This window comes from Rattus rattus, chromosome 9 (genome assembly GCF_011064425.1).
Source record: "Rattus rattus isolate New Zealand chromosome 9, Rrattus_CSIRO_v1, whole genome shotgun sequence".
NCBI classification, from domain to species: Eukaryota; Metazoa; Chordata; class Mammalia; order Rodentia; family Muridae; genus Rattus; species Rattus rattus.
In genome coordinates, this window is record NC_046162.1 from 57,315,553 (window position 1) to 57,384,047 (window position 68,495).

General features: G+C 51.6%; 5 protein-coding genes across 6 annotated transcripts; 1 reads left to right on the top strand and 4 right to left on the bottom strand.

Annotated features, from left to right (window-relative positions):
- Positions 1-4,321: 4,321 nt before the first annotated feature.
- Positions 4,322-21,850, bottom strand: Osbpl7 (oxysterol binding protein like 7). The gene is given in 24 exon segments (XM_032912826.1): positions 4,322-5,253; positions 5,405-5,527; positions 5,643-5,769; positions 5,854-5,998; positions 6,146-6,290; positions 7,396-7,474; positions 7,599-7,662; positions 13,175-13,312; positions 13,489-13,556; positions 13,559-13,735; positions 14,553-14,646; positions 15,080-15,217; positions 16,490-16,585; positions 16,765-16,859; positions 16,952-17,084; positions 17,168-17,260; positions 17,491-17,594; positions 18,235-18,352; positions 18,469-18,564; positions 18,891-19,004; positions 19,936-19,989; positions 20,145-20,270; positions 20,377-20,528; positions 21,793-21,850. Coding segments are annotated over 23 exon segments (2,511 nt in total). The 5' UTR covers positions 20,452-20,528; positions 21,793-21,850; the 3' UTR covers positions 4,322-5,144.
- A 2,378-nt stretch (positions 21,851-24,228) lies between these two features.
- Positions 24,229-31,670, bottom strand: Mrpl10 (mitochondrial ribosomal protein L10). Its single transcript, XM_032913328.1, has 5 exons — positions 31,572-31,670; positions 27,980-28,149; positions 25,664-25,828; positions 25,313-25,457; positions 24,229-24,600 (listed from the first exon to the last, which is right to left on the bottom strand). Exons 1-5 carry the CDS (start codon positions 31,621-31,623, stop codon positions 24,344-24,346), a joined length of 789 nt encoding a protein of 262 aa, XP_032769219.1. The 5' UTR covers positions 31,624-31,670; the 3' UTR covers positions 24,229-24,343.
- A 105-nt stretch (positions 31,671-31,775) lies between these two features.
- On the top strand, positions 31,776-36,469 carry Lrrc46 (leucine rich repeat containing 46). The gene is made up of 8 exons (XM_032913329.1): positions 31,776-32,107; positions 32,196-32,301; positions 33,996-34,104; positions 34,557-34,603; positions 34,851-34,960; positions 35,120-35,189; positions 35,474-35,619; positions 36,041-36,469. Exons 1-8 carry the CDS (start codon positions 32,086-32,088, stop codon positions 36,400-36,402), a joined length of 972 nt encoding a protein of 323 aa, XP_032769220.1. The 5' UTR covers positions 31,776-32,085; the 3' UTR covers positions 36,403-36,469.
- A 985-nt stretch (positions 36,470-37,454) lies between these two features.
- Positions 37,455-41,431, bottom strand: Scrn2 (secernin 2). Of its 2 annotated transcripts, XM_032913834.1 has the most exons (7): positions 40,769-41,431; positions 40,173-40,354; positions 39,116-39,315; positions 38,441-38,656; positions 38,175-38,340; positions 37,915-38,092; positions 37,455-37,734 (listed from the first exon to the last, which is right to left on the bottom strand). In XM_032913834.1, the coding sequence occupies exons 1-7, from the start codon at positions 40,940-40,942 to the stop codon at positions 37,579-37,581; spliced, it is 1,272 nt and encodes a 423-aa protein (XP_032769725.1). In that variant the 5' UTR covers positions 40,943-41,431; the 3' UTR covers positions 37,455-37,578. The 2 variants fall into 2 exon arrangements, with proteins under 2 accessions (XP_032769725.1, XP_032769726.1); XM_032913835.1 differs by lacking the exons at positions 37,455-37,734; positions 37,915-38,092; positions 38,175-38,340 and having other exon boundaries at positions 38,572-38,656; positions 39,064-39,315.
- Positions 41,432-47,083: 5,652 nt separating this feature from the next.
- Positions 47,084-52,650, bottom strand: Sp6 (Sp6 transcription factor). Its single transcript, XM_032914112.1, has 2 exons — positions 52,465-52,650; positions 47,084-50,367 (listed from the first exon to the last, which is right to left on the bottom strand). The coding sequence occupies exon 2, from the start codon at positions 50,308-50,310 to the stop codon at positions 49,180-49,182; it is 1,131 nt and encodes a 376-aa protein (XP_032770003.1). The 5' UTR covers positions 50,311-50,367; positions 52,465-52,650; the 3' UTR covers positions 47,084-49,179.
- Between the last annotated feature and the right edge of the window lie 15,845 nt (positions 52,651-68,495).

Sequence of the window (68,495 nt, forward strand, 5' to 3'; positions counted from 1 at the left end):
GGTTGGGGTCCACATGAAGAAGAGGTTTCCTAACTCGTGAGTGCTCTGAGTTATGGTGGCGCAGAAATGGTCTGAATGGGCATTCATAGGTCGTGCACTCTATGTAGTTTCGTCTACTCTCATTTAACAGTGCCCAGGGTCACAGGCTTGAGATAACTTAAAGTCTCTGAGTGTGGCAAAATTGTTTATTTCTAGAGTGCCTGGCGCCCTCTTGAGGATTCTTGGAGAATTGCACTTCTGGTGTGTGTGTGTGTGTGTGTGTGTGTGTGTGTGTGTGTGTGTGTGTGTGTGTGTGTGTGTGTGTTCTCTCCTTCCAGCTGTGTTCCGACCCTTGCAGTCCATTCTCCCACCCATACCCTTCCCGTAGCTCAGCCCACCCACTTCCTTCCCGGATACTTCATTTTGAGGTACCTTTCATTTTAAGGATCTAGTATGTACCCGATCGATGGCTTGGTGCCTCCTGTTTGGAATTGCCTGTGTGAAACAACTCTTCTACTTAGAATATGAGGGCTGTGACCTCACCACCTGGCCTCGTTTCCTCCTGCTACCCCCTGCTTTGCCCCATACACTCCCCTCTTGGTCAGGCCCTATTTTTCTTTCCCCATTCATCATGGAAGGGGCCTGGAGTGACACACAGCTGTGCTTCGAGCCCACTCCAGATTTTAGAACATTAAGTCCATGCCCTCCCCTTTGCCCCAGCTGGCTCTGCTTTCCAGCCAAAAAGCCAGATGTTCAGGCTTGCCCCGAGGCCCAGCAGTTCATTGTCAGGACCAGACTGACAGGCCTGAGAATGGAGACCACCATTCCTTTCTATTGAGCAGTAAAGATGATCACTGTCCATCTGAATGGCTGCCCTAGGCCCTGAACAGGCTCCACAGATCCGGTCCAGAGTCAGACCACCAACTCTCCTCAGCCACGACCCACCAGACCCTGTCAGGGATGGGGCAGTGGAATTTCAGACACCTATTACCCTGGAATTTGAGGTGCTGAGACAGTGAGATTGCCTTGAGTACAAGGTCAACCTGGGCTAACAAAACCCTGTCTGAAAAAAAAGTGGGGAAGCCCCAGTATAGCTAACCATGTGGTGTCGGTGTATGTCTCCATTTGGCAGGCCAGAGGATTTCAAGCTGAAGTCCAGCCTGAGGTACACAGCAGCACTCTTCCTCCAAAGGCGATTGAGAAAGAAAGAAAAGGACCTTTCTGAAGGGGACAGACTTACGGAACCAGTAAGGATGACCACAATCTCCTCTTTGCACCTGTCCAGCTGGCTCCTGCATTCAGCTGAGAGAGGACACACAGAGATGGCACAAGCTACAGAAGACCCGGTTCCTGCCTCTCAGGGACTTAAATGTTGGAATTGGGTCTGTTTCAAACTCCAGTGAGGAGGGTGAACACAGGCTGGTCTCATTGGTGTTCTGCTCTGAGGGGAAGGTGGGGGATGGAGACAGTGTGTGCTCAGTGTTATAAAAAGGGCCTGATATATGTAGGCTTCAGCTGGCTTGGGGGATGGGTTGCAGTTATTTCTGGCATATGGTGTTAGGTCAAGTGTGTTCATGTTAACAGTCTCCATAAATAAACTGGAGATGTGAAGCAGGACGATCACAAGTTCAAGGCCAGGCCACATAGCAAGACTGTCTGGGGGGCTGGGGATTTAGCTCAGTGGTAGAGCGCTTACCTAGGAAGCACAAGGCCCTGGGTTGGTCCCCAGCTCGAAAAAAAAAAGAACCAAAAAAAAAAAAAAAAAAAAAAAAAAAAAAAAAAAAAAGACTGTCTGGGCTGGAGAGATGGCTCAGTGGTTAAGAGCACTGACTGCTCTTCCAGAGGTCCTGAGTTCAATACCCGGCAACCACATGGTGGCTTGTAACCATCTGGAATAGGGTCTGATGTCCTTTTCTGGTGTGTGTGAAGAGAGCTACAGTGTATTCATATACATAAAATAAATAATTCTAAAACCAACCAAACAAACAAACAAGAAGGACTGTTTAATTTGACAACAAGACGGAACCAAGCTAATAACTGCTGGTGCTGCCCGCTATAATGCTGCCCGACATAATGGCTCAGGCTTGTGGCTGAGGTAAGAGGGGTACTGTGAGTTCGAGACTAGCCTGGGCTACATAGTGAGTTCCAGGTCGGCCTTGGTAACATTGGAACTATCTTAAAATAGAACAGAACAAAATCCTCTGCCACCAACAAAAGCCCCTGCAAAGGCAGAGTCCGCTCTTCCTGGAGATGGGGAGAGAGGAGAAAAAGCCGTGACTAGACGTTGCTAGACTTTTGCTTCAGCCTAGCTCGTGTTTCTGGGCACTGGGAGGTGGAGGTGATGGGGGCATTTTAAGCAAGAAAGGTGCTAATTTAAATATCACCCGGGAGCTGGGATTGGTGGCTTAGGCGATGTCCATGTTCAGGAGGCTGAGACAAAAGGATTGCTGAACATTGAACAGTCAGGGCCAGCCTGGACTACACAGGGCTTCAGGGAGTCTGGGTACAGCATAGACAATGTTTCAAAACAGACAACTGGAGGGCTGGAGAGATGGCTCAGCCGTTAGGAGCACTGGCTGCTCTTCCAGAGGTCCTGAGTCCAATTCCCAGCAACCACATGGTGGCTCACAACCATCTGTAATGGGATCTGATGCCCTCTTCTGGTGTGTCTGAAGACAGCTACAGTGTACTTATATACATATATAATAAATAAATCTTAAATAAAAAAGACAACTGGAGACACACACACACACACACACACACAGAGAGAGAGAGAGAGAGAGAGAGAGAGAGAGAGAGAGAGAGAGAGCGCTCAGTAAGTAAAGTGCTTGACTTCAAAGTACCAAGGACTCATGTTTGCATTCCCAGAACAGTTCATGCTGTCATCCCACTGGGGATGAGATGGGAGATGCCTTAGTTAGGGCTTCATTGCTGTGAGCAGACACCATAAGGCAACTCTTCCAGAAACAACATTTAATTGGGGCTGTCTTACAGTTTCCGAGGTTCGGTCCATCATCATCATAGCAGAAAGGATGGCGGCGTCCATGGCACTGGAGAAGTTGAGACTTCTACATCTTGTTCTGAAGGCAAATGGGAGAAGACTGGCTTCCAGGCAACTAGGACAAGGGTCTTGAAGCCCAAGCCCAGTGACACACTTACTTCAACAAGGCCACACCTTCTAATAGTGCCACACCCTGAGCCAAACATATGTATAGCATCACAGAGATAGATACAGGCCAGCGGGCCTACAGATGGTCCAGGCCAATGAGACCTTATCTCAAACAAACAAGATAGAAGGTTCCAGAGGAAAGACCTGATGCCACATGAACACATTCACATGGGCACGCCCACGCCCATATACACACCCATATACGTGGACAATCACAAACTACGCAAAGGAAATCCTACAGGCGAGGCCAGAGGTCTGAAAGCCGGTATGTGCGCAGGGCCAGCTCCTCCTCAGGGCTCAGAGATGCTGCCTACTGCTGCCGGTTCACTGCATGCTGGACATTCCTGGCTGTGGAGCTCTCCCTCCCGTCAGCTTGCCCACCACCCATCGTGCCACAGCCCATTTCCCAGAGTGCTCTTCCCTGTGGCCAACTTTCTTGTTCACACAAGGAACCGGTTGATCTGCCCATTCCCTGCTTCCAAATAAGGCCACAGTTCCAGGAAGTAAAACATCCTGTGTGTGTGTGTGTGTGTGTGTGTGTGTGTGTGTGTGTGTGTGTGTGTGTGTGTGTGCACACACACATGCGTGTTCCATGGTTTACATGGGTTCCAGGGATCAGACTCAGACCAGCATACTTGCATGAAAAACTCTATTTATCCTCCTGAGACATCCTTTGTCTTGTTTTGTTTTTGAGACAGGGTTTCTCTGTGTAACAGCCCTGGCTGTCTTGGAACTCACTCTATAGACCAGGCTGGCCTCGAACTCACGGACCTGCCTATATCTGCTTCTCAAATGCTAGGATCAAAGGTGTGGGCCACCACATGTAGCTACCCTGAGTCATCTTGCCGGCCCAAACGAGTTACCTTTTTTTTTTTTTTTTTTTTTTTTTTCCGGAGCTGGGGACTGAACCCAGGGCCTTGTGCTTGCTAGGCAAGTGCTCTACCACTGAGCTAAATCCCCAACCCTACGAGTTACCTTTTGTCAAGCGCTTCCCCCAGTCCTTGGTCAGTGCTGACTGAGTACTGAACCCAGGATTGACTTCCTGCATGCTAGACACTCACTCTATTCCTTTGGAGATGGACCTTTTGGAGCGGCATGAGTCCATATACAGCAGTGGCTGTGAACTTTCCCCAGAGCCTGAGAACCTGTATTTTTCAATGAGCGGTCACAGGCCAAAGTCTAGGACAGTCTTTATTGGAGCTTGGAATGTCATAGCAATTCACCTGACTCAGGCAAACTGGGAAATTGAGCAGCAACTGTAACAGACACCAGCAACAGCGGAGGTGTCCTGGCTACGTGAGGAAGCCTGCTCGCCGGCGAGCAGGACACACACACACTCCTACACAAACGTACGCTCACACTGGCTCACTCCCTCCTGGGTGGATCTGAGGCCAGGCACCCCAGACTGCTCTCCACCTCTTGGGACTTTTGCTAAGCTGAGCCTGAGGGGGCCACTGGTGGAGCAGGGATGGAGGAGCCGGAAGCCGAAGGTGCTTTGCAGTTTGGGAGAAGGGGATGCAGGACAAGGGATGGGTCAGGGCACAGGGAAGATGCTGAAGGGAGGACAGAGGGGAAAGGGGCCATCTCCTCTCCTTCACTTACTCCAACACAGCCAACGCCCTGGGCACGGGAAGTCTGGGTAGCATCAAGGGGCCCTCTGTGTCCAAGGAAGGCACTGAAATGGGGGACGGATCTGGGGAAATTGGCATCCCTCCCAAACACTCCCAGAGGAGGAGGGTGGCTGAGCGAGAAGGGTCTGACACACCAGACTCGGGGTAACAAGACGGGGGGAGCACAGACTCCACTTCCATCCCAGTGGTGGACCGGGAGTGTGCTGAGATACAACCCCTCTGGCCAGCAGAGGGGGAAAGGGCTGGAGCCTAGGCTGCCCCTTGGCACTCAAGGGCAGCGAGAGGGAGCCCGACCTCACCCACATGTCCATAGCAGGAGCTGGGGCAGGAGTGATGAGCTAGAGCCTCCTGCCCCGAGGCCAGGGTTACCAGAGCACAGCCCCATCCAGGTTCCCATAGCCTGGCTCAGCGCGTAGCCTCCAGTATGTATGGTTGGTCACCCACCACTCCTTGCCGCTGCTGTCTGTCTGTCGCCTGGGGAAAAAGCATCATTAGGTGTGGGTAGGGGACAGTCCAGTGCAGGTTAGGTCCCTGGTACTGCCTCCCACCATCACTCTACTCAAAGAATAAGGGGCAATGAGAAGCCGGGCTGCGGAGGGATGCAGGGCAGGTAGGGCTGAAGCACCTGAAGAAGCGCGCCTGGTGGACTATGTTGTTTTCCTCCATTACTCTTCTCCGGTCGCGCTGTAGCTGCTCTATCCTTCTCTTCTGGGCCTCAGCGGCCTGTATGTTCCCCTCCTCCAGGTACCTGACGATCCAGACCTCGGTCAGTGCACAGGCTAGTCTCGGGGGTCCCCAAACCCGAAGTCTCTGCCCCTTCCCCATTTTAAGGAGTTCCTTGAGGGAGCCAGCCAGGCACTGACCTCTGGTCAGGCCGTAGCCGTGTGTCAGTGGAAGGCAGCGTCCGCTTCAGCTCTGCCGTCAGCTCATTCAACTCCAGGGCAAACTGCGTGAACCCGAAGTTTCGCTCATGGTCTGGGGGCATCGAGTCTGGGGGAGGCAAGGAGCTGGGACAGGTGAACTATGTTAGAGCCATCCTCATCCTTCCCAGCCCGCCCAGGACACCCCACTTACTGGGTTTCCAAATGCACTGCCCACCCGGTGGGGGGCCTCGGTACAGTCCCTCATGCCACTTCCCGAAGAGGCGGTGGAGGACGCGGCCACTCCTGCTAAGCACCGCACCTTGTACCTCATGGATGTTAGAACTCCAGTACTTGGCCTAGGGTGGAGAAGGCGGCCCGAGTGAGGAGCTCTCTCTACGTCCCAAAGACGTCCGGATTAGAGGCCTCTCTCATGGTGGAGGGGCGGGGTCAGGGTGGAGGGGCGGGGTCAGGGTGGAGGGGCGGGGTCAGGGCAGCATGCCTACCTTGCAAAAGGTGATTTTGCAGTGGCAAGAGCTATCTTGTGTATTTCGGATAAGCACTTCTCCGTAATGCTCGATCCAGCGCTGACCACTCAGGATGTTGTGAATACAGGACGTTACCTTGTTCCACTCAAAGTGGTCCCCAAACCTGAGAGAGACAGACACATAGGTAAATAGTCAGTCAGCCCTGGGAGGAAAAAGTGGGCTTTGAAGGAAATGTTCCCAGCTTGCGGTATCAAGTCACATGGGCCCGAAAGAAGGAGTCCCAGGGTCCTAGTGCCGGCCCTGTGATGTATGACCCTGTTCATTCAGCAGAGTCGCCATCACAGAACGTGAGTGAACGTGTCTGCATCCATTAGAAAGTCCCTGAGTGCCCCCAGAATACGAGAATCCCAACCACTCTCTGGTTCTGGGTTTTCTTGAGGCAGAGTTCCACTGGGTAGCCCTGACTGGCCTTGGGATTTGCTGCATAGCCCAGGCTGCCTTGAACCCACAGATAGCCACTTGCTTCAGCCGTCCAAATGCTGGGATTAAAGACAATGTGCTCCACCACACCCGGCCCATCTGTATGACGGACTTAGAGGAGGTCTTTCTATTTCAAGACAGGGTTTCTCTGTGTAGCCTTGGCAGTCCTGGAGTGCACTCTGTAACCAGGCTGGCCTTGAACTCCGAGATGTGCTTGCCTCTGTCTCCCAAGTGCTTGGACTAAAGGTGTGTGTCACCACAGCCGGCTGAAATGAGGATTTTTGGACTTGGTTTGTGATCCATTTGTCCCAAGATTCGTTTAGATGTCTGCGTGTGTGTACGTGTATCCCAAGATTTATTTAGATTTCTCTCTGTCTGTCTCTGTCTCTCTATCTCTGTCTCTCTCTGTCTCTCTGTGTGTGTGTGTGTGTGTGTGTGTGTGTGTGTGTGTGTGTGTGTGTGTGTGTGTGTGTGTGCCTGCATGCATGCTGGTTTGAAGTCTCAAGTGCATTTCTTAATGTGAATCACGATCAAAAAGTTGTGAAAGACACTTAGTCAGATGACCTCGTTAGGCCCCGCCCCCACCCTGTTCTTAGACATCGCACCTTTTTTTTTTTTTTTTTACAGTAACTGTTGCAAACGCAAGTGCAACATGTACAGAGGCTGCCTGCTATAAGCTCCTGAAGCTTAGGGCTAGACTAGACCCCTCTAATCTGCCACAGCACTGGCCCCATGGGCAGCCAGAAGGCCCACGGGCAGGCCCGGCCACTGGGATCTACAGTACTCACCTGGGCAGGCTGACATTGACTGTCCCCACGGGCACGATCTCCAGGGATTTGCCCCAGAACTTGTTCTTCCATTTCATGTCTGGAATTCAGTTGGGGGAGGGACAGGGAGCAGCAGAGATGAGGCCAGAGTGATCCAGAATGTTCCAGCCACCCCCACCCCGCTATCCCTGACCTTCATGGTCATCCAGCCCCACATCCCTCACCTTGCCAGAAGATGAAGTTCTCAGATTCTGCATGACACGCGGAGATCGGGGGATGATGGGAGACCTTAATGAGCAAAGAAGTCCTTAACACTGTCCTTGAGGAGCTTGGGATCTTCTCCTAATATGCCTCCCTCTTACCCCAGGTTCTCTGACGCGACTTAGTTACACAAGAATCAGTTAATTGTAAGTCTTTTTTCCCATTACCTCCAGTGGCCATCCAAGTCCTTATTCTCTCCTTCCGGTGGGGGCCCTGTGTTCTCCCTGCTCATCTGCCTTGCTGGCTAACCTTGGCCAGTCCTTAGATAGAGCCCTTAACCAGCTTGCTTTGGGCAGACATTCCCTGCAGTGTACCAAACAGGGCCTCCAGCCTGTGCCCTGAAACCTGGCCCTCCCTGAGGACCTGCTTCCGTCTCCATTTGCCTCCTCCCCATCTGATCACAGTTGGCTCTACTCCACAGTCTGGAAACTTTTGGCCTTATCCTCACTTGGAAATGGCTTCACATCTGCAACCTTCAAAGTGGACATTCCTACAGTCTCACCTCCCTGTTCCCTGGTCTTTCCCAGACTCTGGCTGCAACCAAGACTTTCTCCTTACCACCCTGCTTTCTCGTGGCCTGCAGGCGGCACCTTGGCTTCCCTTCCTTCTACCCAGCATTCCTACCCTTGCTCCCCCCACTTGCCAGAAATGCCAGGGCGTCCTGAGTTCAAATCCCAGCAACCACATGGTAGCTCACAACCATCTGTTATGGGATCTATATCAGATCTCTTCTGGTGTGTCTGAAGACAGCGACAGTGTCCTCACATAAAAAAATAAATCTTAAAAACAAAAACAAAACAACAACAACCAAAACCATGCTTGTCACCAACCCCGATAACTTGAGTTTGATCTCTAGAACCTACATGGTGGAAAGAGAGGAGACTCCGCAAGCTGTTCTCTGACTTCCACACGTGTGCTGCGTGTGGAACATATGCTCATATACACATACATACATAAATAAACGGAGTAAGCAACTTTTTTTTAGACAAGGACTGAAGAGATGGTTCAGCAGTTAAAAGTCCGAGCTGCCTTGCTGAGGACCTTAATTCAGTTCCCAGTCGGACAAATCCCGACTGCCTGTAACTCTACTTCCAAGGGATTCGGCGATCTCTTCTGGCCTTTGTGGCTACCTGCACACGCGTGGCATAGCCACATACATCATAAATAAAAATAATGCATCTTGGAGACCAGAGAGTCGTCTCAATAGTTAAGAGCACTGGCTGCCCTTTTGGAGAACTTCGTTTTGGTCCCCAGCACCCACATGGAGGCTCACGACAGCCTGCGACTCCAAGTTCCAGGAGCTCCAACACCCTCCTCTGGCCTCCATGGGTCCTCCATGAACATGGCACATGGGCGTACATGTAGGCAAAACACTGATACAGACATAATTAAAATACAGAAAAAAGCTTGGCTGGACAGCCACTCTTTGTATCCATCCCTGGCCGAGACCTTATCTGGACACACGCAATCTACAGGGGAAAGATCCAGCTTCATATAGCTCTACATCTAGGCCCTGGGCGCTCAGCCATCTTCTAAGGCCCTAAGCCTGAGCCACCCCTAAGGCCCTCTGCTCCTGCAGTGAGAGGGAGAACAGAGAACAGGAAGAGTTAACTCCTTCCACTCTCGACTCACCCCTGCTCCTGCTCCCCTCCTCAGCTCCCCACCCCCATGCCGCAGCTCTCCTCAGCTCTCCCACACCTTCTCCCTTCAGTCCTTCTCTCTGCGTGGCCTCTTCTCTCTGAACGAAAGGATTTCCTGTTTCTCCCATCCTAAGCCGCAAGCCTCCTCTTTCTTTTCCCACACAAGCACGCATAGCCCTTTTATTCATAATCTCCCCAAACAGGAAACAATTCAAATGTCAATCAAAAAGAAAACAAGCAAATTGCGGTGTGTCCGCACAAAGGCGGATTCAGTAATGAAGGAACAAAGCTACGGGCACACTCGGCCGTATGAACAAGGCTTTATACTGCGTGATGGGAGCCATCGGCGAGAGTGCAGGGGCTATGACTGCATCCTCAGCCTTCCCTCTCTAGAGATGGACGTCCTGCTGGCATCTGTGGTCACCATTCCTGGCAGCACACCTAGTGGCAAAGGTTCTCCCCGGGGGCCGGAATGGGAGGCTGCCTCCCTACGCTCTATTCTGCTTTGTAAAATTTTCTTTCCCTTCCCTGGCACACGCCTTTCATCTCTGTTCTCAGGAGGTAGAGGCAGGTTCAAGGCCAGCCAGGGTTACGCCGTCATAAGACTTTGCCTCAAAAAACAAAGCAAAAACGCCACCCCGACAAAAACTGGACCAATTCATCTCTCTGCCTTGTGGTAACCTTTCTTGAAAACAGTTGCATTTTTTCCTAGTTTTGAATTAATTTTTTCTCTTAAAAAAGTTATGTGAATGAGTGAGTGCCCACGCGGATGCATATGTGTTATTTGTCTGCAAAGACCAGAAGAGGGCATCGGACCTCCTAGAACTGGAATTACGGTCAGTTGTGAGCCACATTGTGGTGCTGGGCACTGAACCTGGGTCCTCTAGGTTCTCCATCCCTGAGCCATCTCTCTAAACCCTAGTGCGTGTGTGTGTGTGTGTGTGTGTGTGTGTGTGTGTGTGTGTGTGTGTGTGTGTGTAAATATGCACCCATACACATAAATACACTTATGTTTAGGGAATGGAAAGGTGGATCAGCAGTTAAGAGAATATACTGGGAACCTCCTCAAAACATCCTACAGCTACCGCTCCAAAGAAATCCAATGCCCTCTTCTGCCCTCCTTGGGGACTGCATTCATATGATGCCTGTCTCTGTCTCTCTCTCTGTCTCTCTCTCTCATATATTATTTACTCAAGAGTCCATACCAGGGGTTAGGGATTTAGCTCAGTGGTAGAGCGCTTGCCTAGCAAGCGCAAGGCCCTGGGTTCGGTCCCCAGCTCCGAAAAAAAAGAAAAAAGAAAAAGAGTCCATACCAACCCTTTGGGAGCGGTTAGAATCTATTTTATAGTGTGTTGGTCACTGACCTGATAAGTCATAATCGTTCAGAAAGCATGAGTTTTATCAGGTAAGGGCAGCTGCTGGGCAGGCACTGGAAATCCGGACTGCATTCATATGATGCCTCTCTCTGTGTCTCTCTGTCTCTCTGTCTCTGTCTCTCTCTCTCACTCTCCCTCTGTCTCTGTCTCTCTCTTTATCTCTGTCTCTCTCCCTCTGTCCCTCTCCGACTCTGTTTCTCTCTGTCTCTCTTTGTGTCTGTCTCTGTCTGTCTGTCTGTATGTCTGTCTCTCACCATACACACACACACACACACACACACACACACACACACACACACGCACGCAGCTTCTCAGTGTAAACAAATGAATCCAAGTTCAATTTCCAGCACCCACATGGCAGCTTACAAATATCTATTACTCCAGTTCCAGGGGATCTGATGCACTCTTTTGTCCTCTGCAGAACCAGGTAGGCAAGTACTGTACAGTAGGGGAGGACCTACTGTACAGGCAGGCAAAACACACACATAAAGTTTAATATATCTACACACGTACCTATAAATGCCTGTTCGTCATACCTGTGTCTGTACACAGGAGCATGTGTGTGGAGGTCAGAGGACAATTTGTCGGAGCTCGTTTGTTCTTTCTACCATGTAGGGCATGGAGATTGGACTCAGGTCGTCAGGCTTAGCGGCAAGCACCCTTACGTGCTGAGCTATCACACTGGTTCTTTTTCTAGATTTTATTCTTATTTTGTAACTTTCACTCTTCTTGGGGAAAGGGGAAGTGGGGGAGGGACTAGGAGAGGAGGAAGGGAAACTGCAGTTGGGATGTAATGTATGAGAGAAGAATAAAGTTTAAAACAAAACAGGGCGGGGTTGGGGATTTAGCTCAGTGGTAGAGCGCTTGCCTAGGAAGCACAGGCCCTGGGTTCGGTCCCCAGCTCCGAAAAAAAGAACCAAAAAACAAAAACAAAAACAAAAACAAAACAAAACAGGGCACTGGAGAGATGGCTCAGTGGTTAAGAGCACTAACTGTTCCTCCAGAGGTCCTGAGTTCAATTCCCAGCAACCACATGGTGGCTCACAACCATCTGTAATGGGATCTGATGCCCTTTTCTGGTGTATCTGAGGACAGCTACTGTTGTACTAATATACATAAAATAAATAAATCTAAAGAAGATAAAACCTTTCCCTCTTGTCAGGGTTGTCCAACCCTTGTGGAGGGGGAGGGTTGAGGCAGGGTCTCTCTCACTATATATAGTCCTGACTCTCCTAGAACTCGCTGTGTGGACTACTGGCCTCAAACTCACAGAGACCTTCCAGCCTTTACCTCCCTAGGAATGGCATTAAAGGCACATGCCACCATACCTAGCCTTGTCCAACATTTGATGCAGTGATATGATGTCATCTACAAATGTGTTGGGCTGATGTCACACTTGTCCATGGATGCACTCAGCCAGTGTGGGCTGCAAGCTGGGTACACCTGCTACACTCTATAACTCCATTTCTGCCCCTGTCCTTTCTGCCCCTGGTCCCACGGGCCACTGCCCCTCCAGGTGACACCTGATTTGTCACCTCATGCCAGCCCCAGGTCTGCAGGCCTCAAAGTCAACAGGATATTCCTCTGAGAAAGTGCCACCCAGTGGGCAACATGGTTTGGCTCCTTTCTTACCTTCCGCCTCTCTCTTGCTAGGTGGCACCTGCACCCATGCACAAAGTCTCTTCAACTAGAAAGACAGGACCGTCCAGCTTTCTCCATCAGCTCACCAACCTCACTTCCCGGTACTGTAAGAGGCCCCTCCATACTTGTTCCAGTCTGCTGCCCACACAAGGTTGGCAGCTCCTTGGAGCTGGGCCCTTCACTGTGCCATGGGTGGGTACCCTGGTACAGGGTCGACCACTTCCCAGGCCTCTCTCCATCTACCTGGCTGCTGAGTTCTGTCAGTGGTGACGCAAACAAGAGCTCCTGAATCTAGCATGCCACGGGCTAAGTGCAGGATGTCCTTGGCTCTCAGGTAGATGACTTTAATGGCCCGATAATGGCCTCTGCCAACTGTTGCACACCACTGCCTGAGTGTTCTTTAGAGATTGCCACTGCGAACGTGCCCGAGTCTCCCACGCCTCCCACTGCCTTCAGATTTAGAAGCAAATAAAATCCCAGAATGCACCTCACCTTCACCTACAAAGCACAGGGTTTAGCCTGCCCTCAGCCCTGTCTCTAGCTTTGCTGAAGTTGATCCACCCTGTTCTACACACATGTGAAACAAACCATTCTTCCAGCTCCTTACCCAGGCTTTCTCCAATCCACCCTTCGAGACCTAGCTAGCAGTGCTGCCCCGCACAGCACACCTTGGATGTGCCTTTGGGTACCCCATAAGTTCTGCTTTCCTCTGCCTCCCATAAGAAGAGCAAGGCCCTTCCCCATTAGCACGTCCCTAGCCTGGGGCCACTGCTTCCTGCTCTTCTCCGTGCACTAGCTCCGCTGGCCCACTTTCTGGTCCCCACAGCCCAGGCCCTCCCTGGCCCAACCCTGGAAATAGTCCTCCCACCTCGGGGCCCACACCTGCTCGCTGATAAAACGGAAACCCCGGTCAGGCCGCTCACACTCGTAGGTCTCTCCCAGGACCGGGTTGAAGGGCTTGCATCCCGCCCGGTGGTACGTGGAGGAGTAGGCAGAGACAGCAAAGGCTGCGATGTACACCTGTGGGCAGGCCAAGCAGAGTGCCGTAGGTAAAGAAGCCCCGGAATGGGGACAGTTGCCCGCCGTAAGCAAAGTCCGGGACTTGGATGTAGTGCTCCAACATCTGGGACCCACCCGGCAGGGGCCTGGGATGACAGACAGAACCCGAGGAGAAACAGGTGGCCCTGAGTGGGTACCATGCGCTCGCAGGGGTCAGCCATGCGGCTGGCCTGGTCCAGGAGGCTGCTGTACTCCAGCTCCTCATGAGCCTCTGCAGCGTGTTGAGCGGCTCGTTGAGCTGCACGGGCATTGACACCTTGGACAGGTCTTTGCCGATATTGTTGCGGAGGATATTCCACAGGCTCACGTCTGTCCCGGGCCCACTGGCAGCTGGCAAGCAGCGGCGTCGAGGGGGCCCTACGGCAATCCCTGGAACACAGGCCCCTGGGCCAATGCAAACGCTTTAGTCTCCCTCTGGACACTGGCATTCCAGACATGCCAAGACCACGGCACAATTGCCTCCTAACCACCTGAGGCATCCCAGCGTTGCCCGCTATGGTAGGTGACGGGCATCTGACTGTTTGTGATAGCCTGAGGATGTGCGTGGGCAGCAGGGCTAAAAACCACCCAGACAGGACGGGTCCACTGCTGTACACAGTGCACAGAAGCTGGACCGATGAACAAAACAGATGCCAGGGTCCACATTATCCACTGTCCTGCCGCTATTCGGGAGGGACAGGGTCCCCTTGAGTTCCAACTCCCTGTGGAGCTGAGAATAACCTTGATCTCACTCTTCTGCCGCCACCTCCTGAGTGCTTGCTGGAATTAAAGGCGTCTGCCGCCATTCTCAGTTCATGCTGCACTGGCGCCTGAACCCAGGGCTTTGTCTGTAGGAGGCAACAGTCTACAAACCACACTATACTCCCTGTCTCTGGCCATTTTTAGTAAAACGCCAAGCCCAAAGCTACTCTGCTAATGTGCTCAAGTGGAACCACGTGTCCCCCTGCCATACCCTATTACAGCCAATGGGATGAGGGCCAGCACCGTTCCCAAGTCTGGTGCACCTAACCCCAGGAAGTGATCCCCCCCATATATTTCTCAACTCATGGTTCCAAGGTTAATTCTAGAATCAGTACCCAAAGGCAATCTCCCACCAGACACAAAGGACTGCCCCCCCCCATGACCTAGGCCACCAGCAAACAGCTGCTCTACACATAAACCCAGGTTCCCCCTCGTCTCTCGGCCCTCATCCAGTTGGTACCTTTTGGATAGCGGTCAGCTCCCCTGATGTCCAGCACCTCTTCAGACAGGCTGGTGGTGATCTCGCTAGCACATGACTCTTCCTCCTCAGAACCCTGGGTAGGAAAAATTGGTAGGTAGGGGTAAAGAGACGGGCAGTGCCCAGGACCTGGTAAGAATGTGATGAGTTAGCCCTTTGCTGGAAGCCCTAAGATATCGTCCTGTCATGGCTGGTACCAATTTGTAGAAAAGAGCTGAGAACTTGGTAAGCCAGAGAGGAAAGAGGAGTTGATGGTACTGAGATGCTGAGTCTGGGTCAAAGGAGCATGAAAGCTGAAATGGGCTCATGGGAAGGATAACTTCAGAGAGCCCACAGGTAAGGCATGGCCAACAAGGAGAAGAGGTTTCTAGAGCCTCACATATCTAACAGCTGGGTGTGCTCTCAGAGATGGCTGCTGAGGTGGTGAAAAAGAGCATGGGGATCTCCGGGCCCCACACCCATCCTGCCCAAGTCCCTTCTCTCCTGCTGCCAGCTCCCTCCTCCCTCACCTCATTCTCGGAAGAACTGGCAGAGAGGAGCACCTCACAGGCATCAAAGAACTCGGTGTGGGAGTCAGCGAGGGATAGCACGCTGCTCTGGGACAGCTGGGGGGTCAGCTCCCGGCCTTTCCTGTACAGAGCTTCTTGCTGTGGGAACCAGATGGAGGCGAGACCTCAGAGGCCACTGGAGTGACAGTTCCTAGAGAGGGAACTGTCCACCCCCCACCGGACTTAACTCCTGCTAAGCGGAAATAGCAGAGGGAGGAGAGAGCTTAGGGAGAGGGATAAACTTGGACTTGGAAGAAGTGCTGGACACAACAGAGCCTGGCTCCACCCTTCTCCCTTGCTGGCCCACTCAGTCTGGACCCATGGACAGGTGAAGCTGTGTCTCCATCTTGCAGATTAGAAGACTGAGGCTCAGAATACAAAGCTGGCATGCAATGACCACATTCAGACTCTAATCCAGGCTGACTACTACTGAGGGACCATGAGTCCACTGATTAGATTCTTTAGGTTTTAGTTTTGTCATGCAGATATGTCCAACCTGTGGCCCAAAGCCGTACACAATGGAAGGCAGACTAATGCAAAATCATAAATGTATTTGAAGCACTGTAAAAATTGTTTGTAGGGCTGGAGAGATGGCTCAGCGGTTAAGAGCACCTGACTACTCTTCCAGAGGTCCTGAGTTCAATTCCCAGCAACCACATGGTGGCTCACAACCATCCGTAAAGAGATCCGATGCCCTCCTCTGGTGTGTCTGAAGACAGCTATAGTGTACTAATATATAATAAATGAATAAATCTTTTAAAAAATTGTTTGTAACTTTTTATTGTTATTAACTTGTTTATACGCTTTTGTTTGTTTGCTTATTCAAGACAGGGAGGGTCTCTCTGTGTAGCCCTGACTGTCCTAGAACTCACTCTGTAGACCAGGCTGGCCTCGAATTCACAGAGATCCACCTGCCTCTGCCTCCCAAGTGCTGGGACTACAGGGGTGGATTATGCTGTTCTTGGGTGTGAATTGTGATGTGAAAAGGCTGGGCAGGCCTGCTAAAGGGTAAGAACCAGCTCTGAAGTAAAAACAGAAGTCTCAGAAGCCAGACATGCAGCTCAGACATAGACTTCTTGCCTAGCATGGGCAAGGCCCTGGGTTCACGCCTCAGTACTACAACCAAACCAAACCAAACCAAAATATGATGCACAAGCCATCTCCAAGATCAGTCAAGAGAACTGTGGTGTTATGTGAGAGAAAGGGAACCTGGATTCCCTCCAACCCCTCCCCGTATTTCTAGACTTAAAAAAAAAAAAGTAATAATAATAAAAATAAATAAAATAAAATCAACCCTGGCCCCTGCCCCTGGCTATCACACCTGTTAGGAAAAGCACAGGGAGGACTCCATTGTCTACCCTAGAGCCTCACCTCCTCCGGGTTCAGGGAACTGAAGGAGTCTGCTGTGGTGTCTGAGGAGATGGAGAGTGAGTGGAGGCGTCTCTGACCGTCCGGAGCCTCAGAAACCTGAGGCAGAGGGTGAGGGACTGGGTGTGGGAAGGGGAAATCCTCCCCATCTACCACCCGCACCAACTCAGGGACAGCCCCTGTCAACCCCCAGCCCTGGCACAGATTTCGCCAATGGGACCTGCAGTCCTCAGTCTTGGGCCCTCCCTCTGATCAGCTATCATGTCCCCGAGGCTCACCGCCATCCTTGACAGCTCTGAGCCCTGGTGCAGGTCTCTCAGTCGGTCCCGTTCTGTGGTGAGGGCAACCAGGACACTGCTGAGGGAGTTGTGTACTGTCGGGGACAGACCAGACAGTCAGACTCTGTTTCCTTTCCCGACGGACCTCTCGACCCCGCTCCTAGCCCCCTACCTAGCCCGTACTCACCCTTCTGGGCCAGAGCCCAGAAACTGCGCTGTAAATGGGCATAGTCTGGAGGTGGCAGGCCACGTGGGCCGGAAGTGTCCCGAGATTCCAGGTAACGAGACAGGTTGGGAACAGAGCCATGCAGACGGCCAACCTGACAGTGAACACGAAGGGTGAAGGGGCGCCTCCTTCAGAGCATTGTGTCCCTGCAACTTGGGGCTCAGCACCCCATCTCACCCGTCCAATGGTGTCATCCTTGGCAAAGCCCTGTGTGCACCACATGCGGCTGGTCCGTTTCCCCTTCTTGGGTCTCTCGGTCGTCACTGAGGCCTGGCACGTTGAAGAGTAATTTCAGTCACAGAGTTGGGAGAGACCATGGAGGAGCGCACAGATTGCCCGGGCGGGCATAAGGGTGCAGCATGCTGGCAGTAATCCAGGCAAATGGAGCAGAGAAACCGTCCGGAGACTGCTGGGCAGGTACGAAGTAGGCAGGCCTGCCCCCATGAAGTGATGGGGATGAGGGGCCCTGAGCATTCCCTGCCCACTCCTCTGGCCCTTACCTGGTGTGTGGGGATCACAGGGGCGGAGGGGATTCTGTGTAGGGACTCCAGGCTCTGAAGGAGTCTGTGTAGTTCCTGCAGCTTACCCTGGCATTCTGACAGCGCTGGGGGAGAAGGAAGGAGAGGGCACTGCTCTCATAGAGGTACTAGGGTTCCCTGTGTGTTCCCACCCCACCCCTGACCAACGACCTCCCTCAGGTTCTTTCCACCCGAAAAGGTCGCTGGCGCCAGGGAGAGTTTGACACTCTTCTGTGTGTCTGTCTCAGGAGTGCAAGCACTTCCAGTTCTCTGGGGTAGCTGCTTCTGATTTTCTGGGAGGCCAATGGTCTATCCTCACCCTGTCTGCAGACCACCTCTCACCTCTTTTGCCTGTGCACGGGCTCCGTTCCCTTACTATACCTCCTTATTTATACACACTACCCTCTCTGGGTCACTCTCTTGGTTTCTTACTGCAAGAATACATTTCTAGGGCACAGCCTTCCCCTGTTGCTATTCAGAAATTTTACTGCGCTGCATCAAGCAGAAGTCCCAGGGCCTGCTGTGTGCCCAGGGCACGAGCCTACTATCTTTCCTAAGTTGGAGCTCCTCAGAGCCAAGAAGATTTGACAGAGAGGACTTGATCATTTTGGAGGCGGGGGGGGGGTCCCTCTGAGGAAGTGGTGAACATTCTCCCTTCTTGTTGATACTTCCCAGATCCGAGAACATGGGCCCTACCCACAGAGGCCCTGGGCCAGGCACCCTCACCATGAGAACATCGGTCTAGCCCATCACTGTCCCTCAGCCAGGATGACACTTTCTCTCGAGGTCCAACCCCAGGTAAGGCTGAGGCACTGCCTGCTGTTAGCGTCTGGGTGCCAGGAGCCTGTGGGGAGTAAGTCAAGGGTCAGGAAAGATGGTGTCTAGCCCTCTGGATCTCAGTTCCCAACAACCTCCACCAGATCGTCCTATAACCTGCTCTCACTCCAGGGCCCATCTTACCTTCCGGTGAGTGGCATTGGGCAGGTCCGAGCGCTGGGCCAAGCGGTGGGCTCGAAGCTGAGACACCCAGCTTTGGAACAGGTCCTGAGATTTGATCTGAAGAAGTGTTGGAGAGAGGTGAGAAGGGAGGGGTTGCTTCCCAGGAGCAAAATATCAGGTCTCCAGGCATGCAGGGAATTTCCCTAGAGCACCCAGTCTGCACAAAACCCTATCACAGTCGGAGGATGACATCCCAAGCATCAGAGTTCTTAGTCCTAAATCTGTTAACAGCCAGCCACCAGAGTGGGCTGGCTCCTGGCTGTTTCGCACAATAGAAACTTTCTTCTCCTCAAACTCTAAGACGAGCCCTCGGCAACTATGCTTCTGCCTTGACCACCTCTGCCAGGCTGGTACCCACAACACTCTGTCCTCAGGAATGTCACCTTTAGGTGGTAAATGTTGTCTTCTGTGTCGAGGTCAATGCGCTGGGCCTTTTTGTTGATGGACATGACGGACAGCCGGACATCGATGGAGCCGTGAACCTTCCCCTTGGTGATCTGAAGTGGAGGGTTGGTGGGGACAGGGGAATGGCTTGAGGATCTCTGGAGCACAGTGTCATCACCTCCTGGAGGCCACTCCAGATTCAAGGGTCAAGCACCTCGAGCCGTATACAGAGGGGCTTTTTCGTCACCTCATAGGTACAGAACATTATGCTATGTCCAGCTTCACCCAGGTCTGAGAGGTCATAAAAATACTACCACCCCTGGGAGTCTACGTGGAGGAGGAAGGACCACGCCCTGGAAGGAGCCTGAGGGTCCAGCCTTGCTTCTTGTTCCCAGCACAAGAGGAGGACAAGGTCTAAGGTGACAAAGCCCCCATTTCTTGGGCATTCAATTTGCATCATTTGATAGCTCTACAGGTGGCTGAGTGTGCCCCCCACCCCGTGACAGCAGGAAGGAGGCTGAGTCCTAGGGAAGCAGTTGTCTCATGGTGTTTTGGGTTCTAGGGGGCCACAGAGGAAACCAAAATGCAAACCTGCTCATTGTCTAATAGCAAAAGGTACAGCTTCTACACACAACTTATATATACGGTCTCCCGTGCGTCCTTTAAGCACTTCTAGACGACTTCAAATCCCTAATGGCAAGCAATGGGCACGCTATGGGCTGACGGTTCTAGTGTTTAAGGGATCATGACAAGGAGAAAATCTATGTGTTTAGTACAGACGGATTTTGAAAGTTTGCATGGGTGGTGTGTGTGTGTGTGTGTGTGTGTGTGTGTGTGTGTGTGTGTGTGTGTGTTTAAATTGTTGAATCTGCAGATGTGGAGCCTAAGGATGCACAAAGCCAACTGTAACTCGACAGAGGTTGCGGAGAAGTGGAACTGAGTGAGATCCATACCCTGCTCTGGCTAACTCAAGACACCCCCCAACCTGCTCAGAGCATCCTGGGTCAGGCTCCCCCCATACCCCAAGCCCGGAACCTGACTCACATCTTGTCGAGTCGTGGCGTAGTGAAGGACCCCATCCTCGAGCACAAAGTACCTCTGTCCCAAAGGGGCAGGACCAGGCAGGCAGCCAGGAACACAGCGGGTGGAGAGAAAGCAAACACACACCGTTTTTCTTCTCCTTTCCACACAGGAACACCAGGGCTGTCCAGCAGCCTCCCTCTCATAGCTCCTCCCTTGCCCTGCCACCCTACCTTGTGCCAGCCCTTAAGAGGCCACTTCCTCTTCTTGAGCAGGTGTCCTTCCTGTCTCTCAGGCATGATGTCTTCTGCTCCCAGCCTGCCCCGAGGCTCCTCCACCACCTCCCACAGCTCGGAGGCCTGAGGTCCAGGGTAGAGGGAGAACAGCAGTTGGTGAGCTCACTACCTCAGTCCACGACCCAGGGACCCGAGCTCCGTCCACCCTCCGCCATTCTTCTACTCAGACCTGCTGGGTACTGCCGGGCTTTGAAGACTGAGTACTCTCAGCCAGGGAGGGAGTGTCTCTTTCCTGGAAGTCCATGAGGAAGAAGTTATTCCCTGGTGAGGACAGCAGAGCAGGGTGGGATGGGGAGAATGTCACCTTGTCCTGGGGGGACCCTTGAAGCAAGAGAGACCCATGAGTACCACCATACTGTCATGTGTCCCACCTCTGGTCCCTCCCGCACCGAGATACACATCCTCCACTCACATGCCATCCTCACACCCCCAGGATGCCCTGACCACCCCTGGGCCTGAGCAGCAACACCCAACCCGACCCCCACTGTGGCCGCTGCACCCAGTGGGTGGCTCTGCCTTGGATAACACCCCAGGAATCCAGGAAACACTCTGTGTGTGTGTGGCTGGGGAGTAAAGAAAGAAAGGGGTCCAAGAAAAGATGGAGGGACTCAGAGACTAGGTGGGCAAAGAGCCTCAGCTCAGTTGCTTCCTCCTCCAGAATCTCTTTGCCATCCCTCTGCCACAACTGCTCTGCAAACCAGCCTCAAACTTCTACTAATTGGCCCCCTACAGCTGCCAGTTCTCAGGCTTCCATTTTCTGCATGGGGAAACCGAGGCCCGAGACAGTCCTATTTTCCCACGCCCCCTCTCACCAGACGTGCCCAAGGATACCCACCTTGGACTCTCTTCCCTGCAAAGCCTCACCAGCCCCTTGCTACCATGTTAGTCCTCTGTGCTCCTGAGAAGCACCTCCCACTCAGAAGGAGCAGGACACTGGCCGGCTGAGACACTGTGGGTGGGAGAAGAGGTGGCCAAGAACATGTCGAGGTCCACCCAGGTCCCGCGGCAGTGCCCACAGGCGCCCTTGGCACCGGCGCTGGCCATCCTGGCTCCGCCAGGAGATCAATAATGCATGAGTGTGTGTGTGTGTGTGTGTGTGTGTGTGTGTGTGTGTGTGTGTGTGTGTGTGTGTGTGAAGGGGAAGGGACAGGAGGGTGATGTTGCCCTGTCTGGGGAAGCAGCTCAGTGCAGCTAGCAAGCACCTGAGGAGTTGAGGCCCAGAAGGGGCAGGGAAGTGACAGTGTTTAAGTGTGGCCAGGAGGTCACAGCATAAGGGCCCAGGCTACGAGAGGCTGGCCCAAGGGGAAACTCCTGCATTCAGCCATTTAAAGTTTCAAAACTCTTCCGGTGCTGGGGTATTTCTATGCCCTTGTCCTAGCCGCTAGAACCCTGGCCATTTGCGGCTGGCCCCCGGCAGAGGTGGGAGGTGTCTACCAGTAGGAAGGAGAGGTCGAGTGAGTCAGGTGAGTGCCACCCCCAAACCACCTCCATTCTTAGCGCCTTCACCAGAGGAGTGGACCCACCAGCTCCAGGAGAGAGGAAACCTTCCCAGGAATGTCAGGTAGTGTCAGCAAGGCCCCCTTACCCCAGGCTCCATGGACGCCAGTGCTTCTTGGTCTGTATGCTGATGTGCCTCTGAGACACTGTCTCCGAGTCACCCGTTACCTCTTCACAGAGCTGAGCAGCAGCAGCAGCAGCAGCAGCCGCTGCAGAACCAGGAAGGAAGGAGACGTTGGAGCCTCCCCTCCAGCCGGATCTCCCCACCTGCCCCTCCCCCGTTGCCTCCTCCCGCCAAGCTCCGGGCCGCCGCTCAGCTCTGCCCCCCTGCTCTCGGGAGGACTAAGGACGGAGTGGTACCAAGTGACTTGGAAATGAGGGGCATAGTCCCCACTGGGCAGGCATAGTTCCACATGCTTGAGAGTACTGGATAACTGCTGGCTTCAAGCCATTGGAGGTAAAGGATTTATTCAAGCTAACGTGCCCTTGACCCCAGTGAACACTCAAGGCCATTTCCTTATTCACCCTGCCTCTCGATTTACACCTGAAATAGATGGCACATTTCGGACCAGCAAGGATATCAGGTTGACTGGGAAGGGACAGAGACACCCTCCCACCCCACCCCCACACACTCTGGGACATGACAATCTGTGCCAGGAGCACAGTCAGCAGACAAGAGGGACAGCAGAAGCCCCACAGAGGCTCTTCATTGAGAGCAATGCCCTACCGGGTCAGCCCACGGTAATTAGGAAGTGTGGGTGCAGCAAATCTCTGAGGTGGGAACAGCTAGCAGTCACAGGTTGGCAGTTATAAAAGAAAGCCAATTTGGGGGGTCCCTCCCCTGACTCTCAAACACTTTTATCCCACTATGTTCAGTTGCTGAAGTAATTAAGAATTGTCTCTTGACACAGACCTACAATTCATCCAAATGGATGAGCATAGTCTAACAGGTTTGGTGCCCTAGAAATGGTAGCACTGGTAAGATCTGGGTATGACAGGAAGCTGGTATGTGGCCTTAGAGATGGTGTGGGCCAATTGTCTGCTCCCCCTTTCCAGTCTTACCACACAGATAGCTGCTGTCTGGGCTCCCTTCAAAACCTCAGCTTGGATCTGCCTCCCAGGAGGGAGGGGTGCCCTGGGCAGCACCAGGCAGGCCTCTGGAGGCAGAGCCATGAAGTGGCACCAGGAGGAGCTACTCTGACATCCAGAGCCTTAAGGGCCTTTTAAATGATTGAGTATCCCTGGGCATCTGCAGAGGTGGGGATTGTGGGAAGTTGGTCCTGGCTCAGGCCAGAGGATGGCTGCTGCAGATCTTCAACTGTCCAGGATTAAAGACGCTGGGGCACTGCTCCAAGTCTGGGAAGAAATGCTAAGAAGTGCTTCACATTCAACCCTCATCCATTCAGGATCAAGGACAATGGCAGGCCACAGGCTAGAAGACTCAGGAGTGCCTCTTGCCACAGCCCCCAGAGCCCATGTTAAATGAGAATTCTAGTTCCCCCAGTCTTCATAAGGAAAAGCACGTTAGGTGTTGTATCTGTAAGGACAGGCGACTAGGGAAAATGGTTTTAAGAAAGGAAAGTGAGGATTTAGAGAGGACTTTAAGTAACCCAGACAATAACTTTGTAAGATCAAGAGTTCAGACCTGGAGACTCGGCTGTAACACTTGTTCTTCAGAGGACTCAGGTTCAACCTCCCACCCATGGTGGCTCAACACCACCAGGAACTCTAGGTCCAGATCAATGCCCTCTTCTGACCTCTGTGGGCGCCAGGCACACACATGGTACACAGATATAAACGTAGGCAGTTTGGTTTTCTTAGACTTATTTATTTATGTCTGTGAGTACACAGTATCTGTCTTCAGACACACCAGAAGAGGGTGTCAGACCTCATTACTGATGGTTGTGAGCCACCATGTGGTTGCTGTGAATCGAACCTAGGTCTTTTAGAAGAGCAGTCAGTGCTCTTAACTACTGAGCCATCTATCCATCCACTTAGGCACAGTTTTACACATAAATCTTTAAAAAGAAGTCAATAAAAGGTATTTTATTTTTATTATGAAGCCCGCCAACCAGGACCCACTCGTGAGTAACTTTATGAAGAAGTTCTACTTTGAGAATTTGAGGCCTCAGAGAACCGAATTCAAGGCCTTTTCCAGAACTCAAACTCCTCTGTGGTTTCCTGAATGGTAGGGACCAAAGGAGCTGGCATCTGTGCTTGGCACAAGATTCAGCAGGTGCCATTCACAAGTCTTCCCAACTGGTGCACCATGGCATGAGCAACCAAGAAGGTGGGCTGGGAAAACAGAGCAAGGGGTAGTGGGCGAGGGGCTGGGCAAGACGGTCTCCATCCTCTCTGCCTTGTGCCAGGAGGACTGAAGGAGACTGCTCCTATCGGGTCCCCAGTTGGAACAACTAAAGACAGTGATCAGTGAAACCGAGGCCATTGGGCAGCCTCACTATGGAATGGAATTTCTCTGTATCATCAAGAGGCCTGTCCCCAAGGAGGTCATTGTGAATGAGAGCCAAGTCACACAAGGCCACTCCCACACTCCAAATTCTTTTAGATCTCTGCCAGACAACAAGACAGACAACAGGGACAAAGTGTGTTTATGGGCAGAGCAGGGTAAAGCAGGTCAGCTAGGAATCTGGAGCAGGGTCCGGAGGATGTGGCTTCCCCTCGGTTGACGTAGCACAATCTCCCTCGTGCTGCTGTCTGACGTACTGATCCAACAGGGAGGTCAGCTGGACAGGTTGGTGCTGAAGCAGGTAGCAGGTCTGGGCCGTGAGGTGAGTAAGCCCCCCCACCAGCTCCCCCTGTAGCCGGTCCAGGCTGGGCAGCTTGGCATACTCTACAAACCCCTGCCTGCTGAGAATGGTGTCATCAATGCAGCCACCTGCAAGAGCAGAGGGTCAGCAGGCTCCCTGCAAACGTCCTTCTTGAGAAACATCATCCGAACCCAAGAGTCTGCTCCCCGTGCCTTCCCCCCTTCCCACTTGGTCTTAAAATCAGAGCCACACTTGCGCCTCAGCCCACAGTTGGGAATCCACACTTCTCCTCTCTCCTTGAAAACATGCATAAGCCTCCACAAGTCTCAAACCCCTAACGTCAGTGGCTTGTAAACGTCTCTGAAGACGCACAGGGCTGACGACGGTTGGAGGAGCGGCCGGCACAGCACCGCCAATGGTCTGACACTTACAGACCAGGAGGATGGGGCACTGCATACTCTGTGTGGTTAGCAATGAAACAGTGCGAAAGAAAATCATGGGGGTTGGGGATTTAGCTCAGTGGTAGAGCGCTTGCCTAGGAAGCGCAAGGCCCTGGGTTCGGTCCCCAGCTCCAAAAAAAAGAAAAAAGAAAATCATGGAGTGTGTGCTGGGGTATTAAATACAGGTTCCCAGGAAATCTGAATTTTCTGGGGTCACAGGCACAATGAACCCCAACACACACTGGTCACAGCTCTGTACCTCAGCTGAGATACTTTATCTTATCTTAGATAAGGGGGGGCGCATCTCTTCCAGCACCACAGCGCAGGTGCTGAGTGCCACCCTCAGTCCCCACCCAAACCTACTGTGGCCCAGCTCTACCAGGCAGGGCAGCCTACTCACCCAGCAGTGGCAGGAAAGGAATGCTCTTTAAGATCCGCACCATTTCCTTGACCTTGGGCTCTTCACTGACCAGCAGCAGATTGTGTCCAACAAAAAGGGGTAGCAGGTTTTGGTATTTAGAATCTTCTAGAAAAGGCTTTAGGACCTGGGTTCACAGAAAGAATGATTAATGGAGGACAACAGGATTCTTAGTCACAGGCTGTGCCAAGCTGACTGCACCCACAGTTTAGGCTCTAGGGCAGCTGGCCCAGGCTGCCTAGGACAGAAGTTGGAAGTGCCCTGTGTGGGCAGCCAGCAGGCATGAGAGAGGACAGGCATGAGAGAGGACAGGCCTGAGCCAGGCCACCCTACCTGGCTGGGGAAGACTTTGATGAAGATATTGTGTTTCCGAAGCTGGTGCCTCAGGAGAAGCTTGTCCTCTGCACTCAAGGCCACGTTCTGACAGACAGCTATCATTCGGTTGTCCCGAAAAACTGCCGCTATATCTCGACGCAGGAGCCGGATGAGGCCTGACTCCTGTAGCAGGAAGGAATGAATGGCTGAGGAGACACGAAGGTGGTCTGGCACCCTCCCTTTCCCCACACAGGCAACCGAGTGCTCAGTGATGCCAGAACGTGTAACAAACTGGAGAACGGGTAGGGGAGCTGGACCTGATTCCTACAGCATGGAGCACCCCCACCATAACCCTTCTACTTCCCCTAGAGGACTGCAGGTCTCAGAGCAGCGTCTGCAAGCCTCAGAGCACCGACTGTTCTCCAGTCACCTTGTCAGGAAACCTGTGCTATCATATTTAACAAAAGTTGCTTCATTATAGACTGTAGTAATACAAGCCTGTAAAGTTAATTCTAGCTACTCAGGAGGCTGAGGCAAGAAAATCAGAAGTTCAAGGCCTGCTTGAGCTACAGAATAAAAGAAAAGGCCGAAATTTGAAATTGAATTAAAGGCTCTCTCAAGAGAAAAGTTAAAATAAAGGCTCAGGATAAATTTGTCTGCAGCCCCCTTGTCCAGTATGTGGTTCAATGCCTAGTATGACAGGGGTCCTGAAAGATGGCTCAGTGGGCAAAGACACTTGTCATCAAGTTGTCATCAAGTCTGGAGGAAATGAGTCTGGTCCCTAGAACCCAGGCTTAGCAGAAAGTGCCTTTACCTCTCTAGCCGAGGACTCCATTTTCTTTTTTTAAAAAATTATGTGGGGCTAGAGAGATGGCTCAGCGGTTAAGAGCACTGACTGCTCTTCCAGAGGTCCTAAGTCCAAATCCCAGCAACCACATGGTGGCTCACAACCATCTGTTATGGGATCCAATGCCCTCTTCTGCTGTGTCTGAAGACAGATACAGTGTACTCACATACATAAAATAAATAAAATAAATCTATATGCATGTGTGCACCCTATGTATGCAGTACCCTAGAAGGGCATTACGGGCAGTTATGAGCTGGCTTGTGTGTGTTTAGGATCCACCCTGGGTCCTCTGGAAGAACCAGTAACTGCTGAGCTGTTTCTTCATGCTGCCCCCCCCCCCCCAGCTGAGGACCAAACCCAGGGCCTTGGGGCCTTGAGCTTGCTAGGCAAGCACTCTACCACTGAGTTAAATCCCCAATCCCGCCTTTTTTTTTTTTTTTTTTTTTTTTTTTTTAATTGAAGACAGGGCCTCCTTATAGTCTGAGATGGTCTGAAGCTAATTAAGTAGACAAGGCTAGCCTAGAACTCATAAGCAATCTTCTTGCTTCGGCCTTCTGAGTGCTAGAAGTAAAGGTATGCGCTGCCCCACCCAGTTTGTTTGCTTTCTCAAAACAGCTTGTCATCTAGTGCCAACCGGCCTTGAACTCCCTATATGGCCAAGGGGGACCCTGGACAACTGATCCTCCAGCTTCCACCTCCTAACTGCTAACATTGGAGGCTTGTGACACCACCCCTAGCTTCTATCACCGCTCAGGGAAAACCTGGAAGCTTTGGTTCCTTTAAAGCAGGAAAGAGTGGGGTGTGGTAGCTCACACCTGTAATCTCCACATCCCAGAGGCTAAGGTGAGATCAAATGAACACAGCAAATGAGGAGAGCAGGGTCCTAAGACTCCATGCCTCAAAAAAAAAAAAAAAAAAAAAAAAGCGAGTGAAATTCCGCCCACAGATTTGTAAAGCTTCCAGATGCTTTTTTGGGAGACAAGTAAAAACTACAGAAAATGCAGACGGCCCAGGCAATGCAGAGTATGGCACCAATGCAGAACCAAGTTATATTTTACTATAAAGGATCTGGGATGGGTGAGAGACTCAGAGAGTAAAAGTGCCTGCCGTGAGAGCCTGACAATCTGATTTCAACCCCCAGAACTCACGTAAAAAAGCCTGAGGTGGTCCCACACATCTGCAATCACAGTGCTCTTGCGGTGAGACAGGAGAACTGACCGGAAACTTGTGGGCCAGTTAGGATCATGAAACATGGCAGAAACAAGAGACTACAAGCTGTTAAGAGAGAACTGAAAGTTGCCCTCTGTCCTCCACCCATGAGCAGAGGCAAGTGTACACACACACACACACACACACACACACACACACACACACACACACACTATTTGAACCTTGGGCTCAAGGTGGGAAGGTGAACTGTTGACATGAGTAACCACAGGGCTTGGTCACCAGCCCACTACCAAGTCACGTGCACTGAGCTGCCTTACCTCCTTGGGGGGCTTGGGAGGAGGAGGCAGGCATCTCGGGCTGACGGCAGGTCTGGGAGGAATATACTCAGTTATAGCCATTAGCTTCTGACGCTGAAAGTGCATGACTCGACGGTGGCGGGTCACGGCCTTGGAGCCATGGCGCACAGGCTGGAGGGTGGGCAGCCAAGCTGAGGGGAGATGGCAACATAAGATATAGCTCCTTGGAGGACCTAGCTTGTCTTCAATGGACAAAAAGAACACCTCCACTTCCACAGAGAACGGCATGGTTCACAGAGCTAGACATGGCACACACAAAAAATCTCTTCTCCTTTTAGTGGGTGACCCTAGCAGGCTCAATGCCTTAAGACACTCCTTTCTCCAGGTTTCTGATGCTGTTACTTCTTGTTTGTTTGTTTGTTTGTTTTTAGACAGGATCTCATATTGCCCAGGCTGTCTTGAACTCACCGCCCACTCCCCGTGTGCTGCCTTTAGGACTGTGGGTGTATGTCACTATGCCCGCTTTAAGCGTGTTGGGGATTAAATACAGGGCTCCACGCACGCTGGCCAGCACTCTGCCAAATGGACTCCAGACCCAGCCCTCTACAAGTCCTCTTTACATATAGCCCTAGAATTTTAAAAGATTTTCTTTTTCACAAGATAAAGTCTTTTAAAAGTACAAAGGAAGGCTGGAGAGATGGCTCAGTGGTTAAGAGCACTGACTGCTCTTCCAGAGGTCCTGAGTTCAATTCCCAGCAACCACATGGTGGCTCACAACCATCTGTAATGGGATCTGAAACCTTCTTCTGGTGTATCTGAAGACAGCTACAGTGTACTCACTCTACAGTGTACTCACATACGTAAAATAAATAAAAGTACAAAGGAAATGGAGAGCCAGGAAGTGCGTGCACACTGTAATTCAAACACTTAAGAGGCTAAGGCAGAATTGTCATTAGTAAGACGCATTACAAGACCACCTCAGAAAGAAAAAAAATGTTTAAATTAACAAATAAAGCATATGGGGAGAGGATTAAGAAAAACCTTTCCTTAAATGGCCAAAGAATAAATATTTTAAGTTTGGGGGTTTAAATAGTCTGTCACAAAACTCTGCTAAGAGAAGTCATAAAAGCCTAGGCATGGTTGGGGCTGGAGAGATGGCTCCGTGGTTAAGAGCACTTTTTGCTCCTACAAGAGAACCTGGGCTCACTTCTCAGCACCTATATGATGACTCCCAAGCCCCTGTCATTCCAGTTCCAGAGGAGCTAAAGCCCTCTTCTGACACCTGCAAGCACCAGGCAGGAATGTGGGGTGTGCTGTGTGTTTATGTAATCAAAACACAAAATAAATTATTAATAATGATAACCTAGGTATGGTGGAACACGCATATAACTTAGCACTCAGAAAACAGAGGCAGGACTGCCCCAAGGTTAAGGCCAGATTAGTCGATTAATGTACGCCTTTGAGTTCTATGCCAGCCAGTGCTGCACTGTGGGCCAGTGTTCTTTAAGATGAAGAGGCAAGCTGGGCATGGTGTGCACGTCTTCACTCCTAGGGCTCTGGAGTTAGAGGCAGCTGTATCTGAATGCCAGGCTGGCTGGGAACGCACGGGGAGACCGGCTGTCAAGATACATAAGTAAGATGTACAAAAATCAACCAACTAACCGAAAACCAGTGCCCACAAACAACGTGTAACAACGAGTCTGTGCTCCAGGAAAACTTTAATCATAAAACAGTCATCTGGGCTGGGACTGCACCTAAGAGGGGCAGAACTAGTCTACCTGCCCAGCCCAAGGTTCCATCGCTAGTAGCAAGAAAAATGGAGCAAGTGAAAGAAAGCCAATCCTCGCTCTAAGCGGCAGTTCTTGAAGCACAAACCTCTCCATCAAGCCACCAATGTCAGCTTCGCCTGGGAACCTACATACTTTCCTGCCTGTTCTAGGCCTGTGAAATCCAAACCTCGGTAGTGGGATTCAGCAAGTTGTATTTTAATAAACCCTCCCCATACTGATATCTCTATCCCATGGCTCTGAGGCTCTTAACTTGAAGCAAGAAGGGGGTAAAAACACATTACAACATCCTCACAACTCTCCCAAAAAAGTCTTTCTTCAGGTTGGATGTGGTGGTGAACGCCTATGATCCGAGTTCACGATCAAACTCAGTAATGTGAGACCCTGACTCAAAATGCAAAATTAAGGGCCTGAGAGATGACTCATCCAGTACAATTAATGCACTCACCACCAAGCCGGACAGTCTGAACTTGACCCTTGGAAGCCCCTATGGTAGGCAAGAGGCATGTAAGCTGCCCTCTGACCTTTTTGTGCCCAATGGCACAATCTTGCTGACAGGAAAAACTTGAAAGGCCCCTCAGGAGCTGGAGAGAAACCTCTGAGCACCGGCTGCTCTTCCACAGGTCCTGAGTTCAATTCCCAGCAACCACATGGTGGCTCTCACAACCATACATGCAGGCAGAACACTATATACATAATAAATAAATAAATCTTAAAAAAAGGAAGAAAGAAAGAAAGAAAGAAAGAAAGAAAGAAAGAAAGAAAGAAAGAAAGACTGACTCAGCAACTAAGGAAATACGCCAAAGCTCTGAGCTCTGACATAAAGACCAACAGTGTAGGTTCTCAGGGAAAGGAGCAGCTAGAAGACTCAAGGGAATACGGAAGATTGCCAGGGTGAGAGGTTTTTATGGTTAAGGAGCACAAGGTCTATTAAGAGTGCCTTTGGAATGAGACAGAACTGGATTTTAGGCTCCACACTAACTTAGTAGTGTTATTAACTGGTCCAAACTTCCGTGTGCTTTTCTGTAAAGAGGGGTTAATAATGCCTCCCTCGGTGGTTAAGAGCACTGACTGCTCTACCAGAGGCCACGAGTTCAATTCCTAGCAACCACACGGTGGCTCCCAACCATCTGTAATGGGATCTGATGCCTCTTCTGGTGTGTCTGAAGACTGCTACCATGCACTCCTATACATAAATAATTCTTAAGAGAGTAAAAATGCCTTCCTCTCAAGGGGCCTTTGCTTTGAAGCAATGAGCGTAAAACATTCATTACAATCCTACAGTTTGGTGTCAAGTTTGCTCCCTAAGTGCCTAATGTATGCCACTTGCTAGCTCTCCGTGAAGTTTAACATCGCAGATGAGACAAGTGCATCGGCAAAACTAGACTGAATTGACTGAGCGGGAATGTCAATAATCAAGATACAAGCAAAAGATTTTACCGAGGAACCTGCTTTATGGAGAGGGTAGTTGGGAGAAGACCCGAGTCTGTGTTTGGGCTAAGACCTTAAGAAAGAATACATACAATTTCTGGCAAGGACTCTCCGGGGTCAGGGGTAAGAACTGAGCGAAGGGTTAGAAAAATCCAAAGCGGAGTCCTGGGGTGTAAGAATAAACAGTTTTGGTGACAGCGTTGCTGTGATTCCCAGTTTGGGGGGCGGAGTTGTGGAAGGGATGTCACAGGCTGGTAACTGGACCCAGTCAAAGAGGCAGGGTCTCCGAGAGCTGTCGACGGCCAGGGATTACTGGAAAGGTCAGAAGGAAAGGAGGGAGGCGAGGGCTAGAGAGCGCCAGCCTGTGTGCAGTGGGGCCCTGGGCCACTCCTTACCCGCCCGGGGCGGGAGACCTCCTCGTAGTATGCAAGCCACCGCCGCAGCCATCCTTACAGGAAGTTCCCGTGAGGGTTGTCCGGAGGCGGAAGTAGCTAGGGATTGTGGGGCATCCCAGGGCCGGAAACAGCGGGCGTGCCGCCGGATGAAGCAGCTATCCGCATGCGTAGAGCTGGGTCTGTGGTGCCCGCCCTCACTCCTCCCCACCCCCCGCCCTGGGTCCGTCAGACCTGGCGTCCTGTCTCCTAGCAACGACGCGAGCCTTCAAGGAACGGTTCTTTTTCATCGTTCTGGTCCTTTCAGTTTAAGGCCAGTAAAGCCACGCCACACACCTGTAACTCCAGATCCTTCGCTCCTATTTACTCCTATCTTCCACCGCACCCCCAACAACCCTCAGAACCCCCTGTCCTTATCTCCTTAGTCTTCCCTCTAACCTGGGTTCAACCCTCCCAACCGTCTAACCTTCACAGCTTTTCTTCGTCGATCTGCCTCAAGCAGCCGCTGTTTTAGATCATGCCAGGAGACAAGCAGGAAGGTGAGTTGACGGACAGAACAGTTGGTCAACAGGAAGGTCGGGTCTCCAAAAAATGAACACAGGTGACAAAAGGCTCGTCTTTCCCCAGCTAAGAATGCTACCCAGAAAACCGAGGAAGGTGTCCACATTACTGAAGCCCTTATCACCAAGCGGAACTTGACCTTCCCTGAAGATGAAGACCTGTCAGAAAAGATGTGAGTGGACGGGAAGGAAAGGGTAACACTGATGTTCAGGTTGCTGAGCTATACAGACTTCGCAACTCATGATTGTCTCTTAAGTTATTCCATGCACCGATCAGTATTACTTTCCAATTGGTTTTTACTCCTTAAAGACGATTTTTCGTACATCCTCAGCTGCCTTGGAGGTCACTACTACTTAGCAAACCCCAAAATTCTCTGCCCAGTTCCCAGTCTGGCCTCCCCACACTGTTGTTGCCCCAGTGATTGTTATAAATGATAAATCTAGTTACTCCCTGGTAGAAACTTCCTCAGCAACCTATTACAGCTAGAATAAAATCCAAATAGCATAAACCAACCTTACAGCCACGCTCTACAAGTGTGCAATTTCTCATACTGTGTTCTTTTTTTTTTTTTTTTTTAATATTTTTATTATGTATGCAATGCATATCTGCCTGCAGCCAGAAGAGGGCACCAGATCCCATTACACATGGTTATGAGCCACCATGTGGTTGCTGGGAATTGAACTCAGGACTTCTGGAAGAACAGCCAGTGCTCTTAACCTCTGAGCCATCTCTCCAGCCCTCACACCATGTTCTTGCCCCTTGTTAGTCAGAGCAGTTTGACATCACCTGAGAGCTTGGCTTGCTAGAAATGAAGAATTTCCACAGGGTATATAGCTCACTTGACACATTGCTAAGAACCACAACTGGCTGTGGTGTAATCCTGGCACTCGAGAAGTCGTGGCAGGAAGATCTGAAGTTCAAGACCATCCTCCTCAGCTACATAGAAAGCCTGAGGCCACCCAGGGCTACACGAAGCTCTCTGCCTTTAAGAGAGAGAAAAGAGGGGGTTGGGGATTTAGCTCAGTGGTAGAGCGCTTGCCTAGGAAGCGCAAGGCCCTGGGTTCGATCCCCAGCTCCAAAAAAAAAGAACAAAAAAAAAAAAAAAAAAGAGAGAAAAAGAGGATACCAGTCTCAAACCTACTGAATTAGAATCCGAATCTTCCAGTACCCAAAAGATTCACAGGCACATGCAAGACCAAGACAGGCTGGATTAGCGCATGCGTGCACTGTTTGCTCTGCTTGAAATGCTTCCTTGTCCCCTTTCCCTTGCCCCTCTCATTACCTCTGCATTGGTCACCTTCTCTAGGAAGCTCCTGATCCCCCCCAGTCTGGAGTTGGTATACAGCTCAACTCTTAGTTTCCTGTACCCACCTCTGGCATCCACTTGTCATAGACATCTCCCTGGTTTCCCTAATAATGATGGGCAAGGACCTATGTCATTTGTCTGGAGGACGCTCGGTAAATTTGGAAATAATGAGAGTAAGAATAGAAGTGATTTTTCTTCCATGATCATTCAAAAGGGAGAAAGGTCCGGCCAGGAGACATGAGAGTATTTCTGCATCTATCCTTATCAGCCTTGCTTCCACCAAGGAAAGCTTCTCTTGTTCTGAATCTCTAGGAAGCATGAAGAGCCACCAACCAGTTATCCAGAGGGCTTGTGCTTTGCTTTCTCAGTGCCACCACTGGAGAGCCATGTGCCTGACAACCAGCCAGTCTCATGACTTAGACTAGTGTCTCAAAGCTGTCCTTGACATCTCAAAGCCACTCAGCCTTCCTCCTTTCCTTGAAACATGTCCTCTTCCCTCCCTATCTACTGAAGGCCACAGGTATGAGCCCTAGCATAGCACCCTGCTTACTGTCCTCCAGGTTTCACACTCTCGACGATCTGGAGACTGTCCGCCTGGATGGGGAAGGGATTACCTGTATCGGGAATTTAGAGCGTCTCCGGAATATTCACAGCCTTTACCTGCAATCGGTAAAGCCCTCCCCAACCCCCTACCCCACACTTCTGTCCCCTCCCCGCTGTGCACCTAGTCTGTCTAATCTAAAAACAGTGGAACAGCTTTGCTTGCATTTCTGGTGTTTTGGTCAGGAGAACATTCCCAAATGAATCAGGAATTCTCCAGAATTGAAGCACTGATTTCTGGCTGGGTGGTGGTGGCACACACTGTTCATTCCAGCACTGGGGGGCAGAGTCAGGCAGATCTCTGTGAGTTTGAGGCCAGTATGGTTTACACAGTGAGTTCCAGGACAGTCAGGGCTACACAAAGAAAGCTCATTTCAAAAACACAAAGCAAAAAGACTGATTCCTACCCCATCTTTCCTGAGCTCCTGAGAGTAGACATGCTCTTAGACCTTCATCCCCTTCAAAAGACTTCCTACCCAGCTGCCTTACCTTGGTTTCCCCACCCTGGTTTCTTCCTGCAGAATAAGATCCAGCGCATTGAGAACTTGGCGTGCATCACCTCCCTGCGGTATGTGGGACCAAGGCAGGGAAGGAGTAAGGGGTGGGTGGCAGATGGCAAGAAACTGGCTACACCCCTAGAACTGGCTTGGGCTCTCTAAGCCTGGCTCTGCTTCCCTCACCCCACAAGACTTTGAGTCCCCACTTGTCAGCCGGCAGGGAGCCTAGGTACCTGGTGCCCTCCTCCCACTTCCGTCCTCCTCCTCCAGCAGTCCTGTAGCTCAGCCTTGTCTCTGTCCCTCCCTTCTCCCTTGCAGCTTCCTGTCTCTGGCAGGAAACCAAATCAGGCACGTGGAAAACCTCCTTGACCTGCAGTACCTCCAGTTTCTGGACCTTTCTGAGAACCTGATAGAAACACTGAAGCTAGGTAGGAACACCTTGCCCGGGTGCACGCAATGTGTCCTACGTGGGGTCCTCCTCCCTCTCGGCTCCAAGCTCCTTGTGATTTTTGCTGTCGTCCCCATGCCTGTCTCTCTTGATGGGTGGTACAGAGCAGGCATGAGACCCCATTCTTTCTGCCATTCAGATGAGCTCCCCCAGAGCCTTCTCATTCTCAACCTGTGTGGAAATCCCTGCACCAACCAGGATGGCTACAGGTGAGGAGGGACAGAAGGTGAGCTGAGTGTCGCCTGTGCTCTAGGCAGCCACTGTCAGCCTGCAAGTCCTCATACCCTCTGCCCCTAGACTTGAGTCTGTCACCTTCCAGTCCCATATCCAGCACCTCATGGGAGTCAGCCCGTTGCTCTTTGAGGCTGACCCCAGGCCCATCTCCTAAAGTTATTCCTGTCCAGGTATGGGCACTACAGCATGTCACGGTCCCCTCCCAGGTCCCACAGCAGGGATGCCCTTGTGTGTAGCCTCTGCTCCCCCTGCCTTACAGGAAGATGGTGATAGGAGCCCTGCCGCTGCTCCTGGACCTGGACAAGCAGCCTATACTGGAGCGGTGGACCTCGGATGAGGAGGACAAATCCTCAGACGAGGAGGAGGAGTTTCCAGAGCTCAATGGCCCCTTCTGCGCAGAGCGAGGTGACTGTTTCCACACCTTGCAGTCTCCCCAGGCTCACACCGTCCCAGGAGACTGGGGAAGCACACCACACTGTCCTAGGCAGCTAGTTCTGTGGAGGGATCTCTCTGCAGCTCTGCGGTCTCCTCCACCCCAGGTCCTTCTTGATTCCAGAGTGCCACTCAGGATGGTGGAATGTGTGTCACCCTCCCAGCATGGCACATAGTCCCTGGGGATTACATGCTCACTTTCCATCAGTCTCAGGGCCACCTGCTCTCCACGATAAAGTGAGGGAGTGCCAATGATCCACCTCTGGCTGGATCAGGACAGGATCTAACTAGGGGATGGATATTCCTTTTACTGGGGGTGGCAAGTGGTTTACCAGGGACATCCCTGAGCCCAAGGCCCTCATGCTGAACCCAGGACTACACCTCTCCTCCCCAGGATTCTTCAAGGACTTGGAGCAGGAACTGCATCAGCATCAGGAACGCAGACAGCAGGCTGCCCTGACGGAGCACTTGTCAAGGATGGAGACACAGCCTGTCCTCACAGACCTGCCCCTGCTGCCTGCTGTGCCCATGGCTGGGGACTGCAGCCCTGCTGTCACTGAAGAGCCCGGGAAGGAGGCAGCCCCTAAAGCTACCTCCTCAACCCAGATGGCCTCTTCTACCAAGAAACAGGTTCCCAGGAACCAGAAAGGCTCTGTCCAGGCAAGGAAGGGGGCTCTAGCAGCCACAGCATCCAAGACCTCTCTGGCTGCAGCTCCCAGCATGACAAAAAGTACAAACAAAAGAGGCACAAAGTAACGCACAGCCTCTACTCACAGGCCTCCTTCCCAGGTCCTGCCCCAATAAAGCGTCTCTGGGCTTGGAATGCGTTTCATGTTACATGGGGGTAAGTCCAGGAATCAAAACCAGAAGCAAAAACACAGTCCCTCAAAGCAGCTTAACCTTTTAGGGATGACCGAAAGGGCTGGCATTTCTCTGGGTCCCCAAATGTCTTGCTGGTCCTCAAGAGGTTGCTATCTCATGGTGAGATAGCTTTGGGTTTTTTTTTTTTTTTTTTAGTTCTGGGGTTATAGGCATATGCTACCACGTCTAGTTGTGAGGGAAAAAAATCTCTTATTTTGTGAAAGCTAGTTTACTGAGCTAGATTTAAGAGCATCTGTCCTTGATAGCCTTGGCTGTCCTGGAACTCACTCTGTAGACCAGGCTAGCCTGGAACCCAGAGATCTGCCTGCCTCTGCTTCCTGAGCAATTGTTTTAAAGATGCCACCATGCAGTCCACGCTAGGGGCTAAATCTTGGAATCCTGACTGTCCCCAGATAGCAGCCAATAGCTACCTAATGAGGGTCTTCATGAAAACACCACCACCACCACCACCACCACCACACACAGTTGGGTCCCACCACACCCATCATTGGGGTTCATGGCTTGGCACCATGAACCAGGTCCACGATACAGTGAATGTCGACGGTCCACCTGAGTCTGGAATCTGGGGAGGATCTGAACAGGGTCCTGGGCTCCAAAAGTGGGGGACAACACCTGGGGGGACTGGGACACCCCCACTTCAAAGATGAAAGGTTTGAATACCGACCTAATAAGACACAGGTTGAAGGACTGAAGTAACAGAAAATGTCCTGTCATGTCCCTGACAGTATGTCCTCTTCACCCCTCACCTGGATGGGTCTGGTGTGGCAGTGAGGAAGTGGACACAGGGCTTTGTGGGATCCTGGGGCAGGACCGACACCATACTGGCTGTGGTACGGAAGCCTCCAGGTTTAGCAACCAGCCTGCTGGGACACCCCGCCATCCCCCACTCCGCTCTTCCCAATAGACTTGAGATCCAGTTCACTGAGTAAGGAAATAAAACACATTTATTAATCCACTCAGAACCTGGATGAGCAGGGAGAAGGGATGGCTGATTCACCCCCAGCGCGCCCACCACAGCTCAGGGCAGCTGGCCCCAGAGCTGCAGGATGCTTAAGCATAGACCTGGTGCTCCCTCTCCACAAAGGCCTGGAAGAGGCTGCCCAGCCCCTGGGGGGGTGGGGTCTGTTCACCAGTAAGCAGTCCTCTGAGAGCCTCCAGGCCCTCCTGCTCCAGACTCTGCTGCTCTTGCCGCAGTTGTGCCTGCTTCTGTTGGGAAAACCAGAGGTGATAAATGTGGACCCTCTCCCCCAGGCAGGAGAAACCCAAGACTAGCTGAAGGTCCCACCTCCCCCAGATCTACCGCCGCCTCTAGGCTCAGGCCCTTTCTGGTCCCAGAATATCCGAAAGGTATTTCCTCCCTGCCCTCAGCACAGTCCCCTTGGTTACCTGCTCGTCCATCAGCCCCAGGGCTGCCTGGTGTCCACGATACAGTGAATGTCGACGGTCCACCTGAGTCTGGAATCTGGGGAGGATCCGAACAGGGTCCTGGGCTCCAAAAGTGGGGGACAACACCTGGGGGGACTGGGACACCCCCACTTCAAAGATGAAAGGTTTGAATACCGACCTAATAAGACACAGGTTGAAGGACTGAAGTAACAGAAAATGTCCTGTCATGTCCCTGACAGTATGTCCTCTTCACCCCTCACCTGGATGGGTCTGGTGTGGCAGTGAGGAAGTGGACACAGGGCTTTGTGGGATCCTGGGGCAGGACCGACACAATACTGGCTGTGGTACGGAAGCCTCCAGAGTCCATGCAGATGCCGCTCTCCTTGTTCCTGAGGATGTCCATCATCACCTCTGCTGTGATGCTCCCTACAGAGGGTGAAGTGGAGAGGGCAGAGAGGGCTTAGCAACCGGGGCTGTGAGAGACTCCAGCTGGGGTGCCGTGGCCTCGTGCCCAACACTCACAGACCTTGTTGTCGCTGCAGCATCTCAGACCCTGCCCGGAAGCGGGCCTTGGCAGCCTCCATGCGCACAGGCTGCTGGGTCAGGGAGAAGACCTCAGCAAAGTCAAAGACGCCCTGCCCAGACCACCAACCCTGAGCCTTGGCATGGCTGCGGAGCTCTGGGTGTTCTGCTGAGATGTCTGTTCCAATGCTCAGTTGGTTGGAAATATTTCGGGCACCTCCTGTGTAAGAAGAGGAACTTGTTTGTCACTATGGGGCATCCATGATGTGCTAGGCCCTGGGTGAGCTACTTAGATGACAGTTTGACCAAGTACAACCTGCCCTCAAGGGGCCTATGGTGATGAGGAGACTGACAAATCAATCAGAACGAAATCATAGGGACAGATGTGACACAGCAAAGTGGTAGCTGCGTGCAAATGCCCTCCTAACCACACAGGGAGATCCAGGAAGGCTTCCCAGAGGAAGGGGCAGGCTGAAGCATGGGAGTATTTGTCCATGTGAAGGAGAAAGGGAGTTCCTAAGTGCGTTCATTTCTAGTCCCTAGTCTAGTCCTCCCTGGCTGCCTCCTGGCCCACCTGCCCAAGGCTCTCAGAACAAAATGGTAGCGTCCAGAAGTGCAGGGCAGTACCTGGGGAGGTCTAGGTTCCCTCTTGGAGGCAGGCTCTATGCTAGACTCCTACCCTGGATCCGCTGAGCAGCCCACAGCCTCCCAGCTGTCTCCAGCACCCACGCCTCTGTCCGATCAGCCAGTAAAAAGGTGTTGTGATAGCAGAAAGGCTCTGGATCCTCCCGGCAGCTGCCTCCCTGCCCATAGCGGTCCAGCAAGCCCGCAATCACGTGCACAGCCTCCTGGGCAGTACTGCTCCGTTCCAAAGCCAGCCTGACGGAAAAGTCAGAGCACAGGAGTGAGCCACACAGATGTGATGAGAAGCCTGTGTGACACAGCCAACCCAGCTGCAATGATGTCATTAAACAGTCATACAGGCCACCGAAGGGGTGGAGACAAGAAGAGCAGAAGTTCGTCTCTAGACTCAGCTACATACTACGTGATTTCTTATATTAAAACAAGCAGACAAAAATACCAAAGCAAAGTAAAAAAATCAGAGTAGTGGTACGCACTTTTAACCCCAGCACTCGGGAGGCAGGCAGATCTCTGTGAGTTTGAGGCCAGCCTGGTCTAGGTAGTAAATTCTAAGCCAATCAGGCTTATGCTGTGAGGCCCTGTCTGAAAACATAAAACAAAAACAAACACGAAAAAAAGAATAATAAAGCCATATGGTTGCCCAGCTTTGAACTGAGAGTTCTATGGAAAGATCTGGAACACTCCCCAAGGAAGAAGCGCCTGAACCTCTCCTCAGGCAGAGCTGCCCGGTGTTTATCAGTTCTTATAAACCAGAACTATAGAATATTTCAGTCAACAAAAATAGTACTGAGTCCCATGTGTTGGCACACAGGCAGGAGGATCTCTGTGAGTTCAAGGCCAGCCTAATCTACAGAGCAAGTTCCTGGACAGCCAAGGCTACACAGAGAAACCTTGTCTCAAAACAAAACAAACAAAAAAAGTACTTAAAAAAAAAAGAAAGAAAGAAAGCACTGTTGGCCAAGGGAGGTTCTGTGAAGATATGACTGTAGCCTCCTTAGGAAGACCAGGAAGGCAAGGCCAAGGGAGACAAGCCCAATAGACTCAGGGGTTAGGTGGGGGGGGAGTGGAGCACTGAAGAGCAAGCAGGTCCTTACCTGAGTAGATCCATACCCAGCAGGGCTTCCCCCTCCCCTACGGGTTCTTTGGTCCACACCGCTTCGTTGCCTATGCAGACACCAAGCTCGTTGGCACCCATCTCAGCCCCCCACAGCCAAGAAGGGCGGCTCAGAATGACAGCATGCGTCTTCCACACCTGTTCCACCTCGATGTAGGTGCACTGGAGGTAAAGAAGGGAGAGGAAGAATTCGCTGAAAAAAAAAAAAAGACCCAGAACTTACGTTGCCAGGACACTTTAATGGCCCTGAGAAAGGTCCTATTTTCAGGTCACACATGAGTAAACTGAATTAGCAGAGACTAACTCGACTCAAGGGTCCAAGTTGGTGGACTCGAAGTCCATACTCGGGGCTGGAGAGATGGCTCAGAGGTTAAGAGCACTGTCTTAATGACACCCAGAGGTCATGAGTTCAATTCCCAGCAACCACATGGTGGCTCACAACCATCTATAATGAGATCTGGTGCCCTCTTCAGGTGCAACGCTATATACATAATAAATAAATCTTTAAAAAAAAAAAGTCCATACTCTTTCCACTATAAAACGAATAATGTTGAAACCCTCCAACTCCTAACCCACCTGAAGCCGGCTCCCAGGGGTGTGAGTGCCTGCTGGTATAAACACCACCTCCTGCACTTCATCTCGGGGCCGGTCTGAGTTCTTTGCAAAGATTACAGCTGGGATGGCTGAAGCCGGGGGCACAGAGACAAAGCAGTCGCAGGAACAAGGGGCGTCGGGGTTCGATGATGCCATCTGTGAAAGAGTGGGGATGCTCACTTCCCTCCAGTGCCACCTCTCCACAATCTCTCCACAATCTGGGCCACAGGTGGGGCCTAGGACACCCCCCACCCCCAATACACCCTGAGAAGATAGGGTCAAAAGCCTGACGCTTTGGGACAACAGCACTGTGCAGTGTGTGCACTAACAGACTTGGAGTCGGGAGACAGAGCAAACTCTGCAAGCTAAGAGCGTCAGCTTTGGAGTCCTAACCCTCCCAGGCTGACTGTAATAGTTCCTAGGCACTAATGCTGGCTCCGAAAATCCCACGCTCCTGCGCATGCCCACATTCGCGATTCTCCTCCGTCCAACCCTTTCTAAGTTCTCAGTGCCTCCGTCTCTCACCTTCTCTGCCTCCAAGACCCTCAGACACGGTTCCGAACGCCACTTCCCCCTCTTCAGGTCAAATCTGTTCCTCTGGACCCGGGTTCTCTGGTAGGCGACCTGGAAGGCCTTTGTCCCCGGGGGCGGGGCCAGCACAGAACACCTGCGATGCCAACATCTTCCACGAGGGTGCGCGCTAGCTAGCACCACTTCACGGAGCGGAGTGGCCTTTCAAATCCGCTTTAAGTGTCCTGGGCTTTCCCTTCAGGCTTATCAGATAGTCATTAATAGGAGGTGGAGCTGAAGAAGAAAAGAAGCCCGAGTGAAAAGGAAGAATTCATAGAATAGCCAACACTGCTGGGGGTTCTGGAGATTAAGGAAAAACTTTCGATACCCACTTCCTTCCTGACTTGAATTTCAAAGACAATGCCAGGAAAACTTGGCAGACACAAGAAGTTCCGGTTAAGTTTTACTGTTTTTGTTTGTTTGTTTTGTTCTCCTTTTTAAAATTAATTTATTTATTTCATGTATATGAGTACACTGCAGCTGTCTTCAGACACACCAGAAGAGGGCATTGGATCCCATTACAGATGGTTGTGAGCCACCATGTGGTTGTTGGGAATTGAACTCAGGACCTCTGGAAGAGCAGTTAGTACCCTTAACCACTGAGCCATCTCTCCAGCCCTCTTTTGTTTTCGAGACAGGGTTTCTCTGTGTAGCTCTGGCTGTCCTGAAACTCGCTCTGTAGACTAGGCTAGCCTCAACCTCACAGAAATCCGTCTGACTTTGTCTTCCAACTGCTGGGATTAAAGGCAGGTGCCACCACCACCCAGTTTTATTTTACTAATTTTTTTAAAAAAATTATTTTTAGAGGCTAAAGAGATAGCTGGATGCTTAAAAGCACCTAGCAGCTCTTGAGAACATGGGTTCCATTCCCAGCACTTGCACAGTGACTCACAGCCGTCTGTAATCCCAGTTTCAGGGAATCCGATGCTCTCTCTGGTCTCCATGGACACCAGGCACATATGTGGTCCTCAGGCACACATACAGGCAAAACATCAATACACATAAAATACATTTTTAAATTTTGTAACTATGTATGCGTGGGTTATGTGTAGGGAGGTGCATGTTCCCATGGGAACCAGGAAAGGGTGCTCTACCCCCCAAAGCTGGAGCCACGGGTGGTTGTGAGCCACCTGACAGGGATGGCGGGAACCAAACTCAGGTCTTCTGTGAGATCAATATTCACTCTCAAGTGCTGAACCTTCCTTCTCTAGTCCCTTTTTTTTTTTTTTTTTTTTCCGGGCTGGGGACCCAACCAGGGCCTTGCGCTTGCTAGGCAAGTGCTCTACCACTGAGCTAAATCCCCAACCACCTCGTCCCTTTTTTATTTTCAACCCTAGATGCCGTATCTTATGAGCTTCCACTTCATGGGTGCTGTGTGTAACATTTTCCAGCTTTGGCTTTGGGAGATTATCTGTGTGTATGTATACCTGTGTGCAGGTGCACAGGACCATGTAGGTGCATGTTTGTGCCGACTAGAGGTCACTGGACATCTTCCTCAGTTACTCTCCGTCTCGTTCTGTGAGAACAGGGCCTCTGACTAAGGCTGACTCTTGATTCTGCTTCACCGGCTGGCCGGCAAGCTCAGAGATCCTCCTGTCGCCACCTCCACGGGGCTGGGACTACAAATGCATGTGCTGGACACAGAGCTCAGGCCTTCATGCTTGTGTGGCGGGTACCCCTACTGGCTGAGCCATCTCCCTGCCCCCCCCGTACCCCCATGTCACAAGGTGAAGCACACAAAACCTGACTGTCTCCAAAACCCAAGTTCTGCCCACTAGGAGCTTAATAGAAAGAGAACGTTGAGAGGAGATCTAGATATTTCTAATTGCAAAAATGTCATTCTGCGTACAGTGAGGCGATGGGAAAGGAGAAATCTGAGCTCAGAGGGGCATACAGTGGTGTGGAACTGGATCCAAACTTCATGGTTTTGGCTTCCAGTTCATTTTTCCTCTATGAATCATCTCTGTAGTCAACACTGAAGAATATGCATCTCACACACTTACGCTCCCATGTCCTCAAGGATTTACTCCTAGGGATTTTGTGGAGTCTATGATACATCTACCAATTAATTGTTGCAATGTGTAAACACAGAAGCGTGTGTGTCCATGTGTGTGCATGTGTGTGTCTGTGTGTGCATGTATGTGTCTATGTGTGCATGTGCATGTGTGTCCATGTGTGTGCATGAGTTTGTGTACGTGTGTGCTCATCTATGTCCATGTGTGCTCATATGTGTGTGTATGTGCATGTATCTGTGTATGCATGAGTATGTATAAGTGTGTGTGCATGTGCACTTGTGCACATGAGTGCACATTCTTCCATTTCTTGGCTTTTAGTATCTTGGCTGAGGATGTAGCTCAGTTGGTAGGGTGCTTGCCTAACACGCATGAGCGCTGGATTCAAGCCTAGGCTCGCATAAACCGGGTAATTCCAGGAGGCAGAAAGATCAGAAGTTCTTGAGCATCCTTGGCTACTTAGGGAGTTCAATGCCAATCTGGGTAAGCATCTCCGAGTCAAAATAAATTTGACTTTCTTTTTTTAAATAAAGGTCATTGTGTTGTACATCTTTTTTTTTAAGATATATTTATTTATTTTATATATATTAGTACACTGTAAATTCAGACACACCAGAAGAGGGCATCAGATTCCATTACAGATGGTTGTGAGCCACCATGTGGTTGCTGGGGATTGAACTCAGGACCTCTGGAAGAGCAGTCGTGCTCTTAACTGCTGAGCCATCTCTCCAGCCTCCAAATTTGACTTTTCACGTACAGATTTTCCCTCTCTTTGATTCTATAGAATTTTTTTTGGGGTGTGGGTATTGTAAAAGATGTTGCTTTCTTATTTCCCTTTTTGAATATTTTGATGGTAGTTTATAGAAATATCTCTACCTCCCCCCCCCACTTCCTCTCTCTGTGTTCTTCAAGACAGGGTTTCTCTGTGAAGCCTTGGATGACCTGAACTTGCTCTGTAGACCAGACTGGCTTCGAACTCAGAATCTGCGTGTCTCTGCCTGTCTCTCAAGTGCTAGAACTAAAGGCATTTGCCCCACTGCCTGGCTGGAAATATTTTTCAAGAGCTGGAGAGGCAGCTCATTAGTTAAGAGAGCTTGCTCTCGGGCTGCAGAGACGGCTCAGTGGTTAAGAGCACCGACTGCCCTTCCAGAGGTCCTGAGTTCAATGAGGTCCGATGCCCTCTTCTGGTATGTCTGAAAACAGCTACAATGTACATATATAATAAATAAATCTAGAGGGGGGTGGAGCGCGTTGGGTTCCCAGCTCCTAGACCAGGTACTTCCGATCATCCTGCAACTCCAGCTCCAGGGGATCCAACACCCTCTTCCGGCCTCAGTGGGAACCTGAGTACACATATTCCTTGTACACATATTACTAAATAAAAAGATATCTTTAGAAAAATAAAATAAACAAGTAATTTAAATTATCTGCATGGCTCCTGGCTTGTGGCTGCCCATTCTACCTCACTGGGATGGCATCTTTGGAATTCAAATCAGGATGAAGCTGACATTTTTCCTAATCTTCAAAGGCCATAGTCGCCGTAGCTCCAGTTCCAGGGTGTTGATGCCCTCTTCTAGTCTCTAAGGGCACTGCACACATGTGGTGTACATACATACATATAGGAGAAACATAGTACACATTAAATATTTTAAAAGAGGATTGGGGATTTAGCTCAGTGGTGGAGCGCTTGCCTAGCAAGTGCAAGGCCCTGGGTTCGGTCCTCAACTCCGAAAAAAAAAAAAATTTTTTTTTTTTTTTTTTTTCTGGAGCTGGGGACCGAACCCAGGGCCTCGCGCTTCCTAGGCAAGCGCTCTACCACTGAGCTAAATCCCCAACCCTAAGAAAAAAATTTTAAAGAAATATTCTTGTTGACTGTGTTCTGTGACTTATTATTTGATTAGTTCTAACAGTTCTTTGGTGGATTTTGTTTTTAAGATTCTTTTAAAACCTACGTTGCTGGTATGCTAATCTATAAGGCAGTATAGGATGAATGGACATGTAAGAGCTGCTTCGGTGCGTTTTGGAGGAGGGGTGCGAGGTGCCATTGAATGTCATCCCACCTTAAACCTCAACTGAAGCTGTACCTACCCACAGACATTCGAGGCACCCTGCAGGGAAAGTAGGTTCCTCTTCTGCACTTCCTCAGATGTCCGCTGGGGGGCAGGACAGGCTGAGGGAGGAGGCGGCCAAGGGAGGAGGAAGCCGGAAGAGCAGGCGGAGCCGAAGGAGGCGGTGGCTGCCACCCCAGCCTGCCATCCGTCAAGTTTCCACTTTTGACTTCATTCACCCGCCCTAGAGGTATTCTACTTTACTTCTCTGGTTAGGAGAGAACTGAAGAGAAGTCGTCCAGAGGGTCAATCCAAACATGATGCGTTCCCTCCCTCCCAGCCTCTCCGGTACAATGCGGTCCTGCTGGGGTTCCACTTCCGAGGGGTCAGAGGTGACCCTGGGTTCTTTCAGGGGCCCAGGCAAGCCAGGCAGCATTGCAGAGGATCAGGCATGCATCAGAGCCCCACCAAAGGCCCCTGCTAAGAATGCAGGTCAGCTGGAGGAGTTGCAAGGGGAGGAGGGAGGGCCCTGGCCCTGCCCAGACAAGCCCAGCCGGCCGTACAACTGCCCTCCTGTCCCTGGGGGCAGATATGGGGAAAAGGAGGGAACTCACCAGGTTTCTGGGGTCTAATTCCCCCAGAACCAGGAAGACAAAAGAGGCGCCCTGCAGGAGAGCCTCAGGCAGGAGGTCACAGGTAAACAAGACTGAACTATTAAATCCAGCAACAGATGGAAACAGGCGCGTGCTGCCCCCCCCCTTCCCCCTAGGTTTTCTCCACAGTCCCTAAATCATCCTGATGCCCCCTTTCAAGTTTCCCTTAAAACTCTAAGGCCCCAAAATTTCTCAGCCGGATGATGGGATGGGCCAATCTGAGAGCCAGATTTGGCTAGAGAAATTGGGTTAGGGGCCGTAGGGATAAGAATCCCAAAAGGAGAAAACAATATATTCGAAGAAAAACAAGTTAAAAGTACGTCGAGCAGGCAGAAGAACGCAGTGACCAACCTTGTCCTACAGAGACGGGAAAACAAAACAAATCCCCTGTCACCTTCCATGCACCGGTCGTCTGGAGTCATGAGACTTTCTCTCGCTGACATGAATTAGTTGCCAAAAGTAGATGGGCATTGCCAGTCTCTCTGAAGATAGTGAATCCCGTGAGGGTGCGCCTGTGCACACTGCGGTTGGGTAACCCTGGCAGGTTTCTAGCTTTGAGTATTAGTAGCAACCTTTCCCTCATGCTTTCCAGCTGGGCAGCCGCCCATCAGATATCCTGGCTGCCTTTCATCGCCTTGTCTCTGATAGGGATCATCCTGGGTGAAGAAATCTCTCCAGTCACCCCCACCTCGCTCACAGCCAGAGGGACCGGCTGACAGGCATGCTCCCATGGTGGGGGGTGGGGATAGGGAGCTGAGAGGCCAGCTATGACTTGGAAGGGAGGGGATCTTAAGGGAGCTAGGACTTAGAGGTAGAGTAAGGAAACATCGTGAAACTCCTCATTTCCACGGATGAACACCATCGACTATCGGATAGGATCAGATCCGAGCTCTGACCCAGCCAATCGAATAGAGGTGATGCTCGCCCAAAGATTCCCCCTACCTAGTCCTCACTGCAGAGGGACAGAGTCAAACCTCCGTGGCTGAGCTGGAAGACAAATAAAGCAAGAGTGTGGTTGGTTGATGACTTTATTGTTGCATAAAAAACACAGGCCGGTTCTGCCTCCTCCTTGCCCCCAAGTGGGTTCACAGCAGTTAAAGGGAAAAAAAATCCTACATTTTCCTCTAGAGGGGCTGCCTGGAAGGACAGGCAGCTGAGAAACCTAGATTGATAAAAAGCAGGGCCGACAAAAACCTACCCAAGCCCCACCTGCAGACCTCTATACGGAGGAGCATCTACGTGCCCCCCAATACCCCATGTAGGAGTTCCCCTAAGAATGGTCATTGGAAAAGGTTGTCTTGGTAGCACAGGGAGAGAGAGGCTGGTTTCGATGGGTGGAGGGGAAAGCATTCCACACCCACGGTACCCTCCTTTCTCCCCCTCTACATCTAGCCAGGCAACCTGCAGGCATGACCAACTTCGCTCTTGCCTTCGGCCCTCTTTGTAAGAAAGGGGACCTCTGGCTAAGTTAACAGGATGTGGGGGAACGAGGGAAAATACAGAAAAAAACCTTATTCTTAAACTACCTCAGGCCCCTAAGTTCCACAGGGAGTCACCCTGTCCCTTTTAAGGAGGAGGCCTTTCTACACAAACACATATTCCTACCCAGATCCCAGCCCCTACTTCCCACACAGTTCCCAGTCCTTGGACTGGGCTCCAGCATTCCCCCATGGAGGAAGAGATACTGTGGGTCTAGGCCCCAGGCCTTGGACGGGGTGAACAAGATGGGGTCTCAGGAGACCCCAGGCTCAGTAGAGAAACACATACATGCACACATACAGGTACAGACAACACACACATACACACACTCAAACCCTAATTATTAAATAAAATACCCTTTGCTTATAACTTAAAAATCAACACACAGCTATTCCCTGCAGAGGGTTCTGGGTGGAGAGAAGAGAGCAAGAGAGAGAGGTCTGAGGGACTCAAGGCCTCTACCTCAAACCTGAGAGTGCCCCCAGCCCCAGGGTCCTGTGGTCTGCCAGGCAAAAAATCTACCCTCTCACCCTATGATCAAAACCCAAATGTATGTCTAGAATCTAAGGGGACAAAGAGACAGTTTCCCAGAATCCCTTCCATGGGGAACAACTCTTCTTCACATGGAAGGAGATTTTCTACAGGGGAGGACTCCATAGCAAGGGGGGGGAAGCACAGAAGGGTCAAGCTAAGAAAGAGAGGGACTGGGAGTCCAGGCAGGGTCTTCCACTGTAATGTCTGCTACAACCCCTTTCTCTTCCATCCCCAAAGGGAAAGCGAGGGAAGGGGGACCTGGGGGTAGGGTGGGGGTGTCTATGTCAGCTTTAGAGCTGGTGCTGGTGGCTGACTTCAGAAAACTACCTAGATGGATGGGGAATGTGGACTACTGAGTTCGATTTTTTTTTTAAGGGTCTAAGAGTTAAGGATTGAATTTGAAAGAAAGAATCTTGACAGAAGAAGGGGTTAGTCCTTCCACTTTGCAAGAGGATTTCCCTGCCCGATCCCTCTACTCCATCCAGCTCGGACCTCTAGCTCACAGCTTTGGCTGCAGAGCTGAGCTGCTCTTCCTGGTTCTATCAAACTGAATCTGGAAGGGTTTAGAAGAAATTCACTGAAGGGGATTCTTCATAAAGTAATAACCCTCCAAGCTAGATAGACAGTCCCTATGGGGAACTACCCCAAGCTCCCCACCACCACCACCTCATCTCTGCTTTCTCTCCGGAAATTTTAGAGGGAGCAGCACTAGAAGAGGGGATGAAAGAGACCTAGGCCAATGGGCGGTTCCGAAGGCTTTTATGTCCGGATTCCCAGGAGTTGAAAACATGTCCAGACAGCTACCCCAACGCCCCGACCCAATCTCGATTTCCCTCAACTCCTAGGTCATGCCATCTCTACAGTCCGAACCTCTTCAGAAACTCAGGGGAGGGTGAAATAGAAAGGGAAGAAGCGAGGGGCGTGTTCAGCTCCTGGCAGCCTAAATAATATTCAAGCAGCCTCCCGTGCAGCCCCAGAGACTAAAAAACCCCTAGTGCCCCTTTCCCTGTCCCCTCACCACCAATAAATAACCGTCTTCCCCTCTTACTCAGGCCGCCCCCCTATGAAGAAAGGCAGGAATGTGACATCCATGGGGCTCAGTTGGAGGACGCCGAGCTGCCTTCGGCTTCGCGTTTGCCTTTGCCCCCGGGTGACTCCACCACGCCACTGGCCTTGCCCTCGCCCTGGGCCGCAGCCGCAGCCTCTTCTTTGGCGCCTTCGTGGGTTTTCATGTGCTTGGCCAGGTGGTCGCTGCGCATGAAGACACGGCTGCAGACCGCACAGGGGAACTTCTTGGTCCCGGTGTGGGTCTGAAGGTGGCGCTGCAGCTCGTCGGAGCGCGTGAAGCGCTTGCCGCAGAAAAGCCAATTGCACACGAAGGGTCGGTCGCCGCTATGCCACCGCAGGTGCGCCTTCAGATGCGACGTCTTAGCGTATGCCTTGCCGCAGCCTGGGATGTGGCAGTTGTGCAAATGCTTCTTCTTGCCCCCATCGGGCCCGCACGGAGCCCCGAGTCGCTCCGCCTCCAGGCAGTTGGGACAGCGACACACGGTCTGCCCTGAGCTGCGGGGCACAGATCGCCGGGAGCCTTTGGGTCGGGCAGCCGCATCCAGACTGGAATCCAGCCCTTGGGACTCTGGTGCAGCCGCTTCCAAGACCTTAGCCCCGTCGGGTGGCCCCAAGAGGTGCTGCCCACCAGCGGCTGGGAGGAGGTGGTGCGGGTGCGGGTGGGGTGGCGGAGCACAGAGCTGGTGGTCTCCGACGTATCCTCCCAAAGCAGGCTGAAGCGCCCCCGGGTGGCCAGGTGAGGTCAGCGCTCCCTGAGTATGGGGGAGGTCCATCCAGCTGGTGCCGGGATGAAGGTCCCACCAAGAGCCATCCTCCGTGCCTGGGTGCGTCGGCCGGAACCACGATTCGTAGTGGTGTGACATGTCCGGCTGCAGGAGCTTGGAAAAGGGTCCCGGAGCCAAGGGACTGTCACTTTCCAGGTCCTCGCAGGTTACCCGCGAGGAGGCCCCTGGCAACTCATAGCCCTGTGAGAAGTCTACCTCCGGGCCCAGCGGGAGGCTCTGCAGCTCTCCAGGCTGCAGCGGGGAGGGGTAGTCCCCGGCCTCCGGGCTCGTGTGACCCTGATATGTCTGAAGAGGCTGCAGGTCGAGGCGCGGCGGTGATGCGTGAGGCGCGTCGGTGTGCTGGCTGCCCAGAGAGCCACAGACAGCGGTTAGCATTGCCGGGTTCCGGGGTGGAATGAGGGCAGGGACGGTCAAGGGTACCTCAGGTGGGACCTAGAAGAGGCGAAGATGAGATGTGAGGAAGGTTACCTGCTTCCTTTTCTTTCTAACCCAGATCCCTTCCCAGCCGAAGAGGAAAAGGGGCGTGCCTCTGGGCGAAGACTTCAAATCGTTAGAATGTAAAAGTCCAGTTCAGGGCACAGGATGGCCTTTCCTCTAAGTGACCCCGCCCTTAAGAATCAGCTTATCCTGGGTGGGCTGGTCCCAATGCCACCGGAGCCATCTCCACACAGACGTCTGGGCTTTTCCCTCCGCAGACTTACTGCCCACTTACATGGGCGATCTAGATTTGTCTTAGCCTCAGTCTAACTCAGGACACAGATGGTGTAGGGTAGAATATGTCTGCTTCTGGCTGTTTGAGGTGATTTGATTTTCAGAAAGCCCAGGAACAAGCCCTGAGCTTTTTTGCTGAAGCCAATCCCAGACCCGCAGTAATAATGTGGAAAAGCAGCGTTTAACTCGCTCCACACTCCCCTGCTCCCCGACTAGCTGGGTTGACTTACTCCCTCACCTAACCTCCATGTGAAGCTGGGAGGTGTGGGATTACCACAGAAAGAGATCACCCAGAGATGCTTGTTAGACACTCAAGAAAATCTAACCGCAGCTCCCTAAGGAAGATGGCACCAGAGTTTGAAGGAGCCGGGTATCCCTTATCCTAGAACTCAAGGGCAAGCACTAAATTAAAAAAAAAAATGCATAGAATCCTCTGATGTCCAGGCAAGTGTTGAGAGCTACTGTCCTGGGCCTGCTCTCATTTAAGGAAAGCCGAATTTGGATCAGTGTTCATATAATCACTCAATCATTCAATCAACAAACACAAACTCTGTGCTGTCCCTCTGTGAATCAGTTCTCTTTCTTAAAACATTAGAAACCTAAGGCCCAGCAGAAACCTATAGATCTGGATTGGGTGTGGTGGTGCAAGCCTTTAATCTAGGCACTCAGGAAGTTGAGGCAGAAGAATGCAGAGTCCCAGGCCAGCCTAGGCTATATAGCAAAAGAAGGAAGGGAAAGAAGGAAGGAGGAAGAGGGAAAGAAAAGAAAAAGACAGAAAAGACGCTGTTAATCGTGGTGGGGACCATGTAATAAATAATTCCAGTCCTCAATTCAGGAGCCTGAGACAGGAGACTTCGCAGCGTGGGCTACGCAATGAGACCCTGTTTCGAAAGGAAAAAAGAAAACAGAAAAAAGAAAAGGGAAGAAGAAAACCTTACAACCTCCACCCTTTTCTCTCCTACAAATCTGTGACCCGAAGGCCCCAGTCTTCTCTCCATCTCTCCCTAGAGCCTTGGATCCTTGCCTGTGTGTGGGCTGGAGTAGAGAAGGCCAATGATTTAGGGCCTTCCCCAAGCCGGGCTCGGCTGACCCTACCACCTTCCGACTCTAGGACCAGGGAGATAGAATTGATAGTCTGGGAGAGGCAAGGAAGAGGAGGACCCGGGTGCCTACTCAGGATCTGGCTGCCTTACCACAAGAAAGGGACAGGATGAAGCGGCAGGAACGGAGCCTCAGGCCGGGGCGGGGCAGCCCAGAAGGGATAGGGGCGGGAGCAGTGAAGCCTGGGACCCTAATAGCTTTTGGCGCCTGGGAACTGCCTCCGGGTCTGGGGGATGGGAAGGCTAAAGTGACCCAAGCTGCAGAGGGGCCTCTCTGGACAGAGAGCCTGAGCCCAGGCCTAGCGTGTAATGGCCTGCCATCGGGGTTGCACGAAAAGAAAGAGGAGCGAGCACATCGACTCTCCAATTGGAGAAAGACGGTAGAGACGCCCTTAAGTCCCATTGGATCCGCTGCCTCTCCCGTTTCCCCGTGCCCAGGCGGTGGGGACTTCCGTTCAAACAAGGTTTTCAATGTTTCAATCCTCCGGTTGTCCCTGTTGCTCCAGTTTCCCCAGTTCCCAAACTCCTTTGGTCCCTCCAGTCCCTCCCGTCCTCCCGGTTTTTCCTCCGTCGGGGCTCCCAGCCCCTCGGATCCTTTAGGACGGCCCTCTCCGTAAGAAGCCAGCGCAGGCTGCAGTGTGTTCCAGGCGCTTTTCCCCCGCCCCGACCCCAGATCTCCATAGTGCGCGCCCGTGGCCGCGCGGACCCGGGCTCCTACCTGGCGGCTGCGCTCGGGCTTGGGGCACCGGAGGCTGGCGCGCTACAGACCGGCGCTCATGGGCCCTGCGCGCTGGTCCGCTCTCAGAGGAGTGGGACGAGAGCCGAGGGCTGCGAGCAGACTGGGAGATCCGCGACGGTGGAGGCAGTGAGAGCCGGCGGGCGGGCGGAGGGCGGGCGGGCGCCGGTGAGCGAGTAAGCGAGCGAGCGAGCGAGGCCAGCTCCGCCCGTGACTCACCGCGCTCTCTGCCTTCATCCTCTCCCCTGCGCTCCTTTTTCCCCCGAACCCGCAGCCCCGCCCACCTCACCTGCGGCCGCCTTTAACCCTTGCTGGCTCGGCTGAAGGCGAAGCCCAGCCCCACGCGAGGAGGGGGCAGACAAGAGAGATGGCTAACCAGGCCACCTCCCTCCCTCTACCTCACTCCTCCCCGGTCCCCACCACTCCGGAGTTAGGGACTTGAGCTGGGAGTTTTTTTTTTCCCCAAGTTCAGAGACCCGTCCCATCCCTTGGAAATCTAACCCGGAGCTGACTCGGTCTAGGCAGGGGACAGGGTTCAGGTCCTGGATGGGACGAAGGACAGAGGGTCCTGGGGAAGCTACCTAGCCTTCTTAGGACAAGCCTAGCTACCAGTGTCTTTGACCCACCTATCCTAGTCCCGCAGTGTTAGAACTGAGTGGAAAAAAGGAAACAGGTTTGAAGACTAAGTTTCAATCCTGTTCACCCCCAGGCCTAGGCCATGAGAATTGTATCTTGGCTACACCGTTGCCCCCTCTCCACCACCACCCTGCGCCAAACTTTCCTACTCATGGTTTCCTGAGATCCTTCCCCTCTCTGCGGTCACTGGCCTTTCTGGGTGATCACCATGCTCTCAAGGTCTTCCTCAGTTTCCCGCCTCAGTCATCCCCAGATTCTCTCAATGTACTCTCACCACCTTCCTTTAGGTGGCAAGCCGGGCACCACAGAATTCCACCTCCTAAACCCGCCGCCTTCCTCCCGGTCCAGGTTGCTCAGCCTGCGCCTGACACCCTCGCTGCCTGCCGCGTACCGGGATCAGAGGGTTGGGCGGGCACCTGAATGGCCGTGGGAAGGAACATTTCAGCAACGGATTGAACAAGGCTTTTTCTCCCTGGCTCTTTCCTAGTCTCAGCTGAGTATAAGTTTAGAGAAAGGTCTTGGATGGCTTGGAAGAAATACGCGTGCAAAGCCACATTCTGGTATATTTTCAGCACATCCACAGAGCCACGACAAAACTAACTAAACAAAACTCTCAAGATCCGAATTGGTGGAAATCCTGAGGCACTGCCCCACCCCCAGCTCTGGTGGGTACCGGAGCCCCCTAACTCTCTGCCCTGATGGTCAGATTGGAAGTAGCTCACGTGCCTTTCCCGCCGCCTCCCGAGCTGGCCATTGACCTCCCGAGGTGACTTGACACTTTTTTTTAACACAAGATTTCAAAGTGATTTTCGTTGTTAGTTTCGCTATCACTGTTGGCTTTCCCTAGGCACGTTTTACAGTCAAGTTCTGAGAGTTCTGAATTTAGGTGATTTAATCTCTCTCTCTCTCTCTCTCTCTCTCTCTCTCTCTCCTCTCTCTCTCTCTCCCCCCTCTCTCCCCCTCTCTCCCTCTCTCTCCTTTTTGAACCTGGGTCTCTGTAGCCCAGGCTGGCGTCACTCAGGTGCTCATGCTGGCCTCGAACATACAGAGATATTCCAGCCTCAACTTGCAAAATTCTAGGATCACAGGTTCTCATTTTATTCCGAATAGTTTACCTGCCCCTTGTTCCCGTTTGAGACGCACTGAAGTCGCTTTGAAACAACTTAACTGAGTCCACGAGGCTTCTGAACATCCATGTACGTGGATAGCTTTTCCCCCAAGGTTTCTTGTTCGTTCGTTTGTTTTGTTTTGTTGCACACCTTCCTAGCGGTCAGTGCTCTAACCATTTGAACACCTTTGCATTGACTAAAACTGGGGTCCTTAGCCTGGATAACCTGGATACAGTCTGTGAGGCTTTCCTGGGGCTTAAATAAATTGTACCTAAGAGAGCAAATTCTGCGAGGTCCCTGCTAGAAACAGAATAAACCCTTAATCATTTTTAAAATAAATTTGTTACGTGCGCAAGTAAAGCACATTCACAAAGCCCTCTGGACTAGAAATTCAAGAACCTAAGTTCTGAACGGAGCCCCGCATCTACTCCAGTGGTCCTGGAGGATTAGATTTTCCTGTGCCTGTTCTAAATCTGTGCTTCTTCGCTTGACCTGGGAGTGATCGACATTTGGAAATGGAAGGCACATTAGGGAGAGATTGGTAATCAGTCAGGAGTTTCCTCTTCCCTGTCTTTGGGATTACATAACGGAGTCTTAAGAATCCCTTTGGCTCCCTGTGTCCAAATTCACACTTTTTATCAACACGGTTGCCCCACCCAGCCTCCAAATCCCGACTGGTGGGGTCTGAATTCTCAGTTCATAGTCACCTCCAGAGCTGGGTTAGAGGTTCATCATGTGGGAAGCAGAGGCTGACCTGGGTGACTATGGCTCCTGGGGTAACACTAATTAGATCTCTCTCTACTCCAGGCTACCTTCCCAGTAGGCTGTCATCTGTTGCGTCTACTGTAACCAGTGGTGCGTGAGTCTCAACCCATTTGGGGGTCTCATTTCAGATATCCTGCACATCAGATATTTATATTATGATTCCATAACAGTAGCAAAATTACAGTTATAAAGCAACTAATAATAATTTTATGGTTGGGGGCCACCACAGCAGGAGGAAATGTATTAAAGGGTGGCAGCATTAGGGAGGTTCAGAAACACTGATCTACTGCTCTTCAGTCCAGGCAGGCAAAGCCAGTGCTAAGGGCCAGGCAGGCATGAGATAACACCAGTCTAAGGTCATCTCAAACCCACATATCCATTTACAGGTGCCAGACTACCCCAGGTTCGCCTTAACACTGCTCCATCCTGGGGCAAAGACCCTGCCACTGTGTGTGGCTTATCTGTATGAGATTCCTGTAGGGAGGTTGCTTCTATGCCTTAGCCATTCCACCTCTCTGTCCTGCCTGTCTCTCTTTCTCTCAGACATCCTAGACTTCACTCCCTAGCTTCCAACTCATTCTATTCCCCACTTGCTGGATGTTTCCCTACCAAATGACAGCAGGTGATGGAAATTGTCTTGATACCAAGGTTACCCTAGCCCCGTTCTCATCCTAACTCAAAACTGAACGGAGATGTGCCCGGAACATGGTTCACTGCTGTTTCTTTCTTTCGTTCTCTCAAAGTCTTAGATAGATTTTCCCAAGTCTCTGTCTCCTATAACCTGCCAGCCCTCATCTCAATTATCTTTTATTGTAAGTGATTCATGCCGTGCCTATAGCAGCCTCCTTGGCTGGTGCGTTCATCAGAAGCAGCATTTATTTATTTAGTACCTAATATGTGTACCCCTGGTCTTACTCCTCACAAACACCCCTAATTCCTGGGGAATGATTATTGCTGCCATTCCCAGTGTACAGAAGAGGAAGTCAGGGATCCAAGACGCTGAATGCACAAGAGGACACTGAGTCCAGATAAGTACGGTTCCAAAGCCCACACCCCACATTCTATCTGCTATTCTATCTGGCTTCACTCTGACAGAAAGTGATGACCCTGGGGGTTGCCTGTACACCGTGAGGGGCTGGAGAGGCAGCTCAGTTGGTATGAGCTTAGCATGTATGTCCCCTTGGGTTCAGTCCCCAGCTCCAAATAAAACTGGGTGTGGTGAGGACCACTGGGGAGGCAGAGGCAGGGGCTCAGGAGCTTAAGGTCATCCTCAGATATATAGTAAGTTTAAGGCCAGCCTGGGCTACATGAAACCCTGTCTACAATACAACAACAACAACAACAACAACAAAATTGTTCTAACAGTAAAAATTATCTAATCAAAGTACTGATAGGAAAACTGAACCCTTCAACAGGGAGACAAGTAACTCAAAGTCATCCAGCAAGTCAGAGGCACAGAAGGCTAGACCCTATCTTTTAGTTTCTGGGTTCCTGGTTCCTCACTATTTCCTACTACCTGTTCCTCCCAAACTTCAAGCTGGTGACCCTGGACACCAGCTCTTTCTTCTGTTACTGTCGACTCTCCCAGACTCCTGGAAAATCAGGCAGAGTCAGATATGGGGTCAGACAGTTTTATTTATTCTTCATTTATTTAAAAGACATTGAGCGTCTACTAGGGGCAAGCACTGTGCTGAGTACGGATTCATTGATAAATCCAAATGTCACTAGCAATTATTTGTTTTCGAGCTAAAGGATGAGCCCCTCTTAGAACAGCATTGTGTGTGTGCGTGCGCATGTGTGTGTGTGTGTGTGTATGCATGTGTACACCTCTGTGAATCTTCTCCTTTGTGAACCTTGTTCTTCATGGCTGTGTGTGTGTGTGCATGTGTAAACCTCTGTGAATCTTCTCCCCTTTATGTGTACAGTGCTCTTCCCTTATAATCTCTGCGGGTGTTTTTCATGGCTCTGTGTGTGTGCGTGTGTGCCTGTGCGTGCGTTTGTGTGCATTCATGTGTGTGTGTATGTGTGTGTGTGCATGTGTGTGCAACCTGTATGTCTATTCATATTCACTCAGACTTTCTCTCAAACTGAAGTCCCCAGTCTTGAACCCCTGCTCTACACCTTGCCCAGCTCTCAGCCCAACCCACTCCAAAGACCTCCCAGGGATCCTTTCTGGTCCTCCCCCAACCCCCTCTCCCTTTTATCTCCCTTCTTAAATTGAGAAAAGGTATCAAGCTTTCCAGACCCCACTCTATAATCTCTTTAAAGTGGAGACCTGGTCTTCTTTGCAGAGGTCCCTGTCCTAGAAAGGGGGTAGCCTTGCTTACCGGTCCATGGAGCCCAGAGCTAGCAGCAGCAGTGAGGGGCACGTGGGGCGACAGGAGAGGCAGGCTTTATAAAGGAGGCGCAGTTAGAACCAAAGAGGGAGGTGGGAGAACAGGCAGGATGCTGCCAAGTCCTCACGGCCTCAGAAGCTTTTAGGATAATCCAGGAAATAGTGGCCTGATTCTCATGGGGGGAGTGGTAGTGGAGGAGATCTGAGTCTCTCCGGGCTGCCAGGAAAGGAAGCTTTGAGCTGGAAGAGGCAGCTGGGGGTGGGGGCCGAGTGCCTCACAGGACTTCCATCCCCAGGGTTCAGGGTGGACAGTGGGAGACGGACCAAGTGGTTCTTGTGGGATGGAGGAAATGAGTACATTGCTGGGGGGTGAGGGGGGCGTTGGTGGGGCTGGAACTCTCTGAATCCCAGCCTCCCCTTCTCCCGACTCCCCCCACCCTGCCTCCCCCTCTCTGCCTCCCTGAGCTTTTGAGGTTTTTCTTCCATTGACTTGAACTTGGTGGGAAAGAAAAGAAGTTCTACCGTTTAAGACCCAAAACACACACACACACACACACACACATACACACACAGAGAGAGAGAGAGAGAGAGAGAGAGAGAGAGAGAGAGAGAGCGTGCGAGCGCTCCAAGCCAGTCTTTCCCCAAATACCCCTAACTAGAGTTCTGGTTTTCTGGTTACTCCGACTGGTCCTGCTTCCTTCCACGAGCCTGTTCTCACCATCCCAACCCCCAGAGTGATTTCTATCTATTTTGTTCGAATCCCAACTTGGAACCCCCAGGAGAAGCCAATGTAAAACTTTTTGAGCCTGGTATCCCATTCTCAAGTAAACCAGAAGCCCCTCTTTCTCACTGATCAGGGACTGGGTGGCTTGGGATAGACCAAGTGTGTCCTAAGGTTAGAGTTGAAGTCCACCATGGACTCTTACAGACAGCAGGCCACCCGGATCCACCGGAAAGCAAAGAGACAGAGACCGGAAAGACAGCAAGGGCCTGGAGGTGAATCCAGAGGCCCTCCCCCAGCCCCTGCAGTTTATAGGAGCCTAATTTAGGGTGTCCCATTGGCTGACTGGAGCATGTCCTGGAGCAGAGAGTGAGACTCAAGACCAGGAAGAAGAAAGGAGAATAAACAGAAGGCTGTCTTTCTGAAGCTCTGAACTGGGCATTCTGACCCACATAGGAGAACAGCCTGGGGCCTTACCATAGGACATGTCCCATTCCCGACTACAGGTACCCTAAACACTGAGGACCCCCTCTTTTGCACATGTATGCACTGAACCTAGTATCTCAAGGCTTGCTTGCCACCTCCCTCCCAGAAGTGAGCCAGGGAACCCCCACCCTAACTCCTCCCCCTCCATCTCCTCCCAGCAATCTCCAGACTGGGGATTCCCAGTCTGTTCATTAGCTTTTCAGTAATTATTGAGTAAAGTCCCCGGCAGGTTCTTCCTCTCCCCATTTCAGAGATGAGAAAACTGAGGTGGTAGAAAGCCACCCATCAAGCAGGAGAGAATAAAAGTGATGGGGGACTTGGGAGGCAAAGCCACACCTTCAGTCCTCTGCAAAATTAAGAAGACAGGGCCAGCACAGAGGGGGTGGTGTGGCAAGACCCAAGCTGGCTCCAGGGAGGGGCTTCCCTGTCCCTCCCCACCTTCCAGCCTAGAAAATCCCAGTGTGGGGGGGGGGAGGCGTGCAGGAGACCACACAGGTGGAGTAAATAAAGTTAATACAGGAGTATTATCACCAGGGCATTTCCTCATGGATAAATGTCTGAAATACCAAAGGATGCCTCCAAATTATAGTTAATTACAGAGTTGATTTGCATAAATTATAAGGTGAGCATACAAATTCTTTCAATCGGTTCCATATGCTTAGGTAGCAGGTCCAGTCCAGAAGATGGGAGAATCTGGAGCTGGGGGGATTTGAGAGGCATAAGGATTGCAGCTCTGGGCTTAGACCTGCAGGGCCAGCATATCTTCCCCCAAGGCCAGTGGAGCAGGAGCAGAGGTGTGAAGGAGGGTCTGGTGGGGAGGGAAGTAATGAACCCAGTCAGGACCCTGATTGCCAGGAGACCCCCTCTTCCCTTTCCACTTCTCCCAACCATGTGTCTTCTCCACCACCATTGGGATTGAGGTAGGATGGGCTCCATGGGGTTCAAAGGTAAACAGTGGGGCATTAACAATACTCTGGAATCAGCCCTCACCCTCAGCTCCCTTTCTGTCTTAAGGGAAGAACTGTGGAAGGAGCTGGAGGAAGCGAAAGACCAGCAGGGTTAATGGTAGATTTGGTCTGGTCCCGAGGTAATGTTCAGCTCCCACTAAAGCCAGCCCCAGCTCGCTCCTGGAGCCAACCTTCCATCTCGAGTTTGATGTTCCGCTGCCTACACCTTCCAGGTGGCTCCTAGGTAGCTCAGACACCCAGACTCTTGTCTCCAGAGCCTGGGCCCATTTCCCCTGAGTTTGCCTCCTGTCCCCCCTCCCTCCACCCCACCTGCTAAGACTCTGCTTCCTTCTCCAGCTCTCTAATTTGTCCCTCCCTCTCTCCCTCCCTCCACCCCATCATCAGCCCCAGAGGCTGATCTCCAATTCATCTCTGCTCTTTCCTTATTCCCCAGCCCCCATGACCTGGCATCTGAGGCTCTCCCTGCATTCAGGGGGACCTTCTTCCCCACTCCCTGGCTGATTGTCTCCAGCCCACAGACCTCTCTCTCTTGCCTGCTTGTCTCTGAGATTCCTCCACATGCCTGCCCCAAAGGGGGAACTACTAGATTAGCTGGGGAGGGGGGTGAAGGGTGGCAGCGGAGTCCATGCTGAAGTCCCCCAGGGGCGTGTGGGTGGAAAGTCACTGTCCTCTCTTCTAGTCTCAGATGGCTAGAGGTGAAGAAAGCTAACAGTGCCTGGCATTTTCTATCTCTTAATTATTTGCTAAATGAATAAATTAAGAGGAACTTAACCATGTCCTGGGGAAATTTTAGGGAAATGCCAACTTGCTACCTGAGGAACTTTAGTTACTGGATGAGTTTCTGGGGTCTCTTGTGGGATCTCTCTGTCTCTCTGTGTCTCTTTGTCTCTCGTCTCTCCATGCTGGGGACAGAACACCAGGTCTGATCAAGTACCTCAACCACTGACCCCCAACCCCTTCTATGGGTTATCTGTCACCTTTATGTCCACTACCTAAGCTGTCCTGCAAACCAGACCAAACGAAAAGGCCAGGTCGATCATCCTAAAATGCTACTCCCTTCCTGTTCACTAACCCATCCAGTGCTCTCCTGTGCTGCGACACCGCAGACTCTAATGTCCGGCCTTAACACCTCTGCAGTACTTGGCTTCCTCTGGTTCCTACTAAAAAACCCAATGGCCCAAGCTGGCTGGATCCACTGATGTTCTCCAACACACCTGGCCTTAGTTCTGTGGCTCTCTGCCCTTGCCACCCATCCTTGCCTGGGGAAAGCCCAGCATCCTCCAAGCTCCAGGCCCCAAGTCTGCTTCTCTAGGATTCGGCCCTTATCCAAGCATCAGTGGCCTACTCCTGGAACTTCCTTAGCTGCATTGTCTTATACTCTGTTCCCATGGGGCTGTCGCCTTATCTTCCCTGCTCGTTGCAGCTCCGTGGGGGCAAGAACTATCTCTCCATACCACACAGGCCTCCTTCCAGGACCTTTCGTTGTGAAGGAAGTGGAGAAGATGTGGCCAAGAGACAGAGAAAGGTCTCCCTGTCCAAGCTTCTAAAAGCCCCTCAGTTAGAGAGGGCAGTGGGGGATGGCTAAAGAAGTCTGGGGCAGGGGTTGGGGATTTAGCTCAGTGGTAGAGCGCTTACCTAGCAGCGCAAGGCCCTGGGTTCGGTCCCCAGCCCCGAAAAAAAAAAAAAGAAAAAAAAAAAAAAAAAAAAGTCTGGGGCAGATGCACGGACACAGCGGGGTTCTGAAACCTAGAGAGCGATATGAGAGTGGACCTGCAGCCTCCCTGGTCTCCCTTATTTAGCTAACATCACATGATGGAGGCAGAAGGACCCAGAGGCTATCAGGGACAAACCTGGTTGGTGGAGGTCTGGAGGTTGAAACCCTCCATGTTGTTAGAGGTGAATGGATGAGATCTGTGATAAAAGGTAGCAGCCAAGGAGAAGTCAAATCATTTCCCCCTCTGGATAAATTAAAATTCTTCTCCTAACAGTGGATAAATATTGATCATGCCACGGTGCAGCTCAAAATATTCACTATCTCCCCATTGTCAACAAGAGAAGCTTACTCTTTGGCCTAGAGTTTAAGTACCATTCCCCCATCTGCCTCCAGGCTATTGTCCAGCCATATTCCTTCTGCCCCGCTCACCACTGTTCAGTCACAGGGACACTCGTCCCATGCTTATTGGCTGTGTGCTTCTGCACCCTACAGTGTCCCTTATATGGCATTCACTCCCCCATTTTTCTTTAGGTCTCTGTTGGATGAGCCTAGATAAGGGGCCTTGAAACTCACATCATCGTGTCCCACATTCCAATGTCTTCCCACACCCCTGTACCCCACTCCTGTGAAGCCTTTCCCAGTCTCTCCCGCCAAAACTCCAGAGCTGTCTGATGACTGATCTGACAGAAGGTGAGCTAATTGAGCGACTAACTCTGCTAGCCTTTGGATCTCCGTGGCTGACACTGGGTGCGCAAGTAACTGCTCTGAGCTCCTTTGGACTGAATGGGCTCCCTTTATAGAGCATAAGGGACCTCCAAGTCAGAGGTTGGTGGAACCTTTTCTATGAATCTTTTTGTTACAGCCACCCGTAGGGGCTTCGCTTCCTGTGAATGCACCATTCGCACCCTATACTGTGCCGGGTCCCAAGACAGTCTGGGTCGTAACCAGCAAGGCAGAGTCACCAACCTGCATCCAGAGTCCACCCAGAGACCCCCTGAGCTAGATCCCAGGCAGAATCACTTAAAGAGGAGTTGGGTATCAGGAGCTGGCAAGCAGAGTGGGCCAGGGAGGGGAGATCGGGCAGTGCGCTGCAAAGGGGCCGGCCTCATTGTTGTGGTCTGTCTGGGAGATTCCTCCCCTTTTTAATTTGCTTCCTGATTGAGGGGTTGGCTCTGCTTGCCCAGCTCCCCCGTCATTATCTGCTGCCGGTGGCTCAGGTGCTGGCGAGCCTGGCGTGGCCCCTAGGTTATTACCTGGAGCTCTGGGGGTGGCACAGGCTGCCCCTCTGGCCGGGGTGGGGGCCTGTCTGGAATCTGCCCGGGTCCTACCACCCACGGGGTAGCCATCTTAATGTCTGCCACGGTGGACACATTCACACCGTTGCCGAGCTGTTTGGATGGGTCCTCGGTAACTTCCGAGTGTAGAAACTTAGCCTACAGAATCGAGTCGGGACTTGGATCCAGATGAGAATTGGGCAATAAAGTATCCCCAAAAGTACAAGCCATTCCTCAAAAGTTAGGAAAACATCCTGAAGTTAGACATACGGAAGAACTTCCCGGCCATACTAGGAAATGAAGCTTGGTAGTTCCTATCCAGAGTCAGCCCTATTCTTCCGGAAAACTGAGAGAAAAGCTGTGGATCTAAAGACCTAGGATAACTAGAAACCATCTAGGAATTCCCTTTGGGGCAGTGTCAAAGGAATTCGGGCCTCTCATCTTGTTTCCTGAAGCATCAGCCTTTACCTCGACGTGTCTAGAAACTTACTGTCGAGAACACCCTTATCTCTCAGTCCCCAGAGCTGCAGAGATCTGCTCAACCCCTGGACCTGGGGCTCCTATGACGAGTGATGCTATCAGGACAGACAGGAAGTGCTGAATTAGAGACACAGGTTTGTTGTTTTAGAAGGTGCTCTGCGCCAAGCCGTGGTGCCAGGTTGGCAGTCTTGGAGCCTGCTACCTGCCCCCGCTCTGCCACATTAACCTGCCTTTCACACCTTCCAGCCAGGCTGTGCCTGGAGATCCACTGAGGGTAGAGACAGGATATGGGAGACACATGAGGAAAGGGTTAATCAAGTGGTTCTTTTCTCCCATCAGCCCAAGGGTCATGGTATCACTTCTGATTCAGAAGGGCATTTAGTCACTCACACCACAAATCTTATTAAGTGCTTTCCTTCTCTGTTCCAGGCATGCGCTGGGCACAGCCCCCGCCCTGTGGCCAGCCAGCAGGCTCCCTAGGAGTAAGCTGTACACAGGCAGGGTCTGCTCATGACTCTGCTCACAGGGCTCTGAACAGGGGCTGAACTCTCTGAGTATTGAATGGAGGAGGAAAGGATGTTGAAGGGAAGACTAGGCAGAAGAGGGTCTTCTTGATTTTCAGAGCCGTTGAACCTTTTTGTTTTTAAATTTATTTATTTTTGAGACAGCTCTACCTACACAACTCCAAGCTGCTCTGGAACTCAGCGCCTAGACCTTCTGAGTGTTGAGATTATAGCTGTATACACCACTGTGGGGTGTGCGCGCGTGTGTGTGTGTGTGTGTGTGTGTGTGTGTGTGTATGCGTGTGTGTGTGTGTGTGTGTGTGCGCGTGCGCGCGTGCGCGCGTGTGTGTGTGTGTGTGTACCCAACCTTGGACTTTTTTTTTCTCCCATGTTTGTCTGTCCGATGACCAAGAAGGGGGGCCAGGAGAGGACATCAGACCCCTTGGGACTGGAGTTACAAGACTTAGTAATAAGACTGGGGGGTTACGAGCCACCATGGGGTGCTGGGAATGGAATCCAGGCCATATGGAAGAGCAGCCAGTGCTCTTAACCACTGAGCCATCTCTCTAGCCCTTGGACTTCTTTCTTCTTTTCTTTTTCTTTTTTAATCAACCCTGGCTAGCCTGACTTTCTTCAGGTAGACCAGGCTGACCTTGAACTCAGACCTGTCAGTCTATCTCACCACCGCTAGATTAAAGCATGTGCTTCCATGCCCAGGCAGAAATGAGTTTTTCTTCCTTTCTTCCTTTCTTCCTTTCTTCCTTTCTCCCTTTCTTCCTTCCTTCCTTCCTTCCTTCCTTCCTTTCTTTCTTTCTTTCTTTCTTTCTTTCTTTCTTTCTTTTGTTTTTTGTTTTTCTGGGACAGGATTTCTCTGTGTAGCCCTGGCTGTCCTGGAACTCACATTGTAGACCAGGTTGGCCTCAAACTCAGAGATCTGCCTGCCTCTCCCTCCTGAATGCCGGGATCAAAGGTGTGTGCCGTCACTGCCTGGCAGCTCTGGACTTCTTAGTGCACAGATGTTCCATGATTGGATCCTCACCATCCTTCCTACAACCAAGCTATTCTTTTCTTCAGTTCTAAGGATTGAACCCAGGGCCTTGCCTTTGTTAGGCAAGTGTACTACCACTGACCACTGACCTACACCACCTGCCCTTCAGATGCATCTCTGAGTCTTTCTTTCTCTTTCTTTCTTCATTTCTCTTCCTTTCTTTCTTTCTTTATTTCTTTTTTCTTTCTTTCTTTCTTTCTTTCTTTCTTTCTTTTTTCTCTTTCTCCTCCTCTTCCTCCTTCTCCCCCTCCTCCTTTTGGTGTTTTCATATAGTCTCTTTATATAGCTCTTGCTATCCTGGAACTGTAGACCAAAGAACTTCCGGGGATCTGTCTGTCTCTGCCTCCTGGATACCGGGATTATTATTATGCTGAGTGTCTGTGCTATCAAATCTGGCTCCTCTTTATTTTTTTTTATTAAAAACGAAAACAAACAAACAAAAAACTGTGACAGGATTTCATGCAGCCCAGGCTTTCTTGAATTTGATGTATAGCAAAGGTTAGCCCTGAACTCCCAATCCTCTATCCCTCACTTCCGAAATGCTGGGGCTATAAGCATGACCACCGTGCCCAGTTTTATGCAGTGCTGGGCTCTAACACAAGATTTCATGCCTGCTAAACAGCCACTCTGTCAGTTGAGTTTCACCCAAGTCCCATCCTTGACCCCAGTCAGTGGCTGTAACCCAGTCTCTTGCCCGGAGGCCCAGGGACTTAAGTTCTGCGTTGCTGCCTCAAAGGATGAGGAAGGAGAACCAATCATTTGGTGTGGGTAGGCCACATAGGAAAGCTCCTTCAAGGTATTAAAACACTGGGGTCCCCCAAAGCCCTGGAGCAAGCTGCTCTCCTGGCCCTGGCATGCTGCCTCCCTCTGCCTCCCTGATGGTGCCAGGTAGGGCTTCAGGCATGGCAGAGGCTGAACCGAGAGCCACCCCACCTTGTTCCTGTGGCTCCATCCCCTCATCCACACCCAAGAGGCGAAGATCCTAGGGCAGTTGGCATCTAACAGCCTGGCATCAATTCATGCCAACAGCTTGGAAGCTGAGGTAATTAGAAGGGGGGGGGGAGAGAAGGAGAAGGAAGACAAGCTCCAGAGAGAAACCTTCTCCTGCCCGCCTCAGGGCAAACTACTTCAAACGAATTCGTTTCGCTCTTGTGAAACTGAAGACAATTTCCTTTTCTGTCATAAAACAAATTATTGCTCATCAGGAGCACTGGGCTCCTCTCTCCCTCTGAGAGTTTCTCCTGCTACTGTACAGGGCTGAGGATGTGCGGGCAGATGTGGAGAAATCTGGGAAACAGGCTGGGTATGAGAGGCGATTCTGGGAACCCCCTGCGAGGAGGTGGGAGAAGGGTGTGGCCTTCACTCAGGAGTTAGACTGAAGTCACAGTTCCCCCTCTTCCTCCTCCTCCTCCACTGACCAAGGAAAGGGTCCAAGAAGGCACCTCTAGCCCCGCCCACCAACACCGGATGGGATTCCAGGTGGTCCTCCCGTCTGTCCTCCTACCTGAGGCACCTGCTCACGGTGTGGAGACGTGGGGACAGAAACAGGAGAAATGGAGGGACATGCCAAATATCACTCAGCGAAGTAATTAATGAAAGGATTAGAGCCCCATGGGTTCTCTTCCAGGCTGAGACTCAAGGGTGCCTGAGGACTTCTTCAGGCTTGCTTGAGACTCTGTGTGCTTTGTGTGTCAGTAAATACAAACCCTACTACTAGGCAAGCAGGGGTCCAGAAAGTGAAACCCAGTGGTCCAGGCTCCCTCTGTCCCTAGCCATCTGCCCTTGCAAGGGGAGGTGGGGTGTCACCTCTTCTAGCCTTGGCTTTTCTCTGCTCTTCTGATGAACCCCCCCCCCCACCTGCCCCTCTTTTTTCGCTTCTCCATCCCAGGAAACTCCTACAGCTCCTTTTCTCTACTCAGATCCCCAAGTGCAGAACTCAGGGGACACATCTCTCACCTCACCTGTCATTCTCTGGAGAATGCCTTGGGTCTCTCTGCTCACTGATCCCATGCCATGGATCCATGGTCATCCTGGACATTGGAGGGAAATGCCAAAGTTTCTGTCCTTGCAGGGACCTCTGACTGGGGTGGAGGAAGAGGCAGGCCTATTCTTAGAGAATATCTGGTTCACCTAAGCAAGCCTGGTCTCTGCCATCCCCCAGGAGAGAACTAGCAGATGTTTGCTGGGAAGAGGCCAACAGTGGGCTCTCGACTTAAAAGTTCCCACAGCATCAGGGCCAGAAACAGGCCAGGAGATGTGAGGAGGAGAAAACTCAAGCCACAGAATTCTTAGAGACAAGCAGGAAGATGGACCCAAGCCAAAGAGACCTAAAGGTTCCTGGGAAGAGGCTGGTAACCAGGATATAGGAGGCACATCCCTGCCAGATGTGGGGCAGACAGACAAACCACCTCTCCAGCCATATAGAGACCCAACTTCCAGCCAGTCCAAATGAAGAAATACTTGGGAAGAGTTATAGACCCCGAGCGGCCAGCCATTATTGTAAACACAGGCTGGGGGTGGCATCTGGGGCAGGAGGGAGACAGAAGTCACCTTGTTGACTTCTCAGTGCCCAGCAGTGTGCCTCTCTTCCTTCCCAACCCACCGACCAGCACTTTGGAAAAGTGGGGGCTCATGGCACCTCCTCCAAAAGTCCTTGCTTGTACTTAACTACAGTTCTTTGGGTGGCCACTGGAGGCTTGGCAAGGAAAAAAAAAAAAGGCTAGAAGAAAGCTGAAAGCAGTCGCCCCACTGAAAGTGGCTGGGAGGAGATGAGCTGAGGGCAGGGCCGGGAGAGGGATCTGTCCGGGCGAAGACGCCGGCTCATCGGACACGCCACGCTGGAAATCAGAATCTGCGAATCTGCGGTGGGAATGGGCCGGGCTGGCAGGAATAAAGGATGAAAGGGAGGTGTGTGGCGGCCTGGGACACACCCACCCACCACTGACGTACTTCAGTGGCCAGTGACCTCAGCTGGCTCGTCCGTCAGACCCCATCCCCCTGGGCTGGAGTGGATCACCCAGCCCCCAGCCCCCAAACGAGACCTGAAAACATTTGAGAAAGTCACTAAATGTCCCGAGAGCCAGGACGATGGCCTTTCCTACAGCTAGCCAGAGCCACGGGAGGAGAGATCTCGAGAGTGACATGAAGGACTATGGGGTGGCCACAACCCCCAGACTGAGGGTGTGCAATCGCTTTCGGCAGTTACACACATACACAGCAATGGGCCAGGGTCAGCCTGGGGTAGAGAAGATGGAAGGTAGAGACCCCAAAACCACTAATGGCCGAATGCTGACCTTCACACACAGTGAATCCAGACTCGTGCTTCCCATCCACAGACATTTGACCACGGGTCAACACAGTCAGCTGGTCCCATCATCCCTATGGAGACCCTGTTCTCCTCAGCCAGGAAGGGAATAGAGGATGGTGGTGGTACCCACTGTCTGCCACTTGCCCTGCCTGGGAAGGTGATGGCCTCTTCTGATGTTTCCTCTCTCCGCTTTGAAGTGAGGTACCCGGGGAAAGAATTCCCTGACTGGGAACCATATGCCCTTCTGCGGATCCTCTGCTGTAGCCATACTCAGGAGTTTGTTCCCAGCAACGGCCCCTCACACACACAGCAGAGTAGAGCGTCCTGTGCTGTCACACATGTAGACCCTCAGCCACCCCCGTAGGCACATTAGCATACCCCTTCACCCAGACACATACTCCACAGACCATCACCCATCCCTGATCATCTCACCCAGGAGAGGCCCATCCTGATCCCAAGATACTCTGGACATGACTGGTTCCTTACACGCCCTGGGTAAAAACAGGAACACAGCCTACTCCCCTCATTGTGTCTCATAAATTCATAATCTTACGGTAGCACTGGGCCTTGTCACCCAGAGACACACAGGGTTCTGAGATCATCCCCCTCATTCCTGTGCCTCTACTGCGCGCTCTCTGGTCTTACGGGGTCAACGGGTGTGGTGAAG

Excerpts from the sequence above, each read along its gene's own strand:
- Lrrc46 (XM_032913329.1), top strand. The coding sequence starts at position 32,086 with ATGCCAGGAGACAAGCAGGAAG. Across the intron at positions 32,108-32,195 it reads GCCAGGAGACAAGCAGGAAG|CTAAGAATGCTACCCAGAAA; the intron begins GTGAGTTGACGG and ends GTCTTTCCCCAG. Across the intron at positions 32,302-33,995 it reads GAAGACCTGTCAGAAAAGAT|GTTTCACACTCTCGACGATC; the intron begins GTGAGTGGACGG and ends ACTGTCCTCCAG.
- Scrn2 (XM_032913834.1), bottom strand. The coding sequence starts at position 40,942 with ATGGCATCATCGAACCCCGACGCCCCTTGTTCCTGCGACTGCTTTGTC. Across the intron at positions 39,316-40,172 it reads CTGGGTATGGATCTACTCAG|GCTGGCTTTGGAACGGAGCA; the intron begins GTAAGGACCTGC and ends CTTTTCCGTCAG. Across the intron at positions 37,735-37,914 it reads TGGGGCTGATGGACGAGCAG|AAGCAGGCACAACTGCGGCA; the intron begins GTAACCAAGGGG and ends TTTTCCCAACAG.
- Sp6 (XM_032914112.1), bottom strand. The coding sequence starts at position 50,310 with ATGCTAACCGCTGTCTGTGGCTCTCTGGGCAGCCAGCACACCGACGCG.
- Mrpl10 (XM_032913328.1), bottom strand. The coding sequence starts at position 31,623 with ATGGCTGCGGCGGTGGCTTGCATACTACGAGGAGGTCTCCCGCCCCGG. Across the intron at positions 25,458-25,663 it reads TCAAAGTCTTCCCCAGCCAG|GTCCTAAAGCCTTTTCTAGA; the intron begins GTAGGGTGGCCT and ends CTGTGAACCCAG. Across the intron at positions 24,601-25,312 it reads TCCTTTCCTGCCACTGCTGG|GTGGCTGCATTGATGACACC; the intron begins GTGAGTAGGCTG and ends CTGCTCTTGCAG.